The 72,089-nt window shown below is 38.5% G+C and overlaps 1 protein-coding gene and 2 pseudogenes across 1 annotated transcript; all 3 read left to right on the top strand.

Annotated features, from left to right (window-relative positions):
* The first annotated feature begins 14,906 nt into the window (after positions 1 to 14,906).
* Positions 14,907 to 29,390, top strand: LOC107814579 (late blight resistance protein R1-A-like; annotated as a pseudogene).
* Positions 29,391 to 37,711: 8,321 nt separating this feature from the next.
* Positions 37,712 to 39,164, top strand: LOC142174291 (late blight resistance protein R1-A-like). Its single transcript, XM_075240076.1, has 2 exons — positions 37,712 to 38,383; positions 39,156 to 39,164. Exons 1-2 carry the CDS (start codon positions 37,712 to 37,714, stop codon positions 39,162 to 39,164), a joined length of 681 nt encoding a protein of 226 aa, XP_075096177.1.
* Positions 39,165 to 43,680: 4,516 nt separating this feature from the next.
* LOC107771382 (putative late blight resistance protein homolog R1A-10) lies at positions 43,681 to 64,573 on the top strand (annotated as a pseudogene).
* The last annotated feature ends 7,516 nt before the right edge of the window (positions 64,574 to 72,089 follow it).

Below are 72,089 nucleotides of genomic sequence, written 5' to 3'. Positions count from 1 at the left end.
TTTAGTTCATGCATCGCCAGATGCGCCAACCCAGTAAACTGGGGCAGAATTTTGAGGAGGACCCTCAAAATTCCGAAGATGATTTTTTTTAGTCATTCAGCACAGCCGTCAAAAATGTCCGCTCAGCAAACTAGGGCAGAATTTTAAGGAGGACCCTCAAAATTCCGGAGCGAAAGAGGTTGCAATGTCTGGAACCACGTCGCAGTCGTTGGTTCATCTAAAGAAAACTATTTTTGATTATATACTTACGTTATATTTACTATATCATGCATAACTATTATCCGAATTGTTGTTGTTTAGCGATGCTACCCCAATGACACACAACGTCAAGAGCCCGGGGAAGACAAACTAACCTTTTCCCCTTACAGAACTCACGATTTTTCTTTAGATGCAGGCACTCAACTTGCAGTATCGTTAAGTATATTTATGTACGCATACTTTTCCAAGAATGCAACTTCTCAAAATCATCACGTTCCTGCAATTGCTATCCGTACACAATCTCCCCAGCAGTCATATTGTCATAATCGGCTATCAGCTAGAGATCTTACTACTAATCGCCATTTTACATTCTTGCACTGCATAAGGCTACTTTTCTGCCTTCCAAGGTTAAGCTCTACCTCCATCATTATTTGCATAAGGCTACCTTTCTACCTTCCGAGACTAAGCATTGTCTCCATCCTACATTTCTCTGCATTGCATAAGGCTACCTTTCTACCTTCCGAGACTAAGCATTGTCTCCATCCTGCATTTCTCTGCATTACATAAGGCTACCTTTCTACCTTCTGAGACTAAGAATTGTCTCCATCCTGCATTTCTCTGCATTGCATAAGGTTACCTTTCTGCCTTCCGAGACTAAGCATTGTCTCCATCTTGCATTTCCTTGCATTGCATAAGGCTACCTTATCTGCCTTTCGGGACTAAGCCATGTCTCTATCTGCATTTCGCATAAGGCTACTTTTCTGCCTTCCGAGGTTAAGCTCTACCTCCATCATCATCTGCATAAGGCTACTTTTTTGCCTTTCGAGACTAAGCTCTGTCTCCATCTGCATTTTGCATAAGGCTACCTTTCTGCCTTCCAAGGTTAAGCTCTACCTCCATTTGCATTTCCTGCATTGCATAAGGCTACCTTTCTGCCTTCCGAGACTAAGCTCTGTCTCCATCTTGCATGGCTGAAATATCGCCACTTTATTTTCTTGCATCGGCTAAAAGATCGCCACCTTATCTCTCTCGCATGGCTGAAATATCGCCACCTTTTATTTACGTCTTGCATCGGCTGAAATATCGCCAAATCCTACATTTCATGGGCAGAAAGATCGCCACCTTCTGCATTTCATGGGCTGAAAGATTGCCAAATTGTCCAAAGACGTCATTGTTCGGAGGTACCATTTGCATAGCCCGAGAACGTCATGCCATGGCCTGAGGACCCCATTTTATCTTTTGCATATCATTATTCAAAGGCATCATAGTTCGGAGGCATCATCTACATGGCCCGAGAACATCATTTCATGGCCTGCGAATTTTTATTTACGCTCTTCATAGCCCGGGACGTCATGGTCCAAGGACGTCATCCTAACCGTCCAAAGACAACATTCATGGTCCAATGGGAATTTGCATCACGTTTAAATTTATGCACAATATATGCTCGTATTACTTACTTGCAGGTACACGGGCTAGCAACGGCCGTCTTAGCAGGAGCAATCCCGCTCGGTTCCCGCAGCCTATCGATTTTCAGAAACCTCTCTCAATCTAAACACCGCGTTCGTCCGTTTCAAATCTCCATCGGCATATTCCGTCAATGGTTCCTGAACTACATATGGCCTGATTCCTGTAAGACCAGGGATATGTAGGCGGCTCAGAAACCAGAGCTCGGTCAGAACTCCTTTCAAATTGCCACTTCCGGTCAAAATTGGTCATCTTATCTTTACCCGACAACTCTTTAATCCTTCCCGGGTAAAGAGGGGCAGCTGTTAATACCCAATTTTTCCCTAAGTATTTTTTAAACTCAAAATACTTTCAAAATAACATATATGTGCATACATAAGCATGCCCAAGTATTTTGGTATTTTTCCCAAATTTTTTAAGGAAATTTCAAAACAAATTTATTGTTTATTTTAGCAGTGCAAAATCCAATAATTATTTCCAAAATTATTATTTTGGTGAATAATTTATTTATTTCTCATATTTACACCAAAATATAATTAAGGTGATTTTTGCATATTTTTACAAATTTATTTGGTATTTTTAAAGCTAATTTGCATATAATTGCAATTATAGCCCATGTTTCGATTAATAGTATTTTTATAATTGCAAAATCAGTTCCAATATTTTTGTATTACTAATGGTTTCAGTACTTTTAATTTTTTTTAAAAAATCATTTTCATTATTTTTATAAAATAAAGAGGGAGAAATTGGCTATTTAATACCTAACCTATTATTATTGCAATTTTAGCCCCAATTGTAACCCACCCCATCAGATTTTTAATTAACCCAGTACCCAATCCAAATCCGCCTAGCCCAATCTCCGAATAACTCGGCCCAGCTTCGATTTAATCTGAGCCGTTGATCAAATGAGATCAACGGCCCAGATTTCGTTTCCTTAATTAAATTCTAACTACCCCCCTGACCCCTCATTTCATCGAGACCGGTCTCTCTCTCTACTTGGTCTATTCCTCTCCTCCTTCTCTCTAGAACCTTCTGGTTCTTCTCCGATGGCCTTCACCATCTATCCGGCCACCTCCAGCCTCACCTCTTTCGACCACCAGCCGCCGTAAAACCTTATCTCGCTGAATCCCTCTATCCTGGAGACCCCAGGAGCCTCCACCATACGAGATGGTCACTGAAAGTTTTGCCTGGTTTGTCTTCGGTCTTTCTCCGATGGGTTTTGGTCCGATGGTGCTATGAACACCATTATTGCTGAGTTTCACAGCCAGGTTTCTCCTACTTCTCACTGGTTTCTTATGAAACCCTAATCTCTACCCAGACCTCTTAAATCTCTGTATTTTTTAAACGATTTTAACTCACACCTTTATGTTTTACACTATTCTCTACTCGATCTTTACGATTCCTCAAGTTTTAAACGTTTTGTTCCCTTTTTTTTCAAACTAGGGTTTCTGAACCCCTTTTCGAAATCACTTTATCTTCTGATTTTGAGTACTATATGTTTGTGTTTATATTATTTGCTTGTTTGTGTGATCTTCTGGGTTATTCTCCGAGTTCTATGCTTTAATTTTGTTGTTAGGGTTCCAACCTTCTACTGTTTCTGTGATTTCTTGCTTATGGGTCTCTGATTTTCGTGCCTATTGTGTTTAATAGGTCTAATTATTCATTGTTTACCAAATATTCTGTTGATTCTGTGCATCTCTTCGAATCCCTGATTTTGTATATGTTTTCATTAGAAGTTTTTCACTAATTTTGAATCACTTCCTTATTTGTGAGATGTTTTCCTTCCTTAGAACTAATTCCTTGTGATTTTTAGTCCCATCCGTGATTCTTTGACTAATTTTCAGAGTTAATTTATATTTTTACCATATTTATGCGCATAAACATACTTTCGAATATTCAGTATATATTTTCCTTACTTGAAATATTACGTATTTGACCCTTATTACATGTTACATGCTTTACTACTCCTATTATGGTAGATTCAGTAGTCTAAGTGATTATTTCCTTATCTGATATAACTTGTACCCATTCGAATCATGACTCCCTAGTTAAAATGAGTTTGGTCCTGTGATTGATTCAATTGGTATTGCTTCTATAATTGTGTACTTGTTACCCTATTCTTTACTTGTTTTCAAAACTATAAATACTTTACCCTCTGTTTAGCATAATAGACGAACAACCACACTGTTCTGAACTCTCTCTTACACACGCAAGCATACTCACTGTTCTCTCTTACTTTCCTACACATTCTCGCTCGCTTCTCTTATTGACTACTAGTTACCTAGTCGGCTAAAAGCCAAGACTGAGTAACTTGTTACTCTACTGTTTTATTGCTCTATACATTGCTTCTCTCTTGGTCTGCACACTACTGCTCTACTCCCCTGCACACTACTGCTCTATTATCCCACTCTTGACTAGTATGTCTGTTATTTGATTTACAGCTTCCAAAACAACATGTTTTTATGCATATTGCACTTTCTCTTATTTCTTTTATGCTTCTACTTATGGTTATGCTGTTTTCATTGCAATTAGCGTGCCTCTTAGCTTGTTCATTGATGTGATTACCCTTCCCTTAATTCAGCATGTCTACTACTTCCTTTACTTGTTTAATACAGTTCTTCCTTACCCCCTAACCCCAGTACATTATTAGCATGTATTCACGACCCTTCCTAGCTACTAAATAATCCTGAACCTCTTCTATGAGCACTTTGGGATGAAATGTGTTGTGACTGTTTAAGTTCCGAAATGTTTTCATTGATGTCTACGTATGTGCAACTATGCTCTTATATGTGAACTACTTGTCCCCATTTCCCCTTTACCATGTTTGTGTTTGCTTCCCTGAACCATGTGTGATATTCTAGTTCTGAGATTGTCTTACTCACCTTCTTACAAAACTGTCACACTCTTCTATTGTTTTTCTTTCAAGAACTGATTCTATATGGATCATTTTTAAACTGTTTTTTTTTCAACTCAATTTCCTTAAAACTATATCACGCACTCTCACTACTCTTAGAGATTAGGTTCTACCCCCTTCGTGTAAGCATTGCTTTGGGCACCTCTGAGTACTCACTGAACTTTGATGCACAAGGCTGGTAATTCCACACTGCACTTGTTCAACATTTTTTGGTCAATGTTTGGGTGATGGTATTGGCCAGGGACCCAATGGGGCCTTAGGGATCTTTGTCGCACCCAGACCATGGCAAAGGCTGTGAAACTCGAAAGGAGTGAGGTTGGAAGATTGGGCCTGGTTGAAGGCTCCCTATAGAATAACTTCTTATTTTTTTACTCTTCATTACTGTAATTCGGCTATCTTTGGTTTGAAATAATTTGTAAACGAATGATTGGGGTCGAATAGTGAATATGGGAGGGGTTATGCATGCTTAGTTCAAGTAATGGGTAGAAAACATGCTTATAAAACTTTATTTACCTACTTGCGCAATAGATATCATGTATAGAGCATGCATCTAACATATTAGTAATCCTGTTTTAGGCTCTTTACTTTCAGTCTGTTATTATACTCATTTTGTAATCACGATTAGTTAATAACCAACAAGTAACTGTTATAAAATTACTGCTACATTCTCATTAGCATTTAGAGACCATGTTTTAGGAGCTTCTATGTGCATTAGACATCCTGTTACTTAGGGTTTTTATTTTTTCTGAGTTGCAATTGTTGAACACCTCACCAGTATGTTTAATCTAATAATACAAGTTTGGTTAACTGCGTCCTTTTAAAACTGGAATTAATATGCATGTTCACCCCCTTTAAGGTAATTAGGCAATGCATACGACGCCTAGACAAACTTTAGGCCTAATAAGAATCGATTAATCATGTTTTACCGGTTTAAGACCAATCAGCCTCTTATAATTTTGAACTCTGCTGCTCTCATTCTTGTTGAAGTTCACTCTGTTTTTTTTTAAAAAAACTCCCGCTCTATCTGGAAACAAAATCTTGAAATTGTGCATCTATTTACTCTCACTGATTTTCTGATTCTTGTTCTATTATGTTTTCAAACTACTGGGTTACCATTCTCTGCCCAGAATCGTGCTATTTTGAATACTTGTCCAGCACCTCGTTAAGCTACTGTCACTACTTGATTTTCAAAAACCATGCTTTAATGATTTTTTATCTGTCGCTAAACTCAACTGCTGTTTTCTATTCCTGTTTTCTGAAAACTCCTATCTTTGAGACCTTAAATGTGTTTGAGACGTGTTGATTACATGTTTATTTGTGGAGGGATCTGTGAGCTTTTTATTTGCCTTTGCGTTCCCTTTATGTGTAGTCCTACTTGTTATGTATGTCGCTTAGCATTTTGTCCTTTAAACCTAAGAGTTCAGCCTAGTCCTTACCTTGTAAGAATAGTGGTCCAAAATACCCTCTAGGACTTTTAGGATGGGACGGGATAGCACGTAATAAGTTTTCGTGTCCAAATCACGCGTTTTAAATAACCTTTACAGGACGGGAAGGGTAGAATATGGAGATGATGACCGATGCGCTAATATCTCATGTAGCCCCTCTTCTGAGGAGTGATTACTGGGTATTGCATTGATGTGATCCATATTGTTCACAAACCTAGGACCCCCTCCCCTTTGTTTTTTTTTTAGAACTTGTCTAAAATCATTTCTTCAAATTTCTGCCTTCTTTATTTTCAAACTTTCAACCTACTTCCAAAACGTATGTGAGAAGCCCTCCTTATTTGAGCCTTGATTGTTTACTTGTAAAGTCACAATTGTAACATGGTCGGGACCACACTAGTGGATCTTGAGGGGTGCCTAACACCTTCCCCTCGAGATAATTTCTAGCCTTTACCCTAATCTCTGGTCTCTTCATCTTAAACTCTTCTAAAAATTGTCCTAATGCACTATAATCATTAGGTGGCGACTCTTCAACTTCTAAACCCAATTCTCGAAAGGGAATAGAGTTGTCCTCCCAATGTCGTATACCCGATTTCGACCCATAGAAAAAGGGGGCGTCGACACTCAATTATCTGAAACTTCCTCTCCTTCTCCAACATCTCTGCTGCCCCCTCCTCTTGCCACACCAATCTCAGTTGCCAGCCATGATTCCTCTCAACCAAATCGTTCTGCCTCACCAGTTCACCCTTCTCCCCATTTGAAGGATCAGACTCAATCCACAATGCCGAAATAAGTCCACTGGACCTTCCATCGCCTCACAACCTTCCCCTGTTGCCTCTGACTCTACATTGATGTCCACTCATCATATGATTACTCGGTCTAAAACCAACAGCCTTAAGCCCAAACAATTTCACACTATTGTTCAAACCACTTCCTCCATACCTAGAACCTATAAGCAAGCTCAACAAGTCCCACACTGGTATGAAGCTATGAAAAATGAATTTGAAGCCTTAGTTCGGAACCGGACATGGGATTTGGTACCATGTGATCCTTCGAAAAACATGGTGGATTGTCAGTGGCTTTTTCGAGTTAAATATCATCCTGATGGTTCTATTGACAGGTACAAAGCTCGCCTAGTTGCCAAAGGTTTCACACACCGACCTGGCCTTGATTTTCAATGTACTTTTAGTCCTGTGATAAAGCCCGCAATTGTTTGACTCATTCTTGCAATTGCGACACAACAGAGTTGGCCCATCCATCAACTTGATATCAATAATGCCTTCCTGCAAGGTCGTCTTGATGAGGAGGTCTATATGCGTCAACCACCTGGTTTCGAAACTTCTACACATCCTACACATGTTTGCAAGCTGCACAAAGCTATATATGGCCTTAAACAAGCTCCCAGGGCTTGGTAGACTAAACTCAAAAATTATCTTGTTGCTTCAGGATTTATCAAATCCCAATCTGATTCATCATTGTTCATCATGCATAATTCTGAGTTTACTGCTTATATACTAGTTTATGTTGATGACATAATTGTTACGGGCAATCAAATTCGTGGTGTTCAAAGCATTATTGAAAATCTTGCAACCCGATTCTCACTAAAGGATCTTGGTCAACTTCATTATTCCTTGGTGTTTGAAGTATTTTCTTATTCAGGTAGCCTTTTGTTGTCTCAACAAAAATACATTATAGATCTGTTACAGGAAGTTAATATGCACAATTGCAAGGGTGTTCCAAAGTCAATGGCTTCTACCGTTATTTTCCCAGAATCTGCTGAAGATTCTCTAGTAGATGGCTCTCTTTATAGGCAGATAATTGGTAAACTTCATTATCTTTCCTGTACATGTCCGGACATTGCTTTTGCTGTTAGAAAACTTTCACAGTCCATGCACCAACCCTTAATATCTCATTGGACAGCCATGAAGCGTCTTCTTCGGTATCTTCACCATGTTGAAGTTGTCAAACTCCCACATCGGTTGGGGAGAAAAATTGTTGGGATTTTTCCCTTATAAAAGGAGGCCTAATGTTTAGGATTTAAACACACTTCTCATTTGCCTTCTTATCTTCTTAAGGCATTTGTATCTTCTCTCTTTAGTATTATTTCACTTGTATTTTTGGAGTGGAATAAAATATTGGTTGTGTCCGAGGAAGTAGGCAAAATTGGCCGAACCTCGTAAATTCTGGTGTTCCTTTTATTGTTGCTTTATTGTCTTATTTATTATTTGGTGGCTGCCATAATTTTTGGTATAGTAGTTGTGACTCATTCACACTATATACATTTGGCTTCCGCAACAATTGGTATCAGAGCCAAGGTACTTCTAAGTATGTTCTGTGGTTGCAGCATAGTCTGATCTTCCACATCAGAAAAGATTTATCTTGGTAACTGAGTCAAGGTTTTGTCTGAGTATGCTCTGTGGTTGCAACTTAGTCTGATCTTCCACACCAGAAAGAAAATAATCTTGATTTTTGTCGTCAGCAATTAAATAATATTTGTGTCAAAGATGAGAGACAATAAACAAGAAGAATCTACATCAAGTGTCAACAATACGTCATCATTGGCGTCTTCGCTTATGACAAGAATTGTGTCAAATGCGAAATTTGTGGTATAAATTTTTGACGGATCCGGACATTTTGGGATGTGGCAAGGAGATGTTCTAGATGTCCTTTTTCAACAAGGGCTAGATCTTGCCATTGAATAAAAAAGACCAGATGTTATTGGAGAAGAAGATTGGAGAATTATCAACCGTGTTGCTTGCGGTACCATTCGATCCTACCTTGCTAGAGAGCAGAAATATCCATACACAAAGAAAACTTCTGCAAGTAAATTATGGAAAGCACTGGAGGATAAATTTTTGAAGAAAAATAGTCAAAATAAATTATACATGAAGAAGAGACTGTTTCGCTTCACCTATGTTCCTGGTACCACAATGAACGAACATATCACCGGTTTCAATAAGTTGGTCACAGATTTGCAAAATATGGATGCAACTTTGATGATAGTGACTTGGCCTTGATGTTATTGGGATCACTTCTTGATGAGTACGAGCACCTTGAAACTACTCTACTACATGGGAGTGACGAAATTTCTCTCAGAGAAGTTTGTTCGGCTTTGTACAGCTATGAACAAAGAAAGGGAGAAAAACAAAAGGGCGGAGAAGGAGAAGCACTGGTTGTAAGGGGTCGTCTTCAAAATCAAATGAGGACAAAGAAGGGAATATCCAAGTCAAGATCTAAACCTAGCAAAGATGAATGTGCCTTTTGTCGAGAAAAGGGGCACTGGAAGAAAGACTGTCTGAAGTTGAAGAATAAGGCCAAACATAACAATGGAAAGGCCATTATGGATTCAAATGTAGCTGATTGTGATGATTCAGACTTCTCATTAGTTACAACAGAGTCATCAACATCATCAGACATATGGTTGATGGACTCGGCTTGTAGCTATCATATGTGTCCCAACAGGGACTGGTTTGTGGAATTTCAAGAAGGAGAATATGGAGTCATCCACACAGCGGATAACAGCCCTCTTACCTCATATGGCATTGGTTCAATACGATTAAGGAACCATGATGGAATGATCAGAACATTAACAGATGTTCGATATGTACCGGATTTGAAGAAGAATCTCATCTCTGTGGGAGCCCTAGAATTAAAAGGGTTCAAAATCATTGCAGAAAATGGAGTGATGAGAGTATGCTCCGGTGCACTAGTGGTAATGAAGGCCAATCGGAAGAACAATAACATGTACCGTTATCGCGGTAGTACAGTTATTGGGATAGCGATAGTAACATCCAGTGACGAAAAAGAGGCAGAAGCAACCAGGCTATGGCACATGCGCTTGGGACATGCTGGAGGAAAATCCTTGAAGACTCTATCAGATCAAGGATTGTTAAAAGGGGTAAAGACTTGCAACTTGGAGTTTTGCGAGCATTGTGTTAAAGGGAAACAGACAAGAGTTAAATTTGGTACAGCAATCCATAATACTAAAGGTATTTTGGATTATGTACACTCTGATGTTTGGTGTCCTTCCAAAACACCTTCATTGGGTGGGAAGAACTATTTTGTAACCTTTGTTGATGATTTTTCCCGAAGAGTGTGGGTGTATACAATGAAAAGCAAAAATGAAGTGCTGAAAATTTTTCTCAAATGGAAGACGATGGTGGAGAATCAAACAGGCAGGAGGATCAAGTGTATTTGCACAGACAATGGAGGTGAATACAAAAATGATTATTTCAATAAGGTCTGTGAAAATGATGGCATCGTCTGACACTTCACTGTTAGATATACACCACAATAGAATGGAGTGGCAGAATGTATGAACTAGACCTTGCTGGAGAAGGTACGGTGTATGTTGTCCAATGCTGGCTTGGGCAAAGAATTTTGGGCTGAGGCAATTACATATGCATGTCACCTCATTAATCGTCTACCATCTGCTGCTATTGATGGCAAGACACCATTTGAAAAATGGTATGGAAAGCCTGCTGTAGATTATGACTCTTTGCACGTGTTTGGCTCAACTGCATATTATCATGTGACAGAGTCAAAATTGGATCCAAGGGCAAAGAAGGCTATTTTTATGGGAATTACTTCTGAGTCAAAGGATATCGCTTATGGTGTTCTATGACAAAAAAAGTAATATTCAGCAGGGATGTTACCTTTGATGAATCTGATATGGTAAATAAGGTAACAGAAGATACCAAACAAAATGAAGGTGCTTCTAAGCAGGTGGAGTTTGAGGGAAAATTTATTTTTCCTACACAAGAAGCAGAGGAGGAAACAACTGAAGATTATCCTCTAGAAGGAGAGCCAGTAGAAGAGATTCCAACTCAGGAACCTCAACAACAACTTGAATCAATAGCAACCAGCAGGCCAAAAAGAACAATAACGAAACCTGTTCGTCTCATAGAGACGGTTGCTTGTGCAACCTCAATTGTAGCTGATGATGTTCCTACCACTTATAAAGACGCAGTCCAAAGTTCAGAAGAAGATAAGTGGAGGATTGCCATGAATGATGAAATACAGTCCCTTCATCAGAATCATACATGGAGATTGGCCAATCTCCCGAAGGGAAAGAAAGCAATTGGGTGCAAATGGGTATTTGCAAAGAAGGAAGGATTTCCTAACCAAGTAGATGTTCAATACAAAGCAAGATTGGTGGCCAAAGGATATGCTCAAAAGGAGGGAATTTATTACAATGAAGTGTTTTCTCCAGTTGTAAAACATTCCTCCATTAGAATTATGTTGGCTTTAGTAGCACAATTGGATTTGGAACTAGTTCAGATGGATGTAAAAATTGCGTTTTTACATGGAAACTTGGAGGAGGAAAACTACATGACTCAGCCAGAAGGATTCAAAGTTGCTGGAAAACAAAATATGGTGTGCAAACTTGAAAAATCGTTGTACGGATTGAAACAATCTTCTAGACAATGGTACAAGTGATTTGACAAGTTTATGTTGCAGCAAGGGTACAAGAGAAGAAAATACGATCATTGTGTGTATTTGCGCAAGCTTAAAGATGGTTCTTTTATATATCTTCTCCTATATGTTGATGATATGTTGATAGCTTCCAAGAATTCGGAAGAAATTGATAAGTTGAAGATTCAACTGAAGAAGGAGTTCGAGATGAAGGATCTGGGTGAGGCAAAGAAAATTCTTGGCATGAAGATAATAAGAGTTAGACGTTCAAAGAAACTCTGTTTATCTCAGAAAGAATATTTGAAAAGAGTACTACAATGTTTTGGCATAGATAAGAAGACTAAGCCAGTTAGTACTCCACTTGCTTCCCATTTTAAGCTAAGTACTACTATGTCACCAAAAGATGAAGATGAACGAGAATATATGTCAAAGGTACCATACACAAATGTTGTTGGTAGCTTGATGTATGCAATGATTTGTACGAGACCTGACATTTCACAAGCTGTTGGAGTTATTAGCAGATATATGCATAATCCCGGAAAGGAGCATTGGCAAGATGTGAAGTGGATTCTACGGTATATTCATAATACTGTAGATGTTGGGTTAGTTTTTAAGCAGGAAGACAATCAGTCTGTAGTTGGATATTGTGACTCAGATTTTGTGGGTGATCTGGACAAACGAAGATTAACTACTGGTTATGTGTTTACTTTTGCAAAGGCACTAGTTAGTTGGAAGTCTACTTTACAGTCAACAGTTGCTTTGTCTACAACAGAGGCAGAGTATTGGCTATTATAGAGGTTGTGAAGGAAGCAATTTGGCTTCAAGGATTGCTAAAGGAGCTTGGTGTTGAACAAAAAGGTATCACAATTTTTTGTGATAGTCAAAGTGCTATTCAATTAGCGAAGAACCAAGTTTATCACGCAAGGACGAAGCACATTGATGTTCGGTATCATTTCGTACGAGAAATCATAGAAGAAGGTGGAATCACGGTGAAGAAAATTCATACTACAGAGAATCCTGCTGATATGCTGACAAAAGTGGTGACTGCGGTCAAGTTTCAATATTGTTTGGATTTGATCAACATTGTTGAACACTAAAGATTGAAGATGAAGACACAACCAAAATTTGTTATCAAGAAAAAATTGAAGATGTGGAATTTTGCCAAGGTGGAGATTTGTTGAAGTTGTCAAACTCCCACATCGGTTGGGGAGAAAAATTGTTGGGATTTTTCCCTTATAAAAGGAGGCCTAATGTTTAGGATTTAAACACACCTCTCATTTGCCTTCTTATCTTCTTAAGGCATTTGTATCTTCTCTCTTTAGTATTATTTCACTTGTATTTTTGGAGTGGAATAAAATATTGGTTGTGTCTGATGAAGTAGGCAAAATTGGTCGAACCTCATAAATTCTGGTGTTCCTTTTATTGTTGCTTCATTGTCTTATTTATTATTTAGTGGCTGCCATAATTTTTGGTATAGTAGTTGTGACTCATTCACACTATATATATTTGGCTTCCGCAACACACCAGACATCTTCGTTTGGTCTCCGAATTGCTAAAGAACGTGATCATCGTCTTCTAGCCTACTCGGATTCTGACTGGGCTGAAGATCCTCTTGATCGAACCTCCACTACAGGTTATGTTGTTTACCTTGACAGCTCTCCGATATCATGGTCCTCTAAGAAGCAAAGATCTGTTTCTCGTTCCTCCACAGAAGCAGAATATCGGGTTGTTGCAGCTACTGTCTCTGAGACCAATTGGCTAAGAAGTTTACTCAATGAGCTTCGCTTCCATATATCAGCCACTCCTCAGATCTTTTGTGACAATGTCAGTACCACCTACATTTGCGCCAACCCGGTGTTCCATAGTCGAATGAAGCATATTGCTATTGACTTTCACTTTGTTCGTGAACAAGTTCAAAACAAGGAAATCGAAGTTCAACACCTTCACTCGGCTAATCAAGTGGCAGATATACTTACGAAACCACTTCCAAGAGCCTCATTTGTCAAGCAATTTTCCAAGTTGGGTGTTGTTGACACCACCAACTTGCGGGGGCGTAATAACGGCTGATTACTGCTTACTCTAGGATTCTTTACTACTGTAGAATTCTATTTTGTAGTTACTGATCTTTAGGAATTTGTTGTAACTCTCTTCTCCTATTTAGGCTCTTTTCTGATAGATGTTATATTTTTCAAGTTTATCTTGTTGCTGCATCTGCTGTACATATCTGTATAAATGGTCTGCCATACAATAAAAGAACATAACAGTATTTTACATCTTCTGCTTTCTTCTCTTTTAAGATTCAGGTAAATATAATATCTAATGACTGCATTTTGCTTGCATTGTGCTTGCAGCACTTTAAAGCATTCTGTCTAGGATTTTACTTGCATTGTGCTTGCAGCTCTTTAAAGCATTCTTCTTGAATCAGGACTCTATACCAAATAGAGAGTATGCCTACTTTGGTATAAGAATGGAACCATTAATAGATAGTTGATAATTCATTATGCCAAGTTTTGCTGGTACACTGTTGGGATAGTATTATACTCCCTCCGTTCACATTTGACTTTTCACACCCCTTAAGAAATAATAATTATAATATATATTTTATCATGTAACCCCTAATAATGGTTGTATTTTAAAAAATTTTGGGAAATAACTTTTAGAACGAGTAATTAATGATAATGGTAAAACAAGACAAAAAAATTATCTTTCTCTTGATTTGCTAAAATAGACAAGTAAAAGTAAAAATGTATTTTTAGTATAGTGAACAAGTAAAAGTGAACGGAGGAAGTACACAACAAAAGTCCCTATTAATTCATACCTTCAGTATGTCATCCCCTATCTCTCCCTTACTTGCACATCTTACAAAGTAGACTGTTAATTCCCAAAAACTTTAGTCTATGCAGTTTGCCCCTTCAGAATTAATCTGTGTAAACTAATAAATTGGAACGATTAAGCGAGTTACTTAGAGATAAACTGAATCAGACAACCAACTGAACCAGTCAATCAGAAACCTGTAACATTTATCTTCCACAGTGACTTGTATAGATTCCTTTTAAAATGCTCTCAATGAGTATATATATATTTATAAGAATTTACTAATGTATATGAATGGATTTTGTCTCTAGGCTTATAGAAAACTAGTTATCAAGTTCAAAAAAAGAAAATTACAATTAAAAACATTTTCAGACGCAATCACACAACAGATTTCAGAAAAGGAACATACTTATTTTGCCAATACTGTAGTAATTTTTAAGTCACTGTCTAGCATTGAATTCTAAAATATTTGTGGCTTCTCCCTAGTGTCAAGAGGTCAAACTGAACTCATCAACCAATCACCATAAGCTGCAGATATTGAATATATTCTATAGGAACTGTTGACAAAGGAAGAAGGCTGGCAATTGCTTAAAGTCTACTATCCTTAACGTGACAATTAATAAGAACCATGCAAATTTCTCTAAACAAAATAGTTTATCAAAACTTATTGAGGGTCCACATTGACAAAATAAATTTTCAAGCTGTCAGATCTGAAGCTTAAGTTGTTTTGCTTCTTCCTCTTTACAGTTCAAGTTCATTACAGTTTCTTCTAATCACAACTTTTGAGAGATGTCTTCCAACGAATATCTGTCTTCAAAGAATCGTCTTTTCGAAAGCCTACAACAGCTTGACAATGGTTTCTACTTCCCTATAGCTTCCATAGGTTTAGTCAAGTTCTTTAAACGAGAATTCAAATTCCTGGATATTTTTATCAGCTTGCATAGCTTCACAGATGAACCCGACATCCTAGATCTCATTCAGAAAGTTGAAGCTTTGTTTCAAGATTCTCTACTTCACATTTCTAAAATCTACCGACCCTACAACTTTGATTACTATGCCTCTGAGGTAGAAAAAAAGATTTGGTTGACTGAAATGGCAACTAGAGCCAAATACTCCTTTCCTAAAATATCATTAGTACCAATTCCAGCCAAATTTGTAACAGAATTCATTGATACTGTCGTGGAGAATCTTTGCAATCTAGTGAAGGTTGATGATCCCCGTTACTCGCTTCTTTATGTTCCGGAAATGAAGGAACGTATAGAAGATGTTCTAAAGGAATTGAAATTGCTGAAAACTTTCATCTGCTTTGTTTCAGAGAGGTCCATAGAGATTCAGAGCCAACCTCATGTCAATTTCTTAAATCATGTTTTAGCTGTGTCCGGCGACGCAACAATTCTTTCCTAGTTGTATTTAAAAGGCCCTGTCAGAGGGGGAAGACAAGACTTGGCTCCAGAGAAAATAAATACTTTGCTTTCTGATTTGTTGCAGATGAGGATCAAGCCCATTCAACCGTGCATTCGCAAGATCTATGTTGGTGTCCTGCAAGATTTAAAGGCGGAAATACAATCAGGATGTTATGCCAATATCCAAAATGAGTATTCAGCTGAAATTGAAGTCAACTTTGTGGAGACTATCCTACACAATTTGGTGGAGCTATCTACTCATAGTTGTATTGGAAAAAAACTGAGTCTGAATATTGAAGATGACATGTCATGACACGTGGACTGATCAAAAGGTCAAAACGCAATAAATAGCCAAGAGGCACGGGAGACAACAGATAGGGGGAAGAAAACAACATAGGTGTGGACCGTTACTCAAATAGGTACGAGTCTCGAACCTATTCGAGTCATTTAAAGACCGAAGATCGGAAGAAGTTGAAGATACGAATCTGATGACGTAAAAGAGTCTAGATACAGCATTAAATATCAAATACGTTAGAATATTTGAATTAAATAGAAATGATTGTGTAACATTTCTTTTAATGTCATTTATTGCTCATAATTGTCTCATTAAGACAAAAGCATTACATCTTCTCCTAGAATCAACTATAAAAGGAGAAGGACTCAACATTTGTAGACACGAAATATTATCGAGATTACACTGAAATACAAAACTACTTATTCTCAGAAATCTTCTATTATGTTCGTCTCCAGATTATCAGTAACCCGAATTTCTCTTTATTTCTAGTTTTGACCAAAGACTCAGATTTTTGGTTAAACAAATTGGTTCCGTTACCGGGAAACTGATAATCTTTTCTTTTAAGCTACATTCTATCCGTTGTTATCATCATGTCAAACAACAATAACAACAACAACAATAATAGTGAAAACACCTTGGGAAACCATGAAAATCAAATCCATCAAAATCAAGGAGATTTACAGAACATTGACGTGGTTCCCTCCCCCAAAAATTCACCACGTCAATCTCACGAAGGCACTCCTGCTCCTGAATCTCGTGTTGATCAACAAGAGCAATCTGAACATTTTGAAGGGGCAGATGAAGCTTTATAAAAAGTAATTGATGCACGGGTTAGCAAAGCTCTTCAGGCTCTAGTTAGTTGATTACTTGTTGCACCACCAACACCTACACCTAATAATAATAATACATTGGAGAATCCTCGTTCTGGCCTTGTTAATTCTGGAGGAACCCCTAGTGAACCACAGGAAGGAGAACCAGGTAATTCAAATAATTCTCATTTGCAAAATTTAATACTAACTTTGCAGAAACAGCTTAAGGAACAAAATGAGCGCATCGAGCAAATCCCTGGAGTTCCCCCTGTAATCAAAGGAGTGGATGTGGATAAATACTCACAACAACCTTGGAAACCAAGTGTTGCTCCCCTTCCAATCCCTAAAAAGTTCAAAATGTCTGACATCTCGAAATATGATGGCATAACAGACCAACGCGACCACGTAACTGCATTTACTACATGTGTAAAAGGCAACGACTTGACCAAGCAAGAAATTGAATTAGTGTTGGTCAAGAAATTTGGAGAAACACTCACCAAGGGTGCATTAACCTGGTATTCTCTTTTACCTGAAAATTCTATAAACTCTTTTGCTGAGCTTGCAGATTCTTTTATTAAAGCACACTCAGGAGCTCAAAAGGTTGAAAAAAGAATGGAAGACATTTTCAAAGTTAAACAAGGGGACACAGAGTTGCTTAGAGATTTTGTTGATAGATTCCAACGTGAGAGGATGACTTTGCCTCGTGTACCTGATAACTGGGCTGCAATAGCTTTTGCAAGCAACTTAAATGACAAAAGTTCAGACGCCACGAGAAAACTTAAAGAAAGCCTTCGAGAGTTCCCTGCAACCACGTGGAATGACGTTTATAACAGGTATAGTACGAAGTTGCGAATTGAGGAAGATACTGTACCTCAGTTTCATCATAAAGAAAGGAGCAAATCCAGGAGATCAGAAACAGAAAAAAGATCAGGTAAAAATAGGTACGATCCATACATAGGTCCTACAGGGAATGACTTACGGTCAAAGCAGGATAGTCAACGATATGATTAAAAATCGAGGAACAAGGAATCTGGTTCTTCATCAAGGTTCAGACATGACCGAAACAAACAATAGTCACGAGATGATGACAGAAGTTTAAAGGCAAGGTTTGGTGGATATAACTTTAATGTCACTACCTCTGAGCTCGTAGCTGTTTTGAGGAGCATGGGAGATAAAGTACGATGGCCAAAATAGATGCGGTCAAATCCAAATAGGCGCAATCCAGACCATTGGTGCGAATTCCACAATGATCACGGGCATAAAACTTCAGAATGTAGATTCTTACAAAGTGAAGTGGATCATCTATTGAAACAAGGGTATCTCACTGAGTTATTTAGTGAGAAAGGTAAGCAAGCCTATATGAAAAATAGGCAAGAGCCACCAAAGCCCCCTTCACCCAAGAGAACCGTGAATGTTATAAGTGGGGGAGAAGATATTCACGGTGTAACATATACGGCTTCCAACAAGGTTTCTAAAGTAACGATAACACACGGGAAACGGGTACGGCAGGTTTTAGAAAACGAAAGTATTTCTTTCGATGATGCAGATACCGAAGGAGTAATGACACCACATAACGACGCATTGGTAATATCTTTACTTGTACATGATACTAATGTAAAACGAGTTTTGATTGATCCAGGAAGTTCCGTAAATATTATACTATTAAGAGTATTACGTGAAATGCAAGCTGAAGACAAAATGATACCTAAGGCGCATACCTTGTCCTGGTTTGACAATTCAAGTGTGGTAACAAAAGCAGAGGTAATTCTAACAATTTTTGCTGCAGGTGTTGTTAAAGAAACTAAATTTCAGGTAGTAGATATGGAAATGGCTTACAATATGATCATGGGGAGACCTTGGATTCATGATATGGATGTTGTCCCATCAACTCTACATCAAGTTATTAAATTCCTATCACCGTGGGGAATTTGCCAAATTCGTGGGGATCAGCAGACAGCCAGAAGTATCAATGCTGTAACAGATATGAGCACCGTAAATAAAGAGAAATAACAATTACAGGAAACAGTTGAAGGTATCAAGGATCAAACCTCAACTAAACAAGAAAAGACAGATTTAGACTCGAGACCTGATACAATTCAAGAACCTGAAGAGAATGAAAATGTCAAAACAACAATTGAAGAGCTCGAAGCTGTGATATTATTTGAGCAGTGGCCTGAACGGAAGGTTTATGTTGGAGCCAATATAAGCTCAGACAAGCGAGGTATGTTGATTGAATTTTTAAAAGCTAACGTGGACTATTTTGCTTGGTCCCATGCTGATATGACAGGGATACCACCGGATATGATGGCTCACAAACTAAATAAAGACCCATCCTTCACACCAGTAAAGCAAAAGAAAAGAAAGCAAGGTACCTTCAAAAATCAGGTGATTCAAGATGAGGTCCAAAAGCTATTGAAAATTGGGTCAATCCGCGAGGTAAAGTATCCTAATTGGTTAGCAAATACAGTTGTTGTACCTAAGAAAAACGGTAAGTGGCAGGTTTGCGTGGATTATATAGATCTTAACAAAGCCTGCCCAAAAGATTCTTTCCCTTTACCGCATATAGATCAGTTAATTGATGCAACTGCAGGTCATGAACTTTTGAGTTTTTTAGATGCATATTCAGGGTACAACCAAATTAAAATGGACCCCAGTGATGAAGAAAAAACTTCTTTCATCACAGACACGGGGACTTACTGTTATAAAGTAATGCCCTTTGGTCTCAAAAATGTTGGAGCAACCTATCAAAGGTTGGTCACCAAAATGTTCCAAGAACATTTAGGAAAAACCATGGAGGTATATATAGACGATATGCTCGTCAAAACCAAGCATTCTCATGATCATATTTCTCATTTATCTGTTACATTTGAAATTTTACAAAAATTTAATATGAAACTCAATCCAGAAAAATGTGCATTTAGGGTTGCCTCAAGCAAATTTTTGGGTTTTCTCGTTTCTAACCGTGGTATTGAGGTAAATCCTTCTCAGATCAAAGCAATAGAGGAGATCCCTGATATCCTTACGAGTAAAAAAGAAGTCCAAACGCTAACGGAAAGAATTGCAGCTTTGGGGAGATTTATTCCCAAATCTTCAGAAAAATGTTTTAAATTTTTCTCCGCACTCAAAAAACAAGATCATTTTGAATGGAACTAAGATTGCCAAAAAGCCCTTAGAAATTTAAAAGTTTACCTGTCAAATCCACCACTATTGGCAAAACCAAAAGAAGGAGAAAAGCTAATCATCTATTTGGCTGTGTCAGAAGTTGCGGTAAGTGTGTGAGGACCAAGGTAAACAATCTCCTATCTATTATGTAAGCAAGTCTTTATTAGATGCTGAAACACGATACCCACAACTAGAAAAATTAGCATTAGCTTTGATCATGGCATCTAGAAAATTAAGACCTTATTTTCAATGTCATCCCATTGTTGTAGTTACTGCTTTTCCATTACGAAATATTTTGCATAAACATGAATTGTCAAGGAGGCTAGCAAAATGGGCTATAGAATTAAGTGAATACGAAATCATTTATCAACCTAGGACTGCTATAAAATCTCAATTATTAGCCAATTTTGTAGCTGATTTTAGTTAGGGGATGCATTTAGAAGCAGAAAAAGAATTACAATTTTTTAATGATGCAAACCCGGGGACTTGGATTTTATTCACTGATGGTTCGTCCAATGTAAAAGGAGCAGGCCTAGGGATAGTTCTCGTACCACCTACAGGTGAGACTATTAGACAGGCTATAAAATGTCATTCTATAACTAACAATGAAGCAGAGTATGAGGCTGTAATTGCAGGTCTAGAATTGGCACGAGAACTCGGCATAACACAGATTATAATCAAGAGTGATTCTCAACTCGTGGTCAATCAAATGCTGGGGACTTATACAGCCAGGGAGACACGAATGCAAGAATATCTCGAAAAGGTACGGGAACTAATAAAGCAATTCCAAACTTGGAAGGTAATGCAGATCCCAAGAGATGAGAATATGGAGGCAGATGCTTTAGCTAATCTCGCATCTGCAGCAGACGTAGCAAACGACGCAAATGCTTCAGTCGTGCATTTATTTCATTTCGTTCTCGAACCTGATAAGAACGAGGTAAATTTTAATCATTTAACATGGGATTGGAGAAACGAAATTATTGTTTTTTTACAGTGCGAAACCGTGCCTGCTGACAAAAGAAAAGCTTATGTACTTCGCAAAAACGCTGCTCGTTACTGTTTACATCAAGGAAATCTTTATCGAAAGATGTTCAGTGGGCCATTAGCAAGGTGTCTCGGACCTTCCCAAACCGAATATGTGATGAGGGAAGTACACGAAGGACATTGTGGAAATCACGCAGGAGGAAGGTCGCTGGTAAAAACACTGATTCGGGCAGGGTATTATTGGCCTAAAATGGAGAAGAAGCAAACAGTTTCGTGTACAAGTGTGATAAATGTCAAAGATACGGCAATAATATGCATAGACCAGCTGAGTTATTGCACCCTGTTATAGCCCCGTGGCCCTTTATGAAATGAAGAATGGATATCGTAGGTCCATTGCCACAAGCAAAAGGTCAGGTGAAATTTCTACTTGTACTTACAGATTATTTCACTAAATGGGTAGAAGCAGGAGCATTTAAACAGGTACGAGAGAAGGAAGTTAAAGACTTCATTTGGAGAAATATAATATGCCGTTTTGGAGCACCAAAGGAAATCATGTGTGACAACGGTCCACAATTCATAGGAGCTCAAATCACTGAATTTTTTCAAAGTTGGAAAATTAAAAGGATAACATCTACACCATACTATCCAGTGGGTAATGGACAAGCGGAATCCACAAACAAGGTCATTATCAACAACTTGAAGAAAATGTTACAGGATTCAAAAGGTAATTGGCCTGAGGTATTACCTGGAGTATTATGGGCTTATCGTACAACGACAAAAACAAGCACGGGAGAAACACCATTTTCAATGGTTTATGGTGCGGAGGCCTTAATTCCAGTTGAAATAGGAGAACCGAGCACACGGTACGTTCAAGCAACAGAGGAATCAAATGATGAAGATATGCGGGTGAACCTTGACTTGCTCGAAGGAAGAAGAGAAGCTGCATTAATAAGGATGGCAGCACAAAAGTAAGTAATTGAACGGTATTATAACAGGAAAGCACGCCTTAGATTCTTTAAAATTGGGGACTTCGTGCTTAAAAAGGTGTTCCAATCAACAAAAGCTGCTAATTCAGGAAAACTAAGTCCAACATGGGAAGGACCCTACAGAGTTCGTGACATTGCGGGAAAAGGAGCATACGAGTTGGAGACAATGGATGGCAAGGTTCTACCCTCGCATTGGAATGTTGTCCACCTAAAGAGATATTATTTCTGAGAAAGCACCTACGATCAGGTATCGCTATATTAGAATATTTCTTTGAATTGTTAAAATTTTACTAACGATTTTAGATGCTAGGCAAAAACCCTAACTCGTGCCAAATGATGAGTCACGACCTGCACGGCAAAATGGAATATTCTAAAATTCACAGCCCAGGGTTACAAATTAATCAGATGGAAATACACACGGGTTAGGCAGTCTTCATCTTTAATCGCACCTCCGAGTCCCGTATGTTTCTCTGTTTTCAGGAAAAAGGACCAAATTGTGAGAAACAAACAAGTGCTCGAGGCTTCATACTTCAGCGCTCAAACACTTGGGGGACTGCATATTGTACACAAATACGTGCGGTAAGACGGAGACGTAAATCGAAACAAGTGTCGAGCAGAAGTTACAGAACCTCAGCATTCATCATTGTGTTCTTTCCTATCAAAATAAAGGAAGATGCAAAACATTCATCATAGTGTTCTTTCCCATGAGAATAACGGAATCACCTCTGAAACTCTTCCTAATACATTAAGATAGGGTCATGATTATGTATTGAAACAGTTTATAAGGAAAAACCTTGTTGAATAGTATTTACTTTATAAAAATCTGTTACAAGAAAATAGTTATGAGAAAGTTATAGATGTATCTCAATACATGTAATATTCAAAAGCTTGTCCAAGTTCATGAATAAAAACTTGTCAAAGTTGTTTCAAACAAAACATGTGTGTTCCTATTTCTTTCATCATATTATAACACCATTATGAAGTTGAGACGTCTTCTTCATTAAGTGTCGATACATAAAAGGGACCACTTTTATAAACCTCATGTTAATAAGTCATGAGAAGAATCATAAAGCATTTTCAAAGGATAAAAATGCTAAACTATTCTATAAGTCCTAAGTAGATAAGGAAAAGGCAAGAATAAAGCACATTGAAGTACTAACAAACTTCTTGATATAATTAAAAAGACTAAGTAGAAACTTAGTCAACAAAAAGTTTATACAAGTGCCCCATTATGATAACTGGGGACTTTCACCAAAAAATCCCTTAAAAAAATAACTAAGAGATAAAACCATCATCCAACAAAGAAAGTAAAAACTGGAAATTTAACTGGTCACTAAAAGGGTTGGCACATCAGAAGTTGCAATATTAATTTCACTTTCAGAAACAGTCACAGGCACGGTGACAATTTCTGAAGAAGCAGCAACATGAGCGGTTTCAGCTGGGCTTGAAGTGTTAGGTTCAACGAGGGGAGCAAGAGTCACGGAAGTTTCAGCTTCCATAGACTGAGTCGTAGAAATTTTACCCTCGGGAGCTGGAATTGCAACATCTTCAACTTCAACTGCCACACCAACGACTTCGTCATTTACAGGTTCCTTAGCCACGGGAACTTCAATTGCCGGAGAAGGAAAGTCAAATGATTGTTGGGTTCTTTCAATGGTTTCTAAAACTTTGGCCAACTCTGAGTCTAAGTCAAAGTTTTCTTGTCTGGCCTCCATTAAAGCATCACCACGAGAGTTTAAGAAAGCCCAACTCACCTCTAAATCAAACTTCTCCTCAAGAAGTCCATACTCCCTTTCCCACATAGCAAAATCATTCTTTAACACTTGATGTTCAGCTAAATGAGAATCATGGGAAGCTTCAAGGGAGGCATGGGAACTTTCTAAGGCATGTACTTTGTCAGAGGAGATCTTTAAATCAGCTTGAACTTGAGTCAAGTTCTGCACTAATTCTCCTGCATATTCTTCTTTCTTGTTCAAGAGTGCCTTGAGTTCTCTGATTTCTTCACTTAACTTTGATAACTGACCTAAAAAGCAACATTCAAGGCGCTCTTTGTCTTTTTCAAATTGACTTGAAGAAGCTTTGGCAACTGCTACCTCAGAAGTCAGACTTCATTTTTGCTGCTCCAGGTGATTTCTACTTTCTTGCAATTCTTCTATAGTTCCCTGAGTATTCTCAAACTGCTCTTTCCAATTATCTGCTTCTAGCTGGGCTCCCTTGGCTATTTCCTCAGCCTCGTGGATAAACTTTTCAGACTCACGAGTTTTCTTTTCCAGAAGGGAAATTCTTCCCATCAATTCTGTACCAATGAGGTTAGCCTACAGAGACAACTCATAGAAGTAAGAATTTAGAAATAAAAAAAACTTGTTAGTAAGTAGAAAGAAAATACCTTCAAAGTAGAATGAACTATGTCATTCACCGGAGTTAAGCAACTGTGACTGCTCATCTTCTTCTTCTCAATATCTCCAATCAAAGGCCTAAGTCAGGCATCTGCTCCACCAGACTTCCTTAAAAGACTGTTATTAGCAGGAACTTCAAGTGTAACGCTCCTCATAGCCAAGCTTCTGCTACTGGAACCCTCCTCTGCATGTTGAACAGAGGGAGGGTAGCTATAGAAGGAGGAGCGGTAGAAGAAGTGAAAATAACAGGAGTCAAAGGACTCGAAACAGGTAAGGGAGCAGAGACAGGCAAGGGACCAGAAATAGATAAGGGAGCAGGAACAGATAGAACGGACGAGGAAGCACTTGAAACCAGCGGAGGAATAGAAGGAATGGGAACAGAGGAAGAAAAAGGAACTTCATCTAAAACTAGACCTAGTTCTCCACTTTCAAAACCACCAACAAAGAGACGTTGAATATCATCAAAAGGAATGCGAACAGGTTCGATAAGAGAGGCACGGACAGGGGTAACTTCAGCTTCATCCTCGGAAACGATGCGTCTCCTAACTCTTGGTCTAGCTATTAAAGAGGTGTCTTCATCTTCATCATTCTCAGAATCCTCTTCTACAACTTTCCTCTTTGATAGCGTAGCTTGAGTTCTCTCCAAAGAGAGTGAAGTACCAGAAGAGGCTCGAAGGGCAATAGCTACTTCAGTTGTCATTCCTCGAATAGCAAATCCTGACAAAAAGAAGGATGAAAAAAGTTAGAAACAAGAAAGGACTTAACATACGAAAAAGCATAAAGAGATGCATACCGTGAGTTTTCACTTTCCAACCATGTAAATTGGAAATGGATTTCCAAGTTCTTGCCTCCATAGGCACGGCTTTCAAGATTAAATCTACCCAACCACGGAAATTAGGAACGGGTTCCACATCTCCCATAGTTGCTACAGAAAAGCAAAAAGAGACGAAATTATAAAAGAAATTAAAATTCTTAAAGATAGGTACGGTAAGTAAAAAAACACTTACGTGCAAAGTTCCACTTCTCAGGGAAGGGGATATTTGTTTCACCCACCAAATCAACTATGCGTACAGCAACATAACGAGTGTACCACCCACGATCCTTGTCATCTTCAGGGCTTACCAAGACCCTTTTACTTCTTGCAGTTAAAGTAAAAACCCCATGGAGGAATAATTTGGGGTGGTAAAGATGAATAAGGTAGGGGAAGGTAAAGCTAACATTGGCTTTTACAGACAAGTACCTCAAACAATCCACTGCTCTCCATACAAGGGGGCCAATTTGTCCTAAACAAATTTTAAAAAAGTGACAGAAATCAAGTATAACTGGGTCAATAGCAGGAATAAATCCCAAAGAAAAGGGGTAAGTATAAACAAAAGAAAATCCAATCCTAAAAGAAGATATTCTTTGGTTTGGATTAGGGATCACTATATGAAGATCACTTCTTCAGTTGCAATCTTTTCGAACAATAGAAATCAAAGGTTCAGTGATTAGAGAAGGAAAAGTATCAGCTTTCTCTAAATTAACAACTTGTTCACGAAGAGATTTTCTATCATTCTCAAAGGATAAGTCATTGGGTACTATTTCCTCAACTAAAGGCTCTTGAAGAGGCTCAGAAAGTTCTTTACCTTTAGAAGAGGATTTCTTAGTGATAGAACCTCTAGAAATAGTGTCAAAACTAGAAGAAGGAGTGATGGAACCAGAGGAACCACCACAAACGGATCCTAGGCTACGAAGCCTGCCACCTCTACCCCTTCTATGTCTTACAGGGGCGTTGGGGAAGTTATCAAGAATTGGGATTCTCTTAGGGTTAGGATTCGGAGACGCCATTACAGAGAAAGGATGAACTAAAGGAAAAGAGGGTTAAATAGGTAAATAATAGCAATCGTCAAACAAAGAAGTGTAATGATGGAAATCCTATAATAAAAGCAACTATCACTTCGTGAATAGAGGGGATGAAGAAGCCTTGAAAAAAAGGCTGTAGAATTACAAAGCCAATCAGAAGGTGACACGTGTGCAAAGCATTAAATAGAAAAGACAACTGAAGCGTCAGTACTGACATAGTATTGATTACGGCGAAAATTCTTTTTTCGTGAAGATCCACTTTCCAAATATTTAATTGATAAATAAAGGAAAAGTGGGGGGACTATCTGTATTGGGAAAAAACTGAGTCTGAATATTGAAGATGACGTGTCATGACACGTGGACTGGTCAAAAGGTCAAAACGCAATAAATAGCCAAGAGGCACGGGAGACAACAGATAGGGGGAAGAAAACAATATAGGTGTGAACTGTTACTCAAATAGGTACGCGTCTCGTACCTATTCGAGTCATTTAAAGACCGAAGATCGAAAGAAGTTGAAGATACGAATCTGATGACGTAAAAGAGTCTAGATACAGCATTAAATATCAAATACGTTAGAATATTTGAATTAAATAGAAATGACTGTGTAACGTTTCTTTTAATGTCATTTATTGCTCATAATTGCCTCATTAAGACAAAGGCATTACATCTTCTCCTAGAATCAACTATAAAAGGAGAAGGACTCAACATCTGTTGACACGAAATATTATCGAGATTACACTGAAATACAAAACTACTTATTCTCAGAAATCTTCTATTATTTTCGTCTCCAGATTATCAGTAACCCGAATTTCTCTTTATTTCTAGCTTTGACGAAAGACTCAGATTTTTGGTTAAACAATAGTAACTCTAGCCAGAGAGTTGCTTGGAAGGATCATTTGCCAATGCTTCTGAAGATGCTCAACTTCTTGAGAGCCAATATCATCCATTTGTCAATACAAGATCTTGAATTTCTTCTTCTTGATATTGACACCGTGATTATTGATGTCGGACTTCTAGTTTACTCGTTATATGAAGGCGAGGAGGAGAAGGAAGACAAGGCCTTGGAAGAAGTGAACCCTGCAGTATGTCCTGATTTGTTGAACAACATTGAGTGTATAAACACAGCGATCTACCTCATCAGTGGGAAAGTGTTTCAGTCTAACCTGCCCAAGATTCATGGACTGGGCTATGTTGATTTCCTTTTAAACAACCTGAAGGAGTTCCAAGGCCTCTTTTCAGATTCACTCGCTTTTGTCGGGAAACAACTTCAAAATATTCAGATGGAACTCGAAATCTTGCAACCTTTTCTCGAAGATCGATCTTGTAGAAGAGATCCACTAAAAGGACGACAAACTTCAATCTTGTCCTACACTATTGATTGGTAAAGCATATGAGATAGAATACATAGTTGATGCTGTTATAAGCAAAGAAGTTCCCGTCTGGTGCCTCGAGCGTTGGCTATTGGATATAATGGAGGATATTACTGTTATTAGAGGAGAGGTAGCAAAGACTCAGGAAAAGAAAATAGTAGAGGATGCTATGAATGTAGGCACAACTCATATGTCATCAAATTTGGCAAGGACTCCAAGGATGAATAAAGAAGTTGCGGGATTCGAGGATGTCATAGAAAAGTTAAGAGACCAACTAATACAAGGAACCAAAGGGCGAGATGTTATCTCAATTGTTGGCATGCCGCGCCTAGGCAAGACAACATTGGCCTACAGAATCTACTCTGATAGGTTAGTTGTTTCCCATTTTGACATTCGCGCACAATGTTGTGTCTCTCAAGTATATTCACGCAAGGACTTGTTACTGGTGATACTAAGTGATGCTATTGGTGAGGACTCTAACAGTAGAGAAAAACACGCTTATGAATTAGCTGATGAGCTTCGCAAAGCTTTATTTTACAAAAGATATCTTATCCTTGTTGATGACGTGTGGGAAGCTAGTGTGTGGGATGATCTAATAAGTTGTTTTCAATATGCCAATAATGGAAGTAGAATCATTATAACTACAAGAAATCGTGGTGTTGCCAGTTACGTTAGATTTGAAGGTGATCCCATTCTCCTTCCGAATGTTTAAAGATGATGAAAGTTGGGAATTACTCAGAAAAAAAGTGTGAGGAAGAAAGATGCTCCCTACCTCTAATGAATAATGGGCAACAAATAGCAAAAATGTGTGGTCAACTGCCTCTTCAGTTGTTTTGGTGGCCGGTATTCTGGCAAAGATGGAGAAGAAAGAAGATTGTTGGGAACGAGTGGCCAAAAATTTGGGTCCCCATATTCACAATGACTCAAGGGCCATTATAGGACATAGTTATCAGAGTTTACCCTATCATTTGAGGTCTTGCTTACTTTACTTTGGAGTATTTCTAAATAATAGTGTGATTAATGTTTCAAAGTTAACATGGTTTTGGATCTCCGAAGGATTTGTAAAGAGTTGTAAAGGCAAGAGTTTGGAGGATATAGCAGAAAATGATTTGGAGAATCTTATTGGAAGAAATCTAGTGATGGGGACTAAGAGAAGTTCTGGAGGTAAGATCAAAGAATGTCGCATTCACGACCTGTTGCATGATTTTTGCAAGGAAAGAGCAAAAGAAGAGAATCTTGTGCAGTGGATAAAATGGTAATACAGCAATTAGTTAGTCATACTCATTTCATTCTTTATTAAAGTTATGTTTGTCACTCAATCTTATAATTTTACTAATTACTTTCTACATTCACAGGGATCCATATGACAATCTTTCTTCACACGTTTACTCTTAAAAGAAACTTGCTCATCGCATGTCCATTTATAGTGAAGAGTGTTGGACTGGAAATCAACAACCTGGCCCCTAAATCAGGAGCTGGTCGACATAGAGCAGCTGCAATCGAAGAAGAAGATGAAGAAGAGATGAAAGCAGAAGTGTCTCAAATGACCTAGAGAATGGAAGACCGGCACATATGATTCAGGGGCTATCGGGCTCAAACAAGAAACTGGGCCAATATTACATATTGGTCCAAATAAACAAAATACTAGAAGCCCAAATATGTCATAAGGTCTGGCCCAATTTATTAACACATCCAGTCCATTTTTATAGCATAGTGGATACAGCTGTAAGGCACTTGTTCCTTCCGGAACATCAATATCCAAATGCAATTATAGATGCACATGTCATAGTGGAAACAATGAATAGGATAACATATTAAAAAATGGCACACTTGTACTTAGTATAGTTGTAATTGTCCATAGTCATCATTCCTATTTTTTAGGTGTATAAATTTGCATTCTGTACGGTATATGTGGAATAATAAAAAAAAGGAAATTTTCCTAAATCTCTACAAGTATCGTATTAGTGAGTGGAGCTCGTCTTGGTCACTTGTTGGCTCTATAATTTTGCATGCTAATTGCATTGCAATTGCCCAGGCCTCCCACATTTTTCACAGCTTCAAGTTTCTGAAAGTGCTAGATTTGGAGTTCACTCGTATTGATTCTTTCCCCACTGATCTAGTTTACTTGAGGTACTTTCCTGCGGCAACTATGCAGAGATCAATTCCATCATCCATAATCTATCTTTCTAACCTTGAAACTTTGATATCAAACAATGGGCCAAAATATGTGTCACTACCTAAGTTGCGCGGACTCTTCGATTTTGATGTCGTCCCCGTCCCAATACGAGATCGGGACGGTTGCGGGATACGTCCCGGATACGGTCAACTGACTTCGGACACTTTGACAGGAGCCTATCGATAAATTTGAGAGAAAAAGTTGAGATTTTGATTTCTCAAAATCAAAAATAAAAGAGATTTTGGAGAATAAAAGAATAATGTCCATCTTGGAGAATGAAATATTGGATTCTACAATATTCATGTAAGTTTTTCGCAGAATATCTCTCAAAAATTATAATATTTTTATAGCTCTATTTTTTATTAGCCGGATCCCCGCACCCCGTATCCATATCCGGATCCGCACCCCCGAATCTTAAAATTTAGATTTTGCTGAATCCAATAGTCGGATCTGTCCCCATATTGGATACTCGCACCCAAATTCGAACAACTTAGGTCACTACCCATCACACTTTGGAAGATGGTTAAATTGAGACATTTGTATACTTCCGCGGCATCTTTACTATAGAAAAATTACCTGAGAACTCCACAACACTTTACAATCTGGAAACCCTTTCCACTGCATATTTTCTTTGGGTGGAGGATGGGGAATCAATTTTGAGAAAAATGCCTAATCTTCGGAAGCTAAGATGCGAAGTCAGGGGTGTTCACAACCTTCAACACCGTGTATTGAATTTTCTACTACGGCTTGAAAAGCTAAAGATCCATTTGGTCGGACATTCCATCAAAATCATCCCTTTTTGCATCTCCGCACCAAATCTAAAAAACTTGACATTGGACTATGTCCACCTGGTCCCTTATCACTTATCAATCCTTGCTGTCACGACCCATTTCCAGAATAGATCGTGATGGCGCCCAACACTGTCGTCAGGCCAGCCAATGCGAAAATATTGGTGTATTCTTATTTTACTTACCAAAAAGGGTTATAACAATTATAACTTTTATTAATTAACAATTAAAACAGGTGATAATAAGCAATACTTAATAGTAATTATACAACCCAAAAAAAACTGTCTATTAATGTGTGTGTCAAGACCTGGTGTCACAAGTAGTGGGCAACTAGTAGAATGTACAAAAGAATAAAACTATCCTACTGTCCGGGATAGAATAGACAACAAAAGTAAAGGAATACCCCATCAAGCTGCTGAACGGCACATGAAGGGAGCAGCTCACCGTGGAAGTCTCGGTTTATGAATCAGGGGCACGCACCAGACTGATAGCCAGATGTACCTGTCTCAGATCCTGTACAATTAAGTACAGAAGCGTAGTATGAGTACATAAACAATATGTACCCAATAAGTATCCCGTCTAATCCCGAAGAAGTAGAGACGAGAGGTCGACGTGACAATTACTAGGGTCAAATAATATAATAAAGTATTCTGCTAGGCATGGCAGCCACAAATAATCAACAGTTTGTAGCAAGAGGTAGTAAGTCATGTTCTTAACAATTTTATAATTAACCGTATACATTTCAAGTATTCAGCAGAACAAGTCATGGATAAGATTTCACAGATATATATAAAACATGCGCACATTATGCCGAGGTCGACGGCCCGATCCAATAGAAAATAAACTGTGCACTACCAGAGGGTCGAATGGTGCGAACCATAGATGCATCTATTTCTACCGAGGTGATCGACCCGATCCACAAATATCAATTTATATCAAGAAAACACATGAATGCGCATTTATTTCCAAGTAAAGTCATACAAGTGCCCAACAAGTGTATACATTCGCTTATGTTCCTTTCCAAGTCTCTAGCATATCCTAAGTGATCACATTAGCAAGAAAGTATAGAGACATTCACAAATATAGCATGATACGAGTCCTAGATTACCAGGACAATTAACATAATAGTAGCTACGCACGGGCTCTCGTCACCTAGTGCATACGTAGCCCCCGCATTTAATAGCAAATTACTCAATTATTATACCTATGGGGACAATTCCATCTTACAAGATTAGAAAGGAGACTCACCTCGCTCCAAAGTATACATCCAATGCCAAGAACGAGCCAAAACCCTCAATTTGGAGCCGAACGATCCAAAACTAGTTAAATGAGGTAGGAACTAATCAATATAAGCTCACAAGATCGTATTCTAGCTAATTAAGCAATTTCTCAACCCTTAACACGAGTTTCCTAAAATCCGACCCCGGGCCCACATGCCCGGATTCCGAAATTTTTCGAAGGAAGTTGTTCTCTATAACCTAAGGATCAATAATATATGATTTCTAATTTATTTCATAACCAATTTCGTGGTAAAATCTAAGTTTTATTAAAACCCTAGGTCTAGCTCTAACCCCATGATTTTACCTTAATCCTAGTGTTTAATCTACCTAAAACACAAGTGTTAAACTAAGAATAGGTGGGATAAGCTTACCTCAAGATTCCAAGTAGAAGCCCGCTCTCAAAAGCTCCTAAAATCGCCAATGGAGGAGTGAAAAGTGTCAAAAAATGACTTACAACCCGTATTAAATGAAGCTCACTGCTTCCGCGGTCAGGGTACCGCATTTGCGGTCCCGCATCTGCGAGAAAGGACCGCATTTGCGAAATGGGCTAAAAGGGCTGGGACCGCTTCTGCGGTCTTGAGGCCGCTTCTGCGGTTCGAGAGCCGCTTCTGCGGTTTGGCCTGGCCTTCTCTAGGCCGCATCTGCGATAGATGGATCGCATATGCGGTCTCGCACCTGCGATCCACCAACCGCAGGTGCGGTTATGACAGAAGCAGCAACTTTAGCACTTCTCAAAAATTTCAACTTCACTCGAGTCTCGTCCGACTGATCCTCGGGGCTCCCGGGTCCCGCCCGAACATATCGACAAGTCTGAAATCACGAGACAGACCTACTCGAACCTTCGGAACGCCCGAAAATGCTAAATCTAAGATTCACCCCCCTAAAACCAAATGAATCAAACTTATGAACTTCAAGTTCTTAATTTTCCTCTAACGAGCCAAAATGCCCTAAAACTACTCGAATTGACACCTAATTTTGCGGGTAAGTCTTAAATGATATTTTGGACCTGTACCGGGCTTCGGAACCACCATATGATCCTGATACCCATGAAATCAATCATTAATTAGTTTCTTTAAATCCTTAGAGTTTCAATTTTAACAATTTCTAATAAAAATTCATTACTCGCGCTAGGGACCTCGGAATTCGATTCCGGGCATACGCCCAGGTCCCATATTTTCCTACTGACCCTCCAGGACCATCAAAATCACGAATCTGGGTCCGTTTGCTCAAAATGTTGACCAAAGTCAAACTTAGCCTTTTGAGAAAATCCTAAGGAATCAAATGTCATATTTCACTCCAAACTCCTCCAAATCCCGAACCAACCATCCCCGCAAGTCGTAAATTAGTTAAAGCAAGTGCGGAAAGTTTTATTTAATGGAACGGGGTTCTAAAAAGCAAAACGACCAGTCGGGTCGTTACACTTGCTCTGCCTCAGAACCTTCAAGTACTCAAAGCTGGCTTGGCACCACTTAAGCCTAATTTAGAAATGAGCTCTAAGCTGTATTTCCTTTGATTAAGTAATATTCCATGATTAGATCTCAACACCTCAATCCCTAATAAATACCTCAGTTCTCCTAGGTCTTTGAGTTTGAATTGTTGGTGCAAAGCTGCCTTAGCTTCATCAGTTAAATCCTTATTGCTTCCAGTCAATAGCAAGTCATCAAAATAGATGAGGATGATGACAATATCCTTTCCTGACCTCTTAGTGAACATAGAATAGTCATGAGTGCTTTGTACAAAGCCGGCTCCCACCAATGCTTCTGTGAGTTTCAAATTCCATTGCCTAGATGTTTGCTTGAGACCATATAAGGACTTATTCAGCTTGCACACCTTCTACTCCCCCTGCCTTTGAAAACCCTGTGGTAAATCTGTATAGACTTCTTCAAACAAATCTCCTTGAAGAAAAGCATTAAAGACATCCATTTGGTATAGGGACCAATCTTTTGCAGCTGCAAGTGCTATCACAGACCTAACAGTTACCATCTTTGCAACTGGTGAAAATGTCTCATGATAGTCTAATCCCTCTTGTTGATTGTATCTTTTTACCACTAGTCGTGCCTTGAATCTTTCAACTTCTCCATTTGCTTGGTACTTTAGTTTGTACACCCACTTGGATCCAATAGGGGTTTTACCTGGTAGCAAGTCAACAACCTCCCAAGTCTTATTATCTTCTAATGCTTGTATCTCCTGCTTCATGGCTATGATCCATCTCTCATCCTTTACAGCTTCCTTGAAGTTATAAGGCTCCTTCAAGACTGAGAAAACTGAAACATAGCTTCTATATTTTGATGACATCTTCTCCTGCACATCAATTGTCTCCAAGAAACTAGAACCAAAGTCATTAGATGTGAATGAATGTTGTGTCATTTTCCTAAATGGAAAATAATTCTCCCTAAAGGATACATCCCTGCTAATGAAGAAGGTTCTAGTAGTTAAATCATACAATCAATAGCCCTTCTATATAGAATACTCCATATGAACAGTCGGTCTAGCCCTTGCACCAAATTTATTATCTAGGATCAAATTTATGGCATAGCATAAGCATCCAAAAACCCTTAAATGTGCTTTTGAGGGCTCTTTTTATACAACATTCCATAAGGGCTTTTACCATTTAGTATCCTGGTAGGCAGTCTATTAATCAAGTAAACAGTAGTTTGTACACACTCCCCCCAAAACATATCTGGAACCTGACTTTGAAATTTCAATGCCCTCGCAGTATTTAGTATATGTCTATGTTTCCTTTCAGCTACTCCATTCTGCTGGGGTGTATATACACAACTACTTTGGTGAATGATTCCCTGAGATATCAAGAATTCATTCCACTGTATATTGAAAAATTCTTTACCATTGTCTGTTCTCACAACTTTAACACAAGTATCAAACTGTGTCTTGACCATCAAAATGAATTGCTTCAGAAAAGTAATAGTTTCACTCTTATACTGTATCAAGAAAATCCAAGTAGCTCTAGAGAAATCATCCACAACTGTAAGAAAGTAATGTTTTCTATCATAAGTGCTCTTCTTATATGGTCCTCATACATCCATGTGAATTAAATCAAAAACTCTAGCACTCTTTTTCTCACTGTTAAGAAAGCTAAATCTAGACTGTTTAGCTAAAGGGCAAACAATACACTTATTCTGCATATTATCATCTACTTTATTATGCAAAAAAGAAATATGTTGTATTACAGGAACAGAAGCATGGCCTAATCTCTCATGCCACAAGTAAGTTGTTTCAGCACTTGAACCTCTTACATCCACATTTGCTGCTAAAAGTTTGATTCCTCTTCCTTTCAGTATGTACAAACCTTCATTCTCTTTACCAATCGCATTCACCCTGCCATTGTAAAGGTCTTGAAACACACATAGTATGGGCAAAAATGTGGCAGCACATTTTAGATCTCTAGTTAGCTTGGACACTGACATTAGATTAAACTTAAAGTTAGGAACATGTAGTACATTCTCTAGCTTATCAACATCAGACAAATATGAACTCGCCACATGTTCAATTTTTTTAGTGACACCATTTGGCAATGTCACTTTGTCTTGTATGTTGTCATCTACTCTTCTTACATCATTCATTAAATCTAAGGTAGATGAAATGTGATGTGTTGCTCCTGAATCTACAATCCAATCACCATTCCTTTTGTTTGAGATATGCACACTAAAAGATAATGTTGTGATTATACTTGCAGTTGTTGCTTGATTATGTGCCTTCATGTCATTTGGTGGTGAGTCTCTTAACAAATCTAGAATTTGCTGATACTGTGCTTCTGTAAAGAAGTGGTCTCCTCTTCTAGCTTGTGATGTGCCTGATGTTCCTTGTGAACTCTAAGCCATATTTCCTTCTTCATGATTCACAGAACTTTCCACATGATTTGCAGTTGTTAGAATCCCCTTAGGATGGAATATTTTCCTCCTTCTGAAATCTTCAGGGTATCCTACTATTTTATAATAATTTTTCTTTGTGTGTCCTCTCTATGACAATGTTCACATTGCATAAATTGTTTCCTTCCACGAAATCTTTGACCTCTACCTACTTGCATGGCTAAGGGATCTGACTTGTGACCTAGAACTCCACCTCCTGCACATTGCTGACTCTCATCTTGTGTTATGAGTGTATATGCCTGATTAAGTGTGGGTTCAGTTGTCTTCATTAAAATTTGTCTACGAGCTTGATCATATGTATCATTTAGTCCATCTAAGAATTGCATAAGTCTCTCTTGCTGTAAATGAGTCATGTGTTCTTTAGATTTTGGACAACCACAGTCCGGATTTGGCACCAAAACATCATACTCAGCCCATAGCTCTTTCAATTTGGTGAAATATACAGCTACAGAATCTGCTCCTTGATATAGCCTTGAAATCGATCTGTGTAACTGAAAAATCCGAACTCGATTTACTTTATCAAATCGCTCCTGTAGATCTTCCCAAACTGCATGTGCATCTGATGTATAGATGATCCACTAAGCAGATCTTTTGAAACAGAGTTCATAATCCAGCTGTGCACTCTCACATTGCAAGTCTCCCATTCCTCATGGAGAGTTTTCTCAAATGACTCATTTGCACACACTCCTGTTACAAACCCTAACTTTCGCTTGGCCTTGAGAGCAAGACGCATCGATCTACTCCACAATCCATAGTTCTCCGATCCTGTGAGTTGAATCGGAATTAGAACCAATCCAGGTGTATCTGAAGCTTGGAGGAAGAGTGGATGAGTGTGGTCGATTTTCACTGGTGTTTCTGCTGCCATTGACGCTTATGCAGAATATCAAAAAGGCTAGAAATTGTTTCAAATCAGGAAATGAGAAGATGAATTGGATCAAGTTGTGTCGATTAGTTAGATAAATTCCAAAATCTCACGGATCAGTCTCTATGGCTCTAATACCATGTTAAAAACTGCTATTAGAGAGCTCTGCAACGTGAGGAAGAAGAAGAAGAGGGAATTGGGAAATTTTTCAACTGCATTTACTGTGCTAATAGAATTAGTTATATACAACTAATTAAGAAAATAAAATAAAAAAAAGACCCTCTAACTCCTAGTAATTACATTTGGGTCCTAATAATAACTAACTTCTAATCTAGCTTCTAATCCTCTAACTTCCAATAGTAAGTATAATAAGAAATCACAAAAATTTGTATCAAAAATTCAGAATTCGCACTCTGAGAGTAATTTTCTCCAACTCTTAATATTCTACGAGTAGCTGAGATCAATGTTTATATCCTATGCATAAATCTCCAACACTGGCTATGAACTTGAAAATGCAAAGTAATTTGACGAAATGACCTTAAATCTTAATGTACTAACCCCTAATCGTATTGTTTGGGATCAGATGTAGAAGAAATTGTTTTATCCACTAATAGTGGTTAAATTGGCATATAACCAAATCACACCCCTATTGGATTGAAAAAACTGTGCTGGTGCACAAGAACTGGTGCCACCGCGATCACAAGACCAGTGGTGGTTGACCAGTGGCTGTTGACTTCGTCCGTGATGGCGAAGTCCAGCTCGCGAACACGAAGGGAGTTGGCCTCTTTCGCGAACGCGAGGGGAGCGGGTCAGGCTTTGATTCGCACAAGCAAGGCTTTTATCGCGAGTGAATATCTAACTTCAGTATATTACTGGCACATTTTGAGATCTAGACATTTTTAAAACGCAAAAATGGAAATTAAATTGGATGCATAATATTGGACCGTGTTTTAACATTTCTTCTTCAATAATAGAATAACAGAAAGTAACTCAAACTGTAGAGAAAATATTGTCGTTTAATTTTAGGAAAGTGAAACAATTTTGAGGACAATCTAAAATAAGAAAGTGTTAGACATGTTGAATAGTAATATCTTTCGTTTGATATTTCAATTGTACTTCCATCACATATTATATCGTCTAATATAATTGCTCTCCTTCTTCCCCTTTACAATTCAAGTTCATCACAGTTTCTTTTAATCACAAATTTTGAGAAAAGAGGGAGAGATGTCTTCCGGCGAATATTTGTCTTCAAAAGATTGTGTTTTTGAACATCTGCAACAACTTGACGATGTCACTGATCAGAAAGATATGGTCAAGTTCATTAAACGGGAATTCAAATTCTTGGATATTTTTCTCAGCTTGCAGAGAATCACAGATGAATCCAACATGCTAGAAGATGTCACTCAGAAAATGCAAGATCTGTTTCAAGATGCTGCAGTTGACTTTTCTGAATTACACTTAGCCAAGAACTTTGATATCTGTTCCTTTAAGATGCAAAACAAGATTTGGTCGACTAAAATGGAAATTAGAGCAAAATACTCCTTTCCTAAAATATCATTAGTACCACTTTCAGCCAAATTTGTGATGGAATTCATCGATACTGTGTTGGAGAATCTTCGCGATCCAGCGAAGATTGATGATTCAAGTTCACTTCTTTATGCTCCGAAAACCTTCGTTTGCTTTATTTCAGAGTGGTTCATAGAGAGTCAGAGCCAACATGTTTTCTTCACTCATGTTTTAGCTGTGGCCGGCCATGCATCAATGCTTTTCTGGTTGTATTTACCAGGCGTAGGCGGCGGGAATCAAGATTCAGCTCCAGAGGATATAAATGCTTTGCTTTCTGATTTCTTGCAAATGAGGATTAAGCCCATTCAACCATGCATCCGCAAGATCTATGTTGATATCTATCAAACGTTAAGGTCGACAATACAATCAGGATTTTATCCTTGTTGCGGAAGCCAAATGTATATAGTGTGAATAAGTCACAACTACTATACCAAAAATTATGACATCCACCAAATAATAAATAAGACAATAAAGCAACAATAAAAGGAACACCAGAATTTACGAGGTTCGGCCAACTTTTCCTACTCCTCGGATACAACCAATATTTTATTCCACTCCAAAATACAAGTGAAATAATAATAAAGAGAGAAGATACAAATGTCTTAAACAGATGAGAAGGCAAATGAGATGTGTGTATAAATCCTAAACATTAGGCCTCCTTTTATAAGAAAAAATTCTCACCAAGTTTACTTCCCAACCGATGTGGGATATTGTCATATTCAACAAATCTCCACCTTGGCAAAATTTCACATCTTCAATTCTCTCTCAGTTACAAATTTTGGTTGTGTCTTCATCTTCAATCTTCAGTGTTCAACAATATTGATCAAATCCAAACAATGTTGAAACTTGACCGCAGTCACCACTTTTGTCAACATATCAGCAGGATTCTCCGTAGTATGAATTTTCTTCACTGTGACTCCACCTTCTTCTATAATTTCTCGTACGAAATGATACCGAACATCAATGTGCTTCGTCCTTGCATGATAAACTTGGTTCTTCGCCAATTGAATAGCACTTTGACTATCACAAAAGATTGTGATACTTTTTTGTTCAACACCAAGCTCCTTTAGCAATCCCTGAAGCCAAATTGCTTCCTTCACAGCTTCTGTAATAGCCATATATTCTGCCTCTGTTGTAGACAAAGCAACTGTTGACTGTAAAGTAGACTTCCAACTAACTGGTGCCTTTGCAAAAGTAAACACATAACCAGTAGTTGATCTTCGTTTGTCCAGATCACCCGCAAAATCTGAGTCACAATATCCAACTACAGACTGATTGTCTTCCTTCTCAAAAAGTAACCCAACATCTACAGTATTGTGAATATACCGTAGAATCCACTTCACAGCTTGCCAATGCTCCTTTCCTGGATTATGCATATATCTGCTAATAACTCCAACAACTTGTGAAATGTCAGGTCTCGTACAGACCATTGCATACATCAAGCTACCAACAATATTTGCATATGGTACCCTTGACATATACTCCTATTCAGCTTCATCATTTGGCGGCATAGTAGTACTTAGCCTAAAATGAGGAGCAAGTGGAGTACTAACTGGCTTAGTCTTTTCATCTATGCCAAAACGTTGTAGTACTCTTTTCAAATATTCTTTCTGAGATAAACAGAGTTTCTTTGAACGTCTATCTCTTATTATCTCCATGCCAAGAATTTTCTTTGCCTCACCCAGATCCTTCATCTCAAACTCCTTCTTCAATTGAATCTTCAACTTATCAATTTCTTCCAAATTCTTGGAAGTTATCAACATATCATTAACATATAAGAGAAGATATACAAAGAAACCATCTTTAAGCTTGCGCAATTACACACAATGATCATATTTGCTCCTATTGTACCCTTGCCGCAACATAAACTCGTCAAATCGTTTGTACCATTGTCTAGAAGATTGTTTCAATCCGTACAACGATTTTTCAAGTTTGCACACCATATTTTCTTTTCCAGCAACTTTGAATCCTTCTGGTTGAGTCATGTAGATTTTCTCCTCCAAGTTTGCATATAAAAATGCAGTTTTTACATCCATCTGAACTAGTTCCAAATTCAATTGTGCTACCAAAGCCAACATAATTCTAATGGAGGAATGTTTTACAACTGGAGAAAATACTTCATTGTAATCAATTCCCTCCTTTTGAGCATATCCTTTGGCCACCAATCTTGCTTTGTAGCGAACATCTACTTGGTTATGAAATCCTTCCTTCTTTGCAAATACTCATGTGCACCCAATTGCTTTCTTTCCCTTCGGGAGATTGGCCAATCTCCATGTATGATTCTGATGAAGGGACTGTATTTCATCGTTCATGGCAATCCTCCACTTATCTTCTTCTAAACTTTGGACTGCGTCTTTATAAGTGGTAGGAACATCATCAGCTACAATTGAGGTTGCACAAGCAACCGTCTCTATGAGACGAACAGATTTCGTTATTGTTCTTTTTGGCCTGCTGGTTGCTATTGATTCAAGTTGTTGTTGAGGTTCCTGAGTTGGAATCTCCTCTACTGGCTCTCCTTCCAGAGGGTAATCTTCATTTGTTTCCTCCTCTGCTTCTTGTGTAGGAAAAATAAATTTTCCCTCAAACTCCACCTGCCTAGAAGCACCTTCATTTTGTTTGGTATCTTCTGTTACCTTATTTACCATAGCAGATTCATCAAAGGTAACATCCCTGCTGAATATTACTTTCTTTGTCATAGGACACCATAAGCGATATCCTTTGACTCCAGAAGTAATTCCCATAAAAATAGCCTTCTTTGCCCTTGGATCCAATTTTGACTCTGTCACATGATAATATGCAGTTGAGCCAAACACGTGCAAAGAGTCATAATCTACAGCAGGCTTTCCGTACCATTTTTCAAATGGTGTCTTGCCATCAACAACAGCAGATGGTAAGCGATTAATGAGGTGGCATGCATATGTAGCTACCTCAGCCCAAAATTCTTTGCCCAAGCCAGCATTGGACAACATACACCGTACCTTCTCCAGCAAGGTCCGGTTCATACGTTCTGCCACTCCATTCTGTTGTGGTGTATGTCTGACAGTGAAGTGTCGGACGATGCCATTATTTTCACAGACCTTATTGAAATGATAATTTTTGTATTCACCTCCATTGTCTGTGCGAATACACTTGATCCTTTTGCCTGTTTGATTCTCCACCATCGTCTTCCATTTGAGAAAAATTCCCAACACTTCATCTTTACTTTTCATTGTATACACCCACACTTTTCGGGAAAAATCATCAACAAAGGTTACAAAATAGTGTTTTCCACCCAATGAAGGTGTTTTGGAAGGACCCCAAACATCAGAGTGTACATAATCCAAAGTGCCTTTAGTATTATGGATCGTTGTACCAAATTTAACCCTTGTCTGTTTCTCTTTGACACAATGCTCACAAAACTCCAAGTTGCAAGCCTTTACTCCTTTTATAATCCTTGATCTGATAAAGTTTTCAAGGATTTTCCTCCAGCATGTCCCAAGCGCATGTGCCATAGCTTGGTTGCTTCTGCCTCTTTGTCGTCACTGGATGTCACTGTCGCTATCCCAATAACTGTACTGCCACGATAGCGATACATATTATTGTTCTTCTGATTAGCCTTCATTACCACTAGTGCACCGGAGCATACTCTCATCACTCCATTTTCTGCAATGATTTTGAACCCTTTTGATTCTAGGGCTCCCACAGAGATGAGATTCTTCTTCAAGTCCGATACATATCGAACATCTGTTAATGTTCTGATCATTCCATCATGGTTCCTTAATCGTATTGAACCAATTCCATATGAGGTAAGAGGGTTGTTGTCCGCTGTGTGGATGACTCCATATTTTCCTTCTTGAAAATCCATGAACCAGTCCCTGTTGGGACACATATGATAGCTACAAGCCGAGTCCATCAACTATATGTCTGATGATGTTGATGACTCTGTTGTAACTAATGAGAAGTCTGAATCATCACAATCAGCTACATTTGAATCCATAATGGCCTTTCCATTGCTATGTTTGGCCTTATTCTTCAACTTTGGACAGTCTTTCTTCTAGTGCCCTTTTTCTCGACAAAAGGCACATTCATCTTTGTTAGGTCTGGATCTTGACTTGGATCTTCCCTTCTTTGTCCTCGTTTGATTTTGAGGACGACCCCTCACAAATAGAGTTTCTCCTTATCCGCCCTTCTGTTTTTCTCGCTTTCTTTGTTCATAGCTGTACAAAGCCGAACAAACTTATCTGAGAGAAACTTCGTCATTTCCATGGAGTAGAGTAGTTTCAAGGTGCTCGTACTCATCAGGAAGTGACGCCAACAACATCAAAGCCAAGTCACCATCATCATAAGTTGTATCCATATTTTGCAAATTTGTGACCAACTTATTGAAACTGGTGATATGTTCATTCATCGTGGTACCAGGAACATAGGTGAAGTGAAACAGTCTCTTCTTCATGTACAATTTATTTTGACTGTTTTTCTTCAAAAATTTATCCTCCAGTGCTTTCCATAATTTACTTGCAGAAGTTCCCTTTGTGTATGTATATTTTTGCTCTCTAGCAAGGTAGGATCGAATGGTACCGCAACCAACACGGTTGATAATTTTCCAATCTTCTTCTCCAATAACATCTGGTCTTTTTTCTTCAATGGCAAGATCTAGCCCTTGTTGAAAAAGGACATCTAGAACCTCGCCTTGCCACATCCCAAAATGCCCGGACCCGTCAAAAATTTCTACCGCAAATTTTGCATTTGACACAATTCTTGTCATAAGCGAAGATGCCAATGATGACGTATTGTTGACACTTGATGTAGATTCTTCTTGTTTATTATCTCCCATATTTGACACAAATATTATTTAATAGCTGACGACACAAATCAAGATTATTTCCTTTCTGATGTAGAAGATCAGACTAAGCTGCAACCACAGAGCATACTCAGACAGAACCTTGACTCAGTTACCAAGATAAATCTTTTCTGATGTGGAAGATCAGACTATGCTGCAACCACAGAGCATACTTAGACAGTACCTTGGCTCTGATACCAATTGTTGCGGAAGCCAAATGTATATAATGTGAATAAGTCACAACTACTATACCAAAAATTATGACAGCCACCAAATAATGAATAAGACAATAAAGCAACAATAAAAGGAACACCAGAATTTACGAGGTTCGGCCAACTTTGCCTACTCCTCAGACACAACCAATATTTTATTCCACTCCAAAAATACAAGTGAAATAATACTAAAGAGAGAAGATACAAATACCTTAAACAGATGAGAAGGCAAATGAGAGGTGTGTATAACTCCTAAACATTAGGCCTCCTTTTATAAGAAAAAATTCCCACCAAGTTTACTTCCCAACCGATGTGGGATATTGTCATATTCAACAATCCTAACATCCAAAATGAGCAAGGAGCTGACAGCGAAGCCAGCTTTGTGGCGACTATCTTACAGAAATATTTGGAGCTACCAACTAATAGTAACTCCCGGTGGATAGTTGCTTTGAAGAAAAATATGGCAATCCTTCAGGATATGCTCAACTTCTTGAGAACCAACATCATCTATATGCCTATGCAAGATCTTGAAATTCTTCTTCGTGATATCAATACTGTGATTCTTGATGCCCTTGTGATTTACTCGTTATATGAAGACGAGGAGAAGAAGGAAGACATGGCACCAGGAGAAGTGAGCCCAACACAAGTTCTTGATTTGCCGGGCAACCTTCAACGTATAGTCACAGTGATCTACCTTAACATTCGGAAGGCGTTTCAATCAAACTTGCCAGGAATTCATGGATTAGGCTGTGTTGATTTTCTTTTACACAACTTGAAGGAGTTCCAAAGACACTATTCAAATTCACTCTCTCCTCTCGAAAACCCCCTTGAAGAAATTCAGGAGAAATTTGAATGCTTGGAACCTTTCCTAAAGGCTGTTGCAGAAGGGAAACACAATAAGCTCGAGACACTTCAAAATTGCGCTGCACAACTGATGAGTAAAGTATATGAGGTAGAATACATAGTCAGTGCTTGTATAAGCAAAAACATTCCCTACTTGTGTCGGAAGGCTTGGCTCTTGGATATCATACAGGAAATTACTTGTATCAGTGGAGAGGTAGCAAAGATTCAGGAAAAGAAAATGGTCGAGGAAACAATGAATGCAGACGCAGCTCATACGCCATTAAATTTGGCAGGACCTCCAAGGATGAATGAAGAAATTGTGGGGTTTGAAGATGTCATTGAAACGTTGCGCGACCAACTTATAAGAGGAACCAAAGAGCGAGATGTCATTGCCATTGTTGGCATGCCTGGTCTAGGCAAGACAACTTTGGCCAACAAACTCTACTCTGACAGGTCAGTTGTTTCTCACTTTGACATTCGTGCACAATGTTGTGTGTCTCAAGTACATACATAGAAAGGTTTATTGCTGGCCATTCTACGTGAAGCCAATATTGGTACAGATACTCAAAATAGAGAAATGTGTGCTGAGGATTTAGCGGATAAGCTTCGCAAAGCTTTATTCTCCAAAAGATATCTCATCCTTGTAGACGACGTGTGGGAAACAAGTGTGTGGGATGATCTAATAGTTTGTTTTCAGGGCAATAATAATGGAAGTAGAATCATTCTGACAACACGAAATCATGAAGTTGCCAATTACGCTAGATTTCAAAGTGATCCTTTTTCACTTCGTATGTTTACCGATGATGAAAGTTGGAAGTTGTTAGAAAAAGAAGTGTTTGGTGAAGAAAGTTGCCCCCCTCTCCTAACAAATATTGGGCGACAAATAGCAAAAAAGTGGGGTCAGTTGCTCTGGTGGCTGGTATTCAAAGAAGAAAGAGGAATGTTGGGAACAAGTGGCCAACAATTTAGGTCCCCACATTCACAATGACTCAAGGGCCATTATAGAACATAGTTATCACAATTTACCCGATCACTTGAGGTCTTGCTTTCTTTACTTTGGATCATTTTTAGAGGACGATGTGATTAATGTTTCAAAGCTAACATGGTTGTGGATCTCCGAGGGATTCATAAAATGTTCTGATGGCAAGAGTTTGGAGGATATAGCGGAAGGTTATCTCGAAATTCTTATTGGAAGAAATCTAGTGATGGAAACTAAGAGGAGTTCAGGTGGTAAGATCAAAGCATGTCGCATACATGACCTGTTGCATGATTTCTGCAAGGAAAGAGGAAAGGAAGAGAATCTTATCCTATGGATAACACGGTAATACACCAATTAGTGGTACTCTTTTGGTTCAATTGATTAAGTATTCAAGTTATATTTGGCAATCAATCTTATAGATTTACTAATTTCTGTGTTCACAGGGACCAAGATGACAATCCTTCTTTCCATGTTCACTCTCACGAGCAACTTGCTCATCGCATGTCCATTTTAGGTGAAGAGTCTCGAATTGGAGAAAGGAGCTCGTCGTGGACCCTTGTTAACTTTATAATTTTGCATGATGAGCACAAATTTCCCAAAAGTTTGTACAGCTTCAAATTTCTAAAAGTGCTGGATATGGAATTCACTTATGCTGATCTCCCAACTGATCTAGTTTACTTGAGATTTTTTTCTTCACGATTTATTTCCTCTGGGTTATATTTATCTGATACAAATCTATGGAATCTGGAAACTCTGATATTAAATAATCGGTATTCTTTACAGCATACACCCGAGCACATATCAATAAAAAAAGAAGATTGAGAGTATATGGTTAAGTTGAGACATCTGGATATTTCAAAATGCATTTTTCCAACAGAAGGATCACTTGATGACTGGGCAAAACTTTATGATCTGGAAAACCTTTCCTTTGTAACTTTTTATGGAGTGGAGGAGATGAGATTGATTTTGAGAAAAATACCTAACCTTCGGGAACTGAGGTGCAACGTCGTCCCTGTTGAAAACTTTGAGTACCATGTATTGAACTTCCCAACACGGCTTGAAACGCTAAAGATCTGTAGACACTCTTTGTGGCATAAATATCCTGAAACCATCCCCTTTTGAAAAAGTTGACACTATCCTTCTTTTACCTGTATCCTCAACACTTATCAGGAATGGCGCTGCTTCAGAACCTTGAGGTGCTCAAACTATACCAAGTTGAGTATGAGAGTAAGGAATGGAAAGTGAGCAATGGCGAGTTCCCACAACTCAAAGTCTTAACACTATCACTATTTTACATTCAGGAATGGAGTGTCGACGATGATGCCTTTCCTAACCTTGAACGCTTGGTTTTGAGAGGGCAATTGCTTCTTAAGGAGATCCCTTCTTGTATTGGAGACATCTCTTCTTTAAAATCCATTGAGGTGAAGTCATGCAAGGAATCTGTTGAGAAGTCAGCCAGGGATATCCGCAAGATACAAGTTGAAGATTATCAAAATGCTGATTTCAAGGTCTTTATCAACGGGAGAATCTTATCAGGTACACTACTGAGAAAAATTAAACTACACTTCATTCTCATTTTAAACTCTGTTAGATGCATTTTCCTTGCTATACCTTTCCTTTTACTAGTTATTACTCCATTGCTTTTGTTTGACACCCTGTTTAAAACTTTAGTATTATATATGGGATATTTTAGTATTTTATTTATTAAAGGTAAACATTCTCGGCTAGTAGGTAGTCGAGAATTCCCCGTTCTTTTTTAGTAGTATTAGTAGCTCTCTTGTTTTTTTTGTATTTTTTGACCTCTAGTATTTGCTTATTGTATCGTATTTTCTAGTTTGTTACTATTTGATGCTACTTTCTCTTTTACTTGTTGTTTTGTTGTTGTTATTGTTGTTGTTGTTGTTGTCTTTTTTCCCTTTTCCTTATCGTCCTTTGTCACCCTATTCTTTCTTTTTCTTCCTCTTTCTTCTTCGTCTTCTTCCCTTCTCTCTTTTCACATTTTCTTGAGCCAATAGTCTATCGGAAACATCCTCTCTACCTCGCCAGGTAGGAGTAAGGTCTGCGTACACACTGCCCTCTCCAGACCCCACTTGTGGGATTATACTGGATATGTTGTTGTTGTTGTTGTGTTCTTGAGATATGAATTCTTTTAACAATAAAAGATGGATAAACGCAAGAATTCTTCTTCATCTGACCCATAAATAATGTCGGTCTATTGGAAAGTCTGGTCCAGATGCGGTATCGGCTGCTCTAGTGGATAGTAAGGATCGCGCCATGGTGGCGACCATTTATTGAATTCTTCCCAGATGTAATCATATCCCAGACCGAAAGTAGTGCCATGTTTCTTGAGTTTTATGGGTTTAGAGATTCCTTGGAGGTTTTTGCCGAGCCCTTTGCCCGGTTCGTACCCACTCCAATTCAGTATACTCTCGATTTTATTATCCCACCATTTGTCTTTGTTGATAGCATTGACCCGTTCAATGTGGTGGTAAGTCTCTCCACCTAGCTTCCTTCTTCTTTCGATTGTCGGAATGGTCTGGTGACTGTATATAGGGTTTCTACTGTCACCGTGAATGATCACTTCCTGGTGATTCCATTCGAACTTTACTGCCTGATGCAATGTTGATGCTACGGCCCCAGCCATATGAATCCATGGTCGTCCTAGCAGCAAGTTGTAAGACGCTGGTAAATCTATCACTTGGAAATCGACCTCGAACCAGGTTGGTCCCATCTGCAAACATAGAATAATCTCACCAATGGTGGACCTCTAAGAACCATCGAAAGCTTTCACATTGATTACTCCATCCTTTATCTCATGCATCCCTTTACCCAACTTCTTGAGTGTTACCAACGGACAAATGTTAAGACTGGAACCTCCATCGATCAGGATTCTGGTGATGAAATAATCTTCGCATTGCACGGTGATGTGCAGTGCCTTGTTGTGGCCCAGCCCTTCAGGTGGCAGCTCGTCCTCATGAAAGGTGATCTTGTGGCTTTCTATCACTTGTCCTACCATATTAGCCACTTCACCGCTAGTGATGTTACTTGGTATGTATGCTTCATTTAGCACCTTTAATAGAGCATTCTTGTGTGTCGCAGATTTTTGCAACAAGGAGAGAATGGATATTTTTGCTGGCGTCTTGTTTAACTAGCCGATGACCGAATATTCCTTGGCTTATATCTTCCTCCAAAGATCGTTCGGGCCTGTCTCAATGAGGGGTGGCCTATTAGAGGCCTGCTTGCTTGATTCAACTAGGTGTTTAGGGGTATAGACTCTACCAGTTCTTATCATACCCTGTGCAGTGACAGTTTCTTCAAACCTGACCTTGCCTTTCCTTCTTGCCTCGGTTGTATAGTCCCAAGGTACGACATTCGTATAGAATGATGTCAAGGTTGACATTGCTACTGGATCGGTGTGGCTATCCTCACCCCGAACGGTACATGTGCCTTAGGTGGCAAGACTGCAACCTTAAATGGTGCGGGTGCATTTGCCGGAGATACAAATTCAACCTCAATTGGTGCCAGTGTCTTTGCGGATTGCGCTGCTTCGAACCCAAGAGGTACATGCATATTCACCTCAGCGTCCTCTGATGGTTGGATCTGGACTATGATTGGATTGAGAGTGATTGTTGGTTTCTTTGGGTCATCACCTTCTGCGATCAACCCGATTGATCCTTCGGGATCCCATTCATCTTCTATTTCAATCATGTGGATACCTCCACCCTTATGGTCTGGTAGAGGGTTGTTGCGGATATTTGGAGTGGGTTCTTTTGCCACAATGATCTTGTTATCAATCAAAGATTGTATCTATCTTTCAAAGAGTGGCATTCATTGTTGGTGTGCCATTTCATATCGGAGTGGTATGCACATGATTTGTTTGGGTTAACCCACTGAGAAGGGTTCTCAGGGGTTTCAGTATGGATGGGGGTGACATAACCAGCAGCTTTGAGTCTCTCACACAACTAGTCGATGGGTTCAACAATGGTTGTATCTTGTTTTGGAGGTCTGCGATCAAAATTAGGTCGAGGTCGAGGGAAGTTTTGGCGTGCAGGGGGTGATTGATAGTGGGATTGTTGAGCATTATAGGTTTGGTAGACATGAGCGGGTTGGGAGTATCTGGGTGAAGTAGGTTGATATGTAGAAGATGGAGGTGACTGATAAATTGGTAGTGGAGCGTGGTATGAAGGTGAGGGTGCTTGGTAATTTGGAGTTGGCTGGTATGTGAGTGGAGGTGTTGGGTAAGTTTGGTATTTGAGGGGAGACTTGGTCCTTTGTGCAACTATCACGGCCCCTACGTCCCTATTCTTGGACACACCACCAGACTCTATGGCCTTATTTGTAGCTTGCAAGGCCTCGAAGTTTGTAACCATGCCACTTTTGATACCTTCTTCAATCCTCTCACCTAATTTGATAATGTCGGAGAACTTGTGGTTCTCAATCATCATAAGCCGCTCATAGTACTATAGGTCCTGATCCCGGACAAAGAACTTGTTCATCTATTCCTCTTCTAAGGCAGGTTTGACCTTAGTAGCTTCGGACCTCCAGCGAGTAGCATACTCGTGAAACGTTTTCGTGGGATTCTTCTTCAAATTCTGAATATAGAACACGTCTGGTGCATTCTCTGTATTAAACCTGAACCTGTCCATAAAGTTAGACGCCATGCCTACCTAGCTTAACCACTTCTTGGGATCTTGGCTGATGTACCAAGATAATGCATCTCCTTTCAAACTCCTCATGAACAGCTTCATGCAAATCCTCTCGTCTTTCCCTACTCCAACCAACTTGTCGCAATATGTTCTCAGATGGACCGTTGGATCACCTGTACCGTCAAACATTTCAAACTTAGAAGGTTTGTACCCCTCGGGCAGTTCGACATCAGGTTGTATGCAGCGATCCTCATAGTTTGGCCCTTCGATTCCTTTGCTTCCCTTAATACCCTGAATCCGGCTGGTCAATTTCTTAAGTTCCTCAGTCAGGTTACTGATAAGCATATCCTTTTCATCAGACTCAGGTGTGCTTGAGATAGGTTGGGTGGAGGGTGGCATGGTCTCCACGTAGATATGAGTGTTATGGTGGCCTGGTGTATGGGTGTGGAAATGATCATTTGTGGAGTTCTAAGATTCTGGGATGAGTAGTGGAGTGTTGTTTGGGGTATGGCAGGTGTTACATTAGTTCTTCGGTGGAACAGCGTGATGGTGAGGAGCGGGATGATTCTGTTGTTTTGGGATATTTTGTGTAGGTGTAGGGTTTTGAACGTTAGGGAAGTTGATATCTGGGGTGCTGAGCGAAAATGATAGGTTTGCCAGATTCCGGACCTGATCGAGTTCTTCCTAGAATTTCAACAGTTTCTATTCAAGTTGTGACACATTCTCGTTAGAACCTGAATACCCTGGCCATCAGTGGCCTCTACCCGTTCAGTTGGGTTCTCTTTCCTGACGTTGTTCAAATCTTCCATCTTGCTTTTGTTCTTGCTTTTGACAGGATTAAGAGGAGGAATGGGTGGAGGGCCTTTGGATCTCGTGGAATAAGATGATGATGCCAGAGTGCACGAACTAACCTTTGGGGAGGGGAATAATAAAAACAGAAATAAAAACAAAAGGTAATCAAGTCAGTAAGGAGTATAAAAAGTATTGCAATATTTAAACACATAGTGCAAGGAATGTAAAGCGTGTCCTAATTTGGGAACCTCGTTGTGCCTGAGGTAGGCCTAGAAACAAATTGATTTGGAGAACTTAGAATGCTAAATGCCTCATTTTATTTATAGAGATAGACGACTCCCAAAACGACACTAAATAAGCAAGAAATAAAAGTCACTAATGGCCATTAGCCTTATTACATTCATAAAGCGAAAAAGATAAACTCCTATCTATTTGGTCCTAGAAGGACCTTCCCCAGATTCGGTATCCTTGGCTCCATCTAACAACTTCCCCAACTCGCGAAGTCCTAGCAACAGGTATGCACTGGCTAGATGTCTGCCTTCGGTCCCTTCAGCCTCTTGACAATCTTCAACCATTTGAGATATTTTCTTTCCAGTTCTACAATGCCTCACTCCAAGTATCCCAGCCTCTTGTTGGCGCTGACAGTCATGTCCTTCTATTCCTCAATCAGCTTCTGGTTGGACTCTTGTATCTCGCGATGTTCGCTCTTGTACTCACGGATCCTTTTGCATAGATGGTTGTACTTGACTTGCACCTCGGCCTTTTCATCTATAATTCTGTGACCTCGGACAAACCCTAGCTGGCCCAGACCATTATGATTGTCTTCCAACCAACCTGAATAGAAAGGAGTACAACCAGCATGATATTTGTCTGGCTCGATGGTGTCTTTCCCAATTACGATCTTGTAGTGCCACATATGCTGGGCTTGGCACTTGTAGGGACTATCATCATTTTGGAAGTCAGCTCGGAAATGGCTCAACTTGTAGACCCTAGGTATAACTTGCTTCCTACCAGCTTGCCTCATAACTCAAAGAGGGACGTAAATGTAGGTTCCCCTTAGACAAATTAGTATCAGGAAAGGTGCATCTCTGGATCAGGCGATGAACTCCTCGGCTGGAAACCACTCGAACATCCATTAAACCTGTTCTTCAGTCAGATTATCAAATAGCTAAACCTATCCTTTGGCGTTCTCAGGCTGAGCGAACATGTCTGGGATATAATTCATTTTCTTTGGATGGTGGAAAGCAATGTGATCATCCCAGTCCCTTCGCTGAATTTCTTGTCGGTATTCTCCCCTTTGGAGGTGTCCCATGAGCCAGAGTTGAAGTAGTAGATTGCAGCCTTCGAAGTGTTTTGCTCCTCGTTGACACTTCTCTAAATCTCGGTATATGTCTGCAATGATCATAGGTACAATGTTGAATGTCTGCCCACCAATCCCCTCCATTAGGGTCTTGGTTACCATAGCTAGCCTAGTATGGATTCTCCCTTTCTTCATTGGAAACACGATCAGACCCAGGAAGCAGAACATGGAGACAAAAACCCTATGATGGATGTGCCCCAAGGATGTGATGGCAAACTCGTAATGGTAGGTACACTAGGATTTGCTGTGACCGTACCTTTCATACAGGTATTCAAAAGGGATGTATGATTCCTTCAGGCATGCCAATTCTGTATTCTTCTTCAAACCCATCATTTTAAGGAAACCCCTGCCTTTGCGGTTCTCAGGCATTAGCAAACCTAGAGTTTCCCATGCCAGACCAGCCAATCCTCCTATCTCCTCTAGCAAAGGTGTCATTTCAATGTCCCCAAAGTGGAACACGGCCCTTTCACAATCCCAAGATAATGTGGCAGCTTCTATGATCATGTTGTTAGGTTGGATCTCCAGGAGGGATGGTAGATTTCCCAGGTATTTTCTGACGAGAGTTTGGTCACTAGAGTGTAAATCTCTCCACCAGCTTAGTAATATTGGGTGGATGTTGGTGACTATGCCGAATCTAGGGACTTCGTGCCTCATATTTCTGCAAGACAAATAAGGTTAGACCCTTACCCCTACCAGACTCGACTATTTAACATCAACAATTAGCATGAAGCATTTAGTTCTCCAAATAAATGCATAGAACGTGATGATGTCCGTTTGGGTTTAGGGAAACCCAGTGGATTTTTGGACAAGGCTATCTTAAAGAATCATTACGTGGACAACATAACTGATCCGACTAGGTTTGACCATGATGCATGAACAATTTTAAACAGAGTAAAGTTTCTATGGGATTTTAGACAGGGAAGGCATGGAACTGTCGACTGCACCATTGGTCGACTAGTTTTACCGCAAATATGCCTTTCCGAATTAGGGGGTAATGATATAGGAAGGGCGCAACCACTCATCAAGTGTTGCTATAGTATTTGTTTGGCACGAGTGGAGTATGATGTTGAGCATGATTATGCAATAATTAAAAGCATGTTGACATGTATTTGCATGTTAAGAAAGCGATAAATACAACAGTTTCATAAATTTAAAACAGCTATAAAGGAAGGAAACAAGAAAAGATATGTCAGTTCACTTTTGAAAAAAAAATTAAATGCTTAAAGGAACTAAACAAGTAATTGCACATAAAGGAGGGGTATAAATTCACAAGAACAATCTAAAATGGTAAAAGCCTAAATATCTCCAGCAGAGTCGCCACGCTGTTGCTCCCCCCTTTTTCCTTCCACGGAGAGGAGTCTGGGTTTCGACATTCATGGGGTGTGATGACTCATTTCCTTTTGGGAATTGGGTGTTTGAAGAGTCGCCACCTAACGATTTTTAAGGTGCATTAGGGCAACTATAAGGTTCAAATACAACTATGTTGATAACCAGAGATAGGGTAAGGGCTTAAAATTATCCTAAGGAGAAGGTGTTAGGCAGCCCTCAGAATCCACTAGTGTGGTTTCCGGCCAGACAATTTTTTTTAAATTTGTGCAATTAGCAAATAAACAAGTAAGGCTCAAGTAATAGGGGGTTTAAGTTTAAATACACAAGTGTTAAAAAAATGATTAATAAAAGTAAGGTTTTGAAAAAGCGTTATAATCTAAGCATACTTATAAAATAAAAGAGTGTCCTAGGTTTGCTTGTAATATGGATCACATCAATGCAATACCCGGTATGACACTCCTCAGAAGAGGGGATACACATGGTATTAGCGCATCGGTCATCATATTCATATCTACCCTTTCCCACCTCGTGAAGGTAATTAGAGCAATGATTAGTCTCGAATCTTATTGCATGCTGCTACCCGTCCCTTCCTATCAGTTTCGGAGGGATTTAGGACTCTTATCCCTATAAGAAGGAGGTTCTAGGCAGACCCTCAGGTTTAAAGGTAAAAATACTAAAGCGACATACAAAACATATAAGACTGCAATTAGGGAAAACACATAAGCAAAAAGAAGGCTCAATTATACCTCCGTAAACAGTGCACATAGATAGCACGACTTATATATAGTTAAGGTCTGAATTAGAATCCTAAAGTAGGGTGTTTAAGTCAAAACGAGATTCATTATATAACTTAGAAAAGAAGTACGAATTAGGCCTGCCTACTGGTTGTGATAGTCGAGAATTAAACAAAGGCAGTTCTAGTTTTAAGTAATTACCTAAGGCTTGCCTAAGCGTAAGTAGTAATAAGAAGTTATTCAGAATTGCTAAGACAATTTGGAGATTACTTTTATTACCTAAAGCATGTTGTTCTAGGTGTTCAGCACATAGAATTATTGTCAGTTGGTTGTAAAAAAACTGAGTAAAATTGTTTTATTCCTTTTTATGCATTCATAGTTAGCCTAAACGTGCTTAAAATAATATAAATGAAATCCTAAAGACATGGTATCTAATGTACAGAGATGCAGAATGATGGATGTGCAGCATCCTAAGCAGGATTTCTATATGCACCAATATTACAGCATTTAAACATGATTTCCAGAATATGCAGAAATGACATGTTTGTTAGTGTTGTTTAGCCTAAAACAGAATCTCTAAGTGTGCATGGCAGTAGGAACATGATCACAGAAACACACATTTAACGCAGGATTTTCTAAGTGATATGATAATGAAATGGACATGCTGAAAACAGTAAGCGTAATTCCTAGGGAACATGATCTCTAATGCATGAAATGAGTCCTAAGCATGGTTTTTATTGCGCAAGTAGGAATATAAACCTAATAACATATTTCTACCCTTTTGATAGCTAAACCATGCATAGTCACCTCTTCCCTTTCTATTATCCATCCCCAGAGTTGTTTACAAATTATTACAGACCAAATGATTGAATTACATAAAAAATGAAAAAAATAAGAAGTTACAACCATAGGAAGCCTGATTCTGACTTCCTCTCTGAGTTATGTAATAAACCACCTCAGATGCCAAAAAATTTTCAAAACCTTTCTCATCTATGGGTGTGTAAGAGTTCCCTAAGGACCTCAAGGGATCCCGGACAGTGCTCACACCCAAATTGCATAACTGAGAGAGTAAGTGCAGTGTGGAAGGGCCAGCTTTTATGTGTCCAAGTTCAGAGGGAGGTCAAGTACCCAAGGCAAGGCTCACACAAAAGGGCAGAACCTAGTATTCTAAGAGTATATGTGAGAGTGCTTGACATAGTTTGAAAAAGAGTTTGTGTAAAAACTAGACTGTCAAATCTAGTTTTTTAAAAGCAATCAGTAACAGAGATGATTGAAAGCAGTGGTAGTAGTAAACAAAACTCAAACACCTTGACAAGGGATCACACACAGATTCAGTAACCACACAGGGGTCAAGGGATTTGGGGATACATAGACACTTGTCTGTAAGCACATGACCCTAGCAGGGGTCTGGCTTGGACATGCACAACAATAGCTGATACTGGCATAATCACAAACTAGCCAAAAGATTATAAACACACGGAAGGGATAAGGGTTTGTAATTCATAAGATAGTAGGTACACAATAAGTAATTGACAAAGTATGCCTTAAAACACACATAGGGAGTGCTTTAATCTAAAGGGGAAGGGGAAAACATTATAGCGTGCTGGTAATGTAACTTAACAGAATCACAAGCAGAAGTAGACCAAAAATGAGAGAAACTGTGACAAAAAAGAGGCATGTTGTTGTTGAGGCTTTAAAAATTAAACTAGGACATACCAGTCAAAGAAGCAAAGTGCAGAAAAGTAAAGCGAGTAGAATTCCACAGCCTAGCCTTGGCTTTCAGTGGCTAGATAAGCAGTAGCACAAATAACAGAGAAAGAAGAGAGAGATTGAGTGTGTAAGTGTGTATTCTGAACTAAAATGTTCGTGTATTTAGAGAAAAGAGGGTAGGATATTTATAGCTTTAAAAACGAGTAGAAAATAAGGTAATAAGTAAAATTTTAACACAATCATGGAAATAATCACAATCAGAATCAATTAATACAAGTACTTTCCTTTAATCAAGGAATTACTGTTCAAACAGATACTGACAGGAATAATTAAGGAAAGAAACCCAATTTGAGAATGATTGATTTCTGACCATATAGGGGATATTAAAAGTATAGAATAAATAATTGAGTCTAAGTGCAAAATATACTTAATTGGGTAAAGAATTCAACAGGGGTACAACATCACAACAAATAAAGGAAAGGAATCAATCAACTCAAACAAAAGGGTAAAATTAGGGGTTTATAAGAAAACCTTTGCAATCAGTCGTAACTTGAGAAAATCAAGAACAATCAAGAAAGAATCATGATTCTGCACTACGCCATATAAATAGAGAAGAATGATCAAGAGCATCAGACATGCAAGGCCAACCATATTGAAAAAAGAAGCAACACAAACATACAGTAATAGCAGGAGTAGGCTAGGACTCAGTAGTAAAAGAACCTACTCGAAGCATGGTAGTTAACAAAGTCAAGTAGTCATATAGAACTAGAGTGAAAAACCAAACTAACAGGTAAGAAAGTCGGAAACAAGTAAAGAACCCTTTAAACTCGCAATAATGAGTGAGGAAAACCTTTTAAGAAATTAGGGTTTTAACAATAGTCAAGCTAAAAATGGTAAGAACTCTGAATCAGTCAACAAAGAAGAGGATCCAAACACAAAGAACTTAATAGAAACAAGTATACATACAAACAAACAAAGACAGCTTTAGAACCTGGATAAAACCAAAAAATACCTAGGGTTTTAACACGATTAACCAGGTAGAATAAAAACATGAACAAATCGTTTAAACATAGTAGAATCATAAAACAACACTGAAAATCGGAGAAGAGATCTTTTAGAAGAGGTTGAAAAACCCTAATCATTAAAGACGAAGAGTCATTTTGAAAAATCGGAAAAACCTTTAAGGAAAACACTTGAGAGGTTCATAACATACACAGATCTAAGACAGTTTTGAAAGAAAATCGAAAAGCCTTTGAAGTTAGGGTTTCAGAGAATCCAGAAAGATGAGAAAGACTTCGAAAAGTTACCGATCTAGCCAGAAAAATCAAGGATCTTACTCGAATAGCCATGAATCGCCGGAAAGAGGCCATGGATAGGAGTTGCGCAAGGACTGGAACAGATCTCTTCGAGATCTATCCATGAAATCACACAAGCGGGCCACCAAGGGACGTAGGAGACAAGTACATGTCTCAAACATCCATGGGAGTCCATGGATTGGGTAGGGGTTGAAGGGAATTAGGGTGGATTTGGGTGGCGACGACTAGGGTTTGAGTGAAGTTGCAGAGAGAATTTGAGAGGAAGGGGATTCAAGGGTGGCGGGTCGGTGAGAATGACTTAGGTTAGGGTGGTCTTTTGGGTTAAAAAAGGTAAGAGTGAACGGTGGTTGTTGATCTGAATGATCAACGACCTAGATTAAATGGGGTAGGTAGGGATCTAGGTTTGGGTAGGGTTTAAAAGGGTTAGGGTCAGGTTACAATTAAAATTGGGCTGGGGGAATTAGAGTCCAATTTGGGCTAGATTTGAAATACAAAAGGGGTTGTTATTTAAATAGCCAATTTTCCTTTTTTAATTTTTAAAAATAGTAAATAATTTTTGAAAACTAAATTGAAAGGGCTAAAATTATTTATAACATATAATTAATACTTTAAAAATACCGTACCCAATTTTATGAATATAAAACCTAATTAAACCATAAAAGGGCTAATATTGCAATTATGTACAATTTAGCTTTAAAAATAATAAATGAAATTTTAAAAATATGTAAAAATTACTTTAATCATATTTTGGCATATATATAAAAATCCAATAGATGAATTATCAAAAATAATAATTTTGAAAATAATTATTGGGGAATTTATGAATAAAAAGGGAAATAAATCAATTTAAAAACCTTAACAAATATGGGAAAAATAATAAAATACTTGGACATGCTTATATATGCATATATATGCTATTTTGAAAGTATTTTTCATATTGAAAATATATAGGAAAAAATTGGGTATCAACACCTATCTGGAATGTACGTCATCCGCTTGGGGTGATGGAAGGCAATATGGTCGTTCTAAGCCCTTTACGGAAATTCTTGGCGATAGTGACCCTTTTGAAAATGGTCTAACAACCACAATTGCAGCAACAAGTTACAACCCTCGAAATGCTTGACCCCTCTTTGACAGCGCTCTAGAGCCCTGTTGATGTCGGCTATGATCATGGGGACTACAGTGTATGTTTGTCCATTGATCCCTTCCATTAAAGTCTTGGAGACCATGGACAACCTAGTGTGGATTATTTTCATTCTCATTGGGAATACTATTAGGCCTAAGAAGCATACAATAAACACGAACACTCTGCAGTGTATGTGGCCCAGAGAAGTGAGACAGAGCTCATCATGGTAGGTACAATAGGACTTGCTATGGCCATGCCTCTCATACAGATATTCGAAGGCTATGTAAGATTCCTTCAGGCATACCAGGTCAACATTTTTCTTCAGCCCCATCATCTTTAAGAACCCTTTACCGATACGGTTCTCCGACACCAATAACCCAAAAGTATCCCAAGTTAATCCCCCAAGCCCTCCAATTTCTTCTAGAAGTGGTGTCATTTTTATGTTGCCGAAATGGAACACGGACCTTTAAATGTCCCAGAACAAAGTGGCAGCCTTAATCAACTTGTTGTTTGGCTCAATGTCTAGCAGGGAAGGCAAGTTACCCAGGTACTTTTTTACATGTTTCTTGTCACTTGAGGAAAGGTCCGCCCACCAATCTAGCAGCAATGGTGGAATGTTGCTAACCATGCCGAATCTGGGGACCTCGTGCCTCATTTTCTACAAAACGAAAGGGTTAGGCCTTTCTCCCCCACCATAGTCGACTATTTATACATTCATAATTAGCATATCGACATTTAGTTCTCCAAATTAATGCACAGAATGTGGTTGTGTCCGTTGGAATTATGGAAACCCCGGTGGACTTTTGGATAAGGCTCATCTTAAAGGATCATTATGTGGGTAACATATTGATCCGAATAGGTTTGACCATGATGCATGCACAATTTCGATCAGAGTAAGGTTACTATAAGGGTCTAGACTGGTACCCTCAAGCGGACAACTTGAGGGGGAAAGGCACGGAACCGTCGACTGCACGCTGATCGACTAATTTTACCGCAAATAAGCCTTTTCGAATTTAGGGGTAATAAATAGAAAGAGCGCAACCACTCATCAAGCGTTGCTATAGGATTTAATACGCACGAGTGGAATATGATGTGGAGCATGATTTATGCAGCAATAAATAGCATGTAGTCAAGTATTTGCACGTAGGAAAAATAATTACGGTATTTAAATAATTGAAAGACAGTTATGGAAAAGAAAACAAAGAGACAAGTCAATTCAGGAATAAAAGAATCATAAATGCTTAAAAGAAAGTAGACGGTTAAATCCACATAAAGGGAAAGGGTACGTGGGATGGAGCATGCTTGGACTAATTCACAAAAGATAAATTCGTTATGGTAAGAGCCTAAAAGTATTCCCAGCAGAGTCGTCATGCTGTCGCGCCCCCTTTTTTCCCTCCGCGGGGAGAGAGAAGTCCAGGTTTCGACATTCATGGGGGTAATAACTCACTTCCTTTTAGGAACTTGGATTTTTGAAGAGTTGCCACCTAACGGATTATGGTGCGTTAGAGCACCTAGAGTGATTAACTCTTTAGACTAGTTTGCATTACCAGAGATTTAGGGTAAGGGCTCGAAAAAACCTTGAAGGGACGGTGTTAGGTACCCTTCGCGGTCCACAACGGTGGGTCCCGGATGAACTTATACTTATGAATTAGTTCTATTTAACAAATAAATAATTTAAACACATACTTGCAAATAAAGGCATGTTTTGGACATTTGCATGACTCAAGTAAAGAAACAAAAGGAAAAGACTTGAACAAGTTGCATACATAGAGAAAAGTAAAGTTTAAACATCAGGAATTGGAAAAGGGGGTCCTAGGTTGGTTAGCCTACAGGATCACCCCACGCAATGTCCGGTAAACACTCCTCAATGAGGGGCTACACGTGACATTAGCACGTAGTCATCATATCCTTACTATCCAATACCCTCCCCTTGGTCATAGCCTAAAGCGTTCTAATAACCTTGACAGATGTACTATGCATGCACTACCCGTCCCTTCCTCGTGGCCCTGGAGGTATTTTAGGACCTTTATTTTTGGGCAGTTCTAGACCTTCCTAAGGTTTTAAAGGATAAAAGTCTAGGAATCAATCAAGAACAGTTAGGACTGCATTTAAAGAGAACAAATTACAGGCTCACAGTTACCTCCACAAATATAACAGATAAATGCACGTCTTCAAACAACAGTTAGGTATTTAAGAGAAAATCCTAGAACATGATATCTAGGTGAGCAGGGATTATACAGTATTGAATTGGGGACAAAGTGTCAAAAACCTATTTAGCTTGCCTACTGATTTAGACTTGTCAAATCTGAACAATTTTAAAATAACAAAACACAGTTTTATAGTTGCAGAATTTGAATCGCCCTAGAGGCTTGCCTAAACGCATAACAGTGGTGTCCTAAGAGCATGATATCTGTATTGATTAGGAAATAGTAAAACGATGAACAGTTTTTTAAAACGGACAACTTGAGATCCTATAGACATGCTTTCTAATGGTATTATCTTAAGGCGGTATATAAAAACTTGTTAAAAACGAACAGATTAATTAACCAATTCAGAATGAACAAACAATGAATTAAACTGATTTATTTAACTAGACTGATTGTAAGTTCTATAGGCATGATTTCTATTAGAGCTGATTATAATCCTTATAGGCATGGTATCTAGTTATTAAAGCCATTTAGATCCTATAGGCATGGTTTCTAATATTAAAGCCATTTAGATCCTATAGGCATAGTTTCTAATATTGTGGAAGTAAAGCAAACATAGCAAATGCATTAACACAATCCTATAGGCATGGTATCTATCCGATTTACCCAACAGATATGTAACTACCCACCCTCTTTCACTAATCACCCCAATGTTATTTACAAATAATTATTACAGACCAGCTGAATAAATTACACAAACAAATAAAGAAGAAAAAGAAGAAGTTAACTATAGGGAGTCTGAAGCAGGCCCAAGTGACTTCCAAGCCTCCACTAGCTTCAAATGCCAATGTTTCATAGACAAGATCATGTCTAGGTGTGTCAGAGTTCCCTAAGGACCTCAAGGATCCCGATTAGTGCTCACACCTAGACCCTTTTCTCAAACAATAACTGATTTAGGTGTAGTGTGGAAAAGCCAGCTCTGGATCTCAAGGCAGTACACACATCAGAGAGGCAGAGCCTAGTATTCTAAGAGTGAAGTGAGATTGCTTGATATAGTTTTGAAAAGGTTTTGAAAATAGTATAGATATGACTTTAGAAGTAAGAGAGATTTTTCAGAAACAAGAAATAGTTTTGTGGTAAAAGAAAATTTGAGAAGAGGACCAAACAGCAAACAATCAATTGGTCATAAAAACATCCAGATTCAGAAAACACCTAACAAACAGACCTTACATAGGGATAAAAGTATTGGGGCACATAAGAGTCACATGGGGTACATGAATAGGGTATAGAGGAAACATATAAACAATCAGGATCTAAGGGACTTTAACAGGCCAGTCATGCTAGGCAAAGAAATAAAAAGGAAACAGGGCATACATTAAACAAGACAGAATTTTAGACATGCTAGGCAAAGCAAGAAAGAGTGCAGAATATAAAGATTACATTGAATAGGCAGATTTTAGACATGCTGAGCAAAGAAGTAAGCAGGAATACAGGTTGAGCTCATAACTGATAAACTAGTGCAGGAATGAAAACACATAGAGTTTGGATTCTAAAACTTAACTAGAGACATACCGGTTGAAGAAAAAGGTGCAGAGTATAAAGCAAATGAAGTTTCAATATCTAGCCTTGGCTTTCAGCCGGCTAGATTAGCAAGTATCATAAATAGCAGAAGAGAAAGAGAACTTTCAAAGTGTAAGTGTGCGTTTTTTTGTGAACTAATGTTCTGTCTAATGAGGGTAGAAGAAAGCATATATATAGTAGTTTGAAAGCTAGGTAAATAAGGTAAGGATCAAATTGTTCAGTAATTGGAGAATCTCGAAATCAATTAAGGTAAAATCAGTCCAAGTCTTCCCTTAATTAAGGGAGTCATTTCAAATGGTAAAGAACAGGTTCCAAATAAGAAAAGAGTTCAAAAGACCTAGGTAGAGAATAAGCAATTAGGGGTAGATACATAGAGTTATAATTAAGGAAATAATAGTAAGAATCAAGCAATAATGCAGACAAGGCAGGGGAAAATTAATTAAGGCAAGCAATTCAATCAAATCGAGTAGAAAGGTAAGAATCGAAAGTTTAAGGGAAAATGTTCAAATCAAATCAAGAAATGAGGAATTCAGAATAATCAAAAAGAAAGTCACGAAAGAGTCAGCATGTAAAATAAGGTAGAACATGAATAGTCAGGATTCCACATAACTTTAACAAAACAAATAGTTAGAACGACACTGATTCAAGGAGAATGATACAGGTCTTGATATGAATAGTCAAGACGAACACAAGCACATAGAATCAGTGAAAGGTCGAACTAAGAAATTCAGTAGAAGCATATTAGGTGAAAAAAGTCACAAGAAATCACAAGAACTCAAAGCAAGAACTAGTCAGATGTACTAATACTCAAAAACCAAACGAAGAACCCCAAAATTAGGGCTTTTGGAACAAGCGAGTTAAGGTTGTAGCAGGCTCATAAAAATCAGTTAAAATATATGAGAAGCAGAAGATTAAACACAAAAATCATCAAATAATTTTTAAAAAAATTCCGAAAACCCTAGTTTTAGAAAAAATTTAAATCGCTTAAAATCATACGATTCTTGTAAAGAAACTTAAGGTTGTTGTAAAACTCACATAAAACAAACCCAAATCACTTTAGATCTGTACAGATCTAAGAGGTTTAGAAAAAGAAATTAGGGTTTCGAAGAGAACGACACAGAGATGAAGAAACATATTGAGAAACCCATAGATCGTAGTCAATATAGGACGATCTTACTTAGAATCACACTGGAATGGCCTGAAACAAGCGAGGGAGGAGCCATAGATGCAAGTCACTAGCCCTGGTCCCTTGAGGGCCCTGAGATGGCGAGAATAACGTGAGGGAGGCCATTTGAAGCCTGGGAGGTAGTGAGAAGCCACCTAAGAGAGCCATAGATGAAGGTCAGTGGGTTTGGTTAGGGTTAGGTTGAGAGCTTCTGAGAGATGAGAGCAATAGATGACAGCGGTGAGAAGAGGGGAATGATTAGGGTTTGGGGGGGGGGTTATATGTTAGTTTATTTTAGGAAGGAGCATTTTGTGGCCGTTGATCTTTATGATCAACGGCCGAGATTAAAGAGTATTGGGGCCAGATTCGAGTCTTCATGGGTTTGGGTTGGGTAATTTAATTAAGGATTGGGCTGGCAATTTGGTTAGGTTGGAGCTGAAATTGAAAAATAAAATAGGCTAGATTTTAAATAGCCACTTTAATAGTTATATAATTTATAAAAATAATAAATGATTTCCAAAAAATATTTTTATATACTAAAATAATTTAAAATAATTTTTTAACATTTTAAAAATATAAAAGATCATTTTTTGCATCAATATTGTAATTATGCATTAGTAGGGCCATTATTGCAAAGATATGCAATTTAGCTAAAAAATGTAAATGCAGTTACAAAAATGCAATAAAAATATTTAAATAATATTTTAGCATAAATAAAGAGTTTAGATGACTAAATCACCATAAAATAATTTGAAGAATAATTATTGGGAATTTCATAAATAAAAAGGGAAGAAATAAACCAATTTGGAACTTTATTAAAAATTATAGAAAAGTTATAAAATGCTTATGCAGGATTATAACTGCATATGTGCTATTTTGAAAGTATATATATGTATTAAAAATATATGAGAAAAAATTGGGTATCAACAGTCCCTATCTATAGGAACACCCTGAACTTTAAGGCAAAGGGTTGGGGGAAATTTGTGTGCAGCAGATTAGACCTCACTACTCATGACAGTGACATGCCGGTTTCTCAACCAGACTCTTTACAGCATTAACAACTGGATGCAGGCAGCAACATCAAATCTGTATGTACTATCCAACTCATTGGTTGACCAGTCAGTTCCCGCACATCCCCAGGTGTCTGCTTCAGTGGAGGAATCTCTCAAGGAGATTTTGGACAACCAAAAGCTCATCATGGATGCTTTGGAGATCAAGGCAAATCAATTAAGGAGCTGAGCAAGCATACGAAGAAGCTGAAAAGATTCGGGCCTCAAAGAAGTCAGTGAAGCTGTTGAGAAGAGAAGTGGAGAAGATGAAATCTTCTCCAAATTCCAGCAGTTGAGGAGCTATTATTACAGGATCAAATTCCAGCAGCTCAGGCAGAGCAGATACCAGAGCAGGAAGCTGATAGAGAGCCTAGGAGGAGGAGACTGATTCCCCAGGTTGATGACTTGGAGATTGAGATGGAGGACCCTGAGGGAGGTGCCTCATGCCAGCCACAGGACCCCGAGGGAGGTGATCCAGGGACCCAGCCATAGGACCCCATGCAGACAAAGGACCCATAGTGAGTTTTCTTTACTCTCTAACCCCCTTTTTATCTTGTTTTTGCTATTTAGCATTAAGGGCAATGCTAGTTTTTATTTGGGGGGAGGGGGAGGTTCCTATTTTGATGATTTGATAATTGGATTGTAATTATGATACTGATTTTTCTTTATTGTTATTTTGCACTTTTAGTATGTATATAACTTTACCATTTATTTTTTACTTTTCATCATTTTTTAATTTTGGTATGTATATAAAGTTACTTTTCCATGTATATATTCATTTCCTCTTATGTATATTCATCCCAATCCCCTATTGTACATATTCAGTTTACTTTTCGTATTTTACTTCATAATTTCTTTTGTAATTTTTCTTAATGGCATAGCTTTTTATTTCATGTAGTAGCTTCTTTTTCAGTTCGTACCTTCTTAGTTTTACAAGTTTTCGTAATCAATAAGCCTTTGGTTTTCTTAATGCCACGGTTCTTTCCAAAGGTGGAGTTTGTGTGAACTGGGTGGCTCTTCCCGATGATGGATGGTATGACAATCTTCTTAAGGGTTTGAGTCTGTTTTCTTTTCGTTTTTTGTAAATAGTAGCTAATGAACAATAGTGCCTCAGGCAAAGCTTCACTTGGGCCTATCACATTTGCCTTTGACCTTATGGTTAAAAACAAATTGATGTGTAAAGGATGGTGATAGTTGTGATCTTGAGACTTTTGTGTTGACTAAACAATCATTGAGTGGTTTCTCGGAACCATTTGTGTTGCTCAAATATTAACTAAGGTTGTTGTGGGCCCTCGACTCTGTCTCTTTAGCAATCCTATAGCTTGTGTGGTGAGGTTTTGATTTACAAGTCTAAGTCTCGTGCCAATAAGTCTAGAACTTGCCCTTAATGTTTGTCTAGGCGAAATTCTAAGTGTAGCTCGACTTGAGAAGTGATTATAGGCTCTCCTTGATCCAAATTGAGACTTGAAAACATCCATAGCCCACCAAAAATGATATCCCTAGTCAACCCCGTTGAGCCATAGCCTGTATTCTTTCAAAAACCATGATACAAGCCTTTATTCGTTCTATAATGATCCTCTCTTGGCACCCGATCTTTCCTTAGCACAAATTGGCAAAAGTATAAGTTTGGGGGAAGAGACGAGAAATGCAAAAATGATAAAAGGTACAAAAGAAAGAAAAAGCTAAGGCAAAAGAAAAAGAAAGAAAAGCCAAAAAGTCAAAAAGAAAATGAATAATGTCGAAAAATTGAAGGGATTCAATACAAGCAAAGATGAAAGACTTGGAATGATTAGAAAGGAGAAAAAGGATTGACATGAACAAGAAAGAGTGACAATGTGTCTCTCTAGCCCCTAAGAAAGAAGTAAATGACTCAAAGAGTCAAGAAAATTGAGCCAAAATAAAGAAAATGAAGTGCTTAAGGAAGGATTAAATCTTCATAGACCAATATATCCTACCTTGAATCAAAAGCCTTCATTACATTCCTGCAAAATTCCTATATGATCTTCAGTTGAGTGAGCTTACATTAGTGGTAACTTAAATAAGGGGAAAGCTTATGGTACTTAGAGCCGTACTTGCGACCTTCTTTTGTGAGAGATGAGTGTGTTTTCCACAATCTGAGTGCTACAATCTAAAAGTGAGGTTTGCATATGGAGAGTCGAGGAGTATGAGTTTGGGTTCCACAACGACCAATGTAGTAGAAAGAGTTTCCTTGATGAGTTGAGTCAACTCTTGATGCTTTTGTGTCGCACTAAAGCCATGGTGCTAAAAAGCTTGTGTATTGTTAATAATGCATTTGAGTTGAGGATAATTGTTAGTCCCAATTGATTCTTGATGAGGTTGATTTAGGACAACTGAAATTTTTCTTTTTTTATCTTGAAGAGGTGGAAATTACTTTGTTTGCTTGAGGACAAGCAAAAGCTTAAGTTTGGGGGAGTTGATAACTAGGGATTCTAGCCTATTTTATGCTCCTTTTTGCTTAGGTTTTGGATTAAAAGTGTGTGCAAGTATTTCCGAAAGCTAACTTATTGTGCTTGTTTGCAGTATTTGGCCAAAAAGAGACAAGAAAGTCATAACCAGCTCATAAAGGATGAAACTTGCACAAGTTCAAAGCTGAGTCAAAAGGGTGCTGACAGCGAAGAAATAGAAGCGGACGCAGAGGTATCACGCTGAGGAGGTCTTAACTATGCTCTCAGCGGTAGCAAGGTTCAGAGAGACAACAATTAGGCTTAATAGTCACTGCCGCCCATAGTGAAATTGCGTGGCAGCGGTATCATCTTGCGCGGTCGCGATCTAATTCTCGCCCTCAGCAGAATTAACAATCAGAGAACTATAGTTTGGAGCTCAAATTGAAAGGCGTGGTCCGCGATCATATTTCGCGGCCGCGGTTGAAGGAGCGCTGAGGCGGTTGATTTTCCACTCCCAGGGGACTCAAGTTCAGAACCCAGCTCAGAAGAGAAGAACTACGATCCACGCTTGATTTTGTGCAGCCGCGGAAGTCATAGCGCTGAGGCAACCTATTTTCCGCTGTTAGCGGAATCTTCGTAGGGGCAATTTTGTTTGAGAAATTTAGTTGTATATAAATAGTTCTTTTTCAGATTTTTAGGGTATCTGTTGTTTTGTAGAGTACGTGAACAACCATTTTTTGCTTTTTAGAGTAATTTTAGAACATCTTTAGCAATTCGCTTTTACTCTTGTAATTACTTTTTATGGCTTATATTTCATCTTCATCTTTGATTTCTTCTTTGATTATGAGTAGCTAAACCCATTAGCTAGGGTTATGACCCAACCCTAGTGTGGGTATTTAATGGGTCTTCAATTTTAGAGCTTAAATGTTTATGGGTTAATGATATTTAGCTTGATTCATGCTTTAATTGTTGAATTGGTGGTTGCAAACACTGATTTGTGCCTTTTTTACTTAGGTTATTCTTGAGAAAGAGAGACTAAGTCTAGGAAATTCAAGCTAACAAGGAATTGGGGTGCATTCAAGAGATTGATAGCCCTAATTAAAGGGTTAAACCTAGAGATAGTAATACCTGACTTGAGCCAATTTTACTTGCCTTGTACAAACACCCAATTGGGCTTGAGAAAGCCAATTAGGGCAAAGTCAAACAAACTACCGAGAGGTATAGAGTGAGTAATTATGTACAATGGTTATATCATGATCCCAATTATAACAAGTCTGCCCTAACTTTTAGATCCCGTTAGATATTCACCTAGGAGTAAGTCACTTCCCTAGTGCTTTTTTACCAATTAAGAAAACTCTTACAAAATATCATACTTAGCTTATTTTCGTTCTTCATTAGTGTTAAAAGTAGAATAGTAACCAAAACAAAGAATGATTGGAAGTGCAATTAAGAACATTGTACATAGCTAGATTAGATAGAAACCCAATTCCAAACTAATATTAGCTCTCTGTGGATTCGATCCCGACCTTTCGGGTAAAAGCTGCATCGACCACTCTTGCCATTCTGTAGTGGTACAGGGTTGGAGTCGATCAGTCACCACAGTGAAAATAACAACATAGAACCCGGTAACGAGGTACCGCGTGTTGATCCCATCAGAATTCTAGTCGCAGACCCATTGGATGCTAACTCGCATGTGGCTATCGACACAAACCTGCCTACCGACCTCGAGAATAGCATCTGTGGTGGAGCCCGATCGACGGTACATAATACTCAAAATAATGGAGGATATGGGATTAATCTATGGATGATCTTCGAAATGTTACAAGCTCAACATGTGGCGATAGCTCAGTTACAAAACCAAAGTCGCACACCGAGCAGAATTGAACCTGATCTGTCCTAGGAAATCACCCGCAGGAACGAACCGGTCGCAAAACGGTCGAATGGAGATGAGTCAGGGACTGAAAAAATGGATAGAATTAGGGGAAAAGAAAATCGAGGCAAATGACAAGAAGGTAGAAACCTACAATTCTAGGGTCAATCAAATTCCAAGAGCGCCGCCGGTACTAAAAGGCCTAGATTCCAAGAAGTTCGTACAAAAACCTTTTCCCTTAAGTGCAGCTCCAAAGCCGATCCTAAAAAAAATTTGCATGCCCGAGATTCCTAAGTATAACGAAACGACCGACCCAAACAAGCATATTACCTCTTACACATGTGCCATCAAAGGGAACGACTTAGAGGATGACGAGTGATATCGACCGTGAACCAAGGTCAAACAGGGATAGGTATCAACCTTACAATGGAGATCCAAAAAGCAGTGGATCCGGGCAGAATTCTATACGAAGTGAAAGGAGAAATGATCGAGGTCAGAACAACTGGGGACTCAGGAGCAAGAACGGTTTCGACAGGCCTATCTGGCCTAAGGAAGTACCGAGGTTATCGGAATATAACTTTAATGTCGACGCTGCCACCATCGTATCAGCTATCGGACGTATCAGAGACACCAAATGGCCTCGACCCTTACAATCCAATCCTGCCCAAAGGGATGCTAACCAGATGTGTAAATATCATGGCACTCACGACTATAGAATAGAGGATTGCCGACAGTTAAGAGAGGAAGTAGCTCGGCTATTCAACAATGAGCACCTTCGAGAATTCCTTAGCGACCGGCCCAATATCTATTTTAGGAATAGGGATTCTAATAAACAAGCCAAACAAGAAGAATCTCAACATATCATTAACATGATCATTGGTGGGATGTTGAAACGCACCAAGGTATCCATCACAAGGGAGAAACTATTCGAGATTATATACCAGAAGGAACCTTGTCTTTCAACGACGAGGACGCAGAAGGGATCGTGCATCCCCCACAACGATGCACTGGTAATATCTATACTCATAAATAAATCTCGAGTTAAGCGTATGTTGATTGATCCATCAACTACCACAGCAGTTCAATAGTACATTATATACATAGGAGTAAAAGTATAAATATAAAAATTCTTAATAGCTTAACAGTTTACCCGATAAGAAAATTGAGTAATCCGCCCCCAAACCGTTAAATCATTAATTATAAAATTTCAATCCGTACATCATCCATTATTCCGATAATCCTATACCAATAAGTCAATAAGCCATCGGTTCGATTCCATTTACGATTTCGGTTCGGTTTTGTACAACCCTAATTACTAATATATCAAATTACACAAGCTTTTGATGAACTATTGAAGCTGTTCATGTTATTGATAAGACAAGTACCAAGGATTTTCATTAGATATTTTTCATTCTAGATTAGCTTGAGAAAAGTCATGATATTAATATGAATTTGTAACCACATAAGGAGCATTAAAGTAAATGACGATAACAAGAAAATTTATCAATATTGATTAGACAAGTACCAAAGATTTTCGCTAGACATCTTTCAATCTAAATTAGCTTGAAAAATGTCCTATTGGTATTAATTTGTCACACTAGGTATATTGTTAGTGTTGTTGTTGTAAGGACTATCGACCTAGATAACCATAACAAGCAAATTTAATTATTGCCCATTTATCATTTCATTCTCCATTCTTCAATTGCCAAAGAATATCTTCGATATTTTCCAAAAGAATTATTCCAATTGATTTTGACTTTTTCCTGTTATTACCATTTGTTCTGCAGCCCATGATGCAAATTAAAGAATAGCCCATTGGAGAGATTGAAAACCCCCCCCCCCCCCCCCCCGCAAATTTTTACACTGTTGGTCATGTAGACAATAAATTTGGTTCGAGAAAATAAAATCAAGACCGAAAATATTGCAACAATCGTAGTATTTGATTTTAAAAAATATGAGCGTACAATCTCTATGAATCCTCTGATTCTACTTTTCAATAGTAAATAAATTCAAGGGCCTTTGAGCTTGATCTTGAATATGTATTTATTGCCTCGAACGATGATCTTGTTCTTGAGCTTGAACTTGATTGCTTGAACTTGACCTTGATTTGTTCTTCGTTCTTGAACTTGCACTTGATTTCTTGAACTTGAACTTGAAGCCTGAAACTTGTGGAGGAATTTGCAACGTTTGATCCACGAGCTCTTTCTTGCTTCTTGTTATAACTTATGGTGGTCCTTTCTGAGTTATGAAGACTCATATTTATAGTTGTGGAAGGGAGGAGTTGTGATAAGAACAAACTCTTTCCGACCAATCAAATTGAAGTGTGACATGACCGCATTTGATTGGCCAAAACATGTCACTTGCACACGTGGCACGATTTCATTGGTCTTTTAGTGTGACTTGGCATGCCTTGTCATTTTGACACGTGGCATGATCCCATTGGCTCTTCTGTTTGACTTGGTGTGCTACATCATTTGACACGTGACAAACTGGGCCTCTAGGAAGATGATATGGGTCTAATGAAGTGGCTTCATCACTTGTAGCCCAATGAATTAAGATTTATTTATTTAATTCATATATATTGGACTTATATAATTAATTCAATTACATTAGCCCATAATATTTATTTGGATTAATATATCTTGAATTTGAAATATAATCCAAATTATTTTATGAATTTAATTTTAATAAAATTTATATGCCTACAAATGCCCCCTACTTCAAGACTTGTCAATATATCAATTAGTCGACTTTGAAAGACGAGGCTTGAAGTACCACGCTTAAACGATTGAGTAACTCGCACGTTGCTTTACATATAGATGAAAGCTATTAATTTTTAATCTTTCCAAGCTGAACTGCTTTTCTTTTAATGTATAATCCATGCCAAGGCTTTAATTCACAATCCATATGAGCAAATATCACAACAAGAGATAAAATCATATCAGAAAAGATAAATCATGGAAACTTTAAGTTTGTTGCCAGGTAATTAAGGTCATGTGACCAAACACCACAAAGAGTGGTATTGAGATATACGTTTGGTCTCCAGGGACTTTCACTTGTTTTGAAACGTAGGAATCCAATCACGGCTACACAACTTCCGACTAGCATTTTCCTAGTTTGGGTAGGAATCCAATCACAGCATCCTAATTCATGATGGGAACGTTTTTCCAGTTAATCCCACATCGAGAATAGGCTAAAGCAAGCCATCTACGAAAATCTATATAAAGCCATATACTTGTGTACACATATAGTTTCTATTGAACAATTAACTAGGAAAATCCTTCCTCACAAAATTCCTCCGGTAGCTAGAAGCTGGAGCTTTATTATTTACTTCTCAAGCGTTTTTGGTAAATATCTTGAATAGTAATACTGATTTTCTTTTTTCAACTATAGGTGATGATGATGATGATGGTGGTGACGATGATGAGTAGGAGAAGGTGGAGGATGAGTATTCGCTAACGCGATGTGGAAAATCATAAACTTTAAGTTAGTATGTTGTTATTTTTCTTTTATTTAACACCTTAAGCCCCTCTATCCATGTAATGTTTCTGAGGGAAACAGTTGAATGTTTTTTCTTTCTAATGGTTTATGGTTTTCTTATGATTAATGTTTACTACATGTCTATTTGACTTGACGACTGTCTTTATGTTTTGAGAAGGTATTTATAAATTGCTTAAGAGCATTTGTTTTTAGAGCATATCAGTAAGACAAAAACACACCTATAAATTGTAGATAAATGGCAAAATACATAAGTTACCCCTAAATTATGGACCAAATCTCTGTTCACTACTAGAATTCTGGGAAAAAGAGACCGCAAAAAGCGACCAACTTTGGTCGCTTTTTGGCTAAATAGCGACCAAAATGCGACCAAAAGTGTCTGGTAGCTATAAGGTCTCTAAGCTAAATGGACCCATTTTTCCGGATATTGACTATAGAGACCAACTTTGATCGTT

The sequence above is a fragment of the Nicotiana tabacum genome, chromosome 20, assembly GCF_000715075.1.
Source record: "Nicotiana tabacum cultivar K326 chromosome 20, ASM71507v2, whole genome shotgun sequence".
Taxonomy (NCBI): Eukaryota; Viridiplantae; Streptophyta; class Magnoliopsida; order Solanales; family Solanaceae; genus Nicotiana; species Nicotiana tabacum.
The sequence above is the reverse complement of the archived record's forward strand: the minus strand, read 5'-3'. Positions and strand labels throughout refer to the sequence as shown.

Coding starts and splice junctions, on each gene's coding strand:
- LOC142174291 (XM_075240076.1), top strand. CDS start 37,712: ATGTCTTCCGGCGAATATTTGTCTTCAAAAGATTGTGTTTTTGAACAT.